The sequence below is a fragment of the Oryctolagus cuniculus genome, chromosome 10, assembly GCF_964237555.1.
Source record: "Oryctolagus cuniculus chromosome 10, mOryCun1.1, whole genome shotgun sequence".
In the NCBI taxonomy this organism is placed as follows: Eukaryota; Metazoa; Chordata; class Mammalia; order Lagomorpha; family Leporidae; genus Oryctolagus; species Oryctolagus cuniculus.
Window position 1 is genome coordinate 32,988,111 of NC_091441.1, and position 72,089 is coordinate 33,060,199.

The 72,089-nt window shown below is 38.3% G+C and overlaps 1 pseudogene; it reads left to right on the plus strand.

Moving 5' to 3' along the window:
* The first annotated feature begins 21,183 nt into the window (after positions 1-21,183).
* On the plus strand, positions 21,184-46,482 carry LOC103349381 (ribosome biogenesis protein BMS1 homolog pseudogene; annotated as a pseudogene).
* Positions 46,483-72,089: the final 25,607 nt, after the last annotated feature.

A 72,089-nucleotide genomic window follows, 5' to 3' on the forward strand; every position in this document is an offset into this window, starting at 1 on the left:
CCTGAATCCATGTCACCAGTCCCTAATCCATTAGTCTCATTGGTAACAAGGATGCCACATTATACTTTATAATCTATTACATGAATGAGTTATAACTGGGATAAGCATCGATAGTCATACTTAATTTTATAGATTAAAACTTCAAAAATAGATTAAAATTTCAGGTAAAGATGGGAAACACTGCTGCTAAAAGGGAGTCTTCACTAACTTGATGATTTTGTAGATAAGAGCTCTGGAGAGGTCAAGTGACTTTTAATAATACAAACTCCTATAAATGTTCAAGGTCACACTATGAACCTTGCATAGGATCCAGATTTTCTAAGTTTTAAGAGACTTTCACCAAACAATGTGCCTCCCTAGACAAGGTGCTAAACTGCTTTTATTCTAAGGCAGACACTCTTCAAGGACATATGACAGCAGGTGAACAAATCAAATGCTGCACAGCATCTTAACATAGATCCTTATCTGGAGGAAAGAAGAGAGAGAGCACAGGAAGCCAGCTCTGACAGTCCCTCTGATGCACAGTCCCTGTTGATATCCAGGCTTTTGAAACCAGCTCTCTTCATTCCCCCTGAGCCATTAGAGTATCCAGATAGTAAACCACTTCATTTAAATTATGATCTCATCTCACTGAGTATGGGACACAATTCTCTTGTATTTTCTGATAAGGCTGATAATGAAGCGATCAGTTCACAGGATTCCTGCGTGGCAGTGAACTTAAATTTGCATAATGATATTATAACGTCTGTCGAACCAGCTAGTGGTGATCCATCCATATGCAAGAAATATAGGTCAGCAAAGATGCAGCCGCAATGAGGGAGGCGGGGCCATTCACTTAATAGAGTAAGAAAGGTCCTCTCTATCCTTTAGCTCAGCAAGACAGGAATGAATGTAATGGAACTGTAAGAAAGGTCCTCTCTATCCTTTAGCTCAGCAAGACAGGAATGAATGTAATGGAACTGATCAGGGGATTCTATTGGCTTTTGAACAATCAAAGGACGTGCATCAGTTCTGTCTCATCGTTTAAATTCAGTTCAAAGTCTACTTAACTCTTTCATTCTGTTGGCAGATTATCTCTCGTACACTTTTCTCTGAACTACACTTTAAATCAGAAGAGGTAGTGCACTCTAATAATATTATGTACAGAGAAATCAGAAAGTCATGTTGCTCCATTTGGTGGAGGTTTAGAGTAAGGAGGAAAAGGAAATTCGATACCACAATTTTCCCTTGTGTTAACTAACCTTTATTGTTTCTCTTGGTTCAAAGAATGTGAGATTTCCAGTCCACGCATGCCCTTTCACTAGGGACTTTTTATTATTCTATTTATAGTCTTTATTCTCATTTTGTAATATCATTTATTAACCATATTTTTCCTGTGTTGTTTTTTCCATTGTGTCTTTGAGTTTTATATGCAAGATAATAAATCTTGCTTCTGTTACAGAATTGTACATTTGCCAGTGGCAAATACCTTGCCTTGTTTCTTTCCTGGAAAGTTTTTACCACAGCACCTCCAAAGGCTGGGTACCCACCAAACATTTGACTGAATTGAACTGGAGTTTTACTGTGGAATTAAGTTCATGGAAGCAGAGACTTGATGCTTGGCCTCTAGTGAGGGTAGTGTGTGGTGACACATAACAAGAAGAACAAGTGTATGTAAAAAAAAAAAAACATACAGGAAGTCCAAGAGAGAGAGAGTCTGAGGTTCTACAACGCTTCTGAAAGCCTGCCTTCAATGATAGAAGGACTTCCCACCAGCATCTACCTCCTAATATTTCCACCACAACCCAATAGTGCCATCCTGGGAACCAAGCCCTTAATCATGGGTCTTTGAAGAACACTGCAACCAATATCCAAATCACAAAGTATCAATGTGTATATAGAGGAGGTGAGGTAAAATATTTTATAAATTTAAAAAGATATGTTTATTGGCACATTCCTTATATTAACATTACATTAAATAGATGCATTGAATTACTTAGAAAGAAAACACAGAGGCAGTTTATACATATCAGTATATAATGCAACAGCAAGTATTCATCTACACACTAATTTATATCTCTTACACCAATTAGACTATGACTACCTTCTTTGTGAGAACAATATTTTGAGATAACTGAAAGAGAAACCATCTTATTGACTGGGACTGAGTTCAGTGTGATGGTTTTGTGTTCATAAATCAGTTAGGTTAAGCACAGGGCTGATTTTGAAAGGAAAATGCTAACCAAGAGGGAATAAAACCACAGAACAATCCTAATTCTTGGGCCAGAGAAACAGGACTATTCAGCCTCAGCTAGCCGAACTTGTGGCAAGGGAAGGAACTTGGGGTTTGACCAGTTCCCAGGAACTCTGGAAGCTGTATTACCCCAAATGAAAGAGTTGGACTAGGATGGAACACAAGTTTATTTCTTTCTGGGTTAGACCTCAGACTTCTTTTGTTTTTGATCTCTGATCTCTGGGCTGCCTTCCCATGTTTCCAGGCTCTGCAGCTCTTGCCAGTCTGGATCTTGGCCACAGACTGGAGTCAACAACGAAAATGCCTGAACCTAAAAACCTTCAAAGCCAAAATACGATAAATCATTGCCACTGAAGGAGAAAGAAATTATATTTTCCCTTCTTTAATGATTGAAAATTTTTTGCTTCCTGCCCGTAATGCAGAACTATGAGCTCATGACTTGGAGTTAGGCATTTGGCCTGTCCTGCAGCTCTTGTATCTGCAGTGGTGGTCAAAGCACTTTTGCTGCCCTTAGTTCACCTTGCTGACACAAGGCCTGGGCTGGCTGGCTGCTAATGGAGTGTGCTGTGCAAGGCATTCATCCATCCTGGTTTAAATGTGATATTTTATGTTTGGAATACAAAACTCATTGCCCCTCTTCTCCTCTCCCTCTCCTTCCCCCCAAATCTTCATGTACAGTATGAGAGTACTTAAAAAAGTTAATGAAAAAAATGGAATCAAAAGATAAGCTTATTTTGATGCAAAAACTTATGACATCCATCTATAGTTTTTTCAAAATATGAATTGTCCACAGACTTTTTGAACTATTCTTTTATACACCAGATTATCATGCACCCAACATACTTGAAAATGGGGAAAACTGTGATTTTAATGCTAGTGAAAGCATGTGTTTATTGATTGCCTAAAAGACCAAAGTACTCACCCTGGAATCTTGGATAGAAATTAAACTTGGAACTTCTTTGTTGTTATCTATTGTATGTCAGAATTTTTGCAGCAACTGAAGTGTCACAATTTTTCTTGGAACAATATTCTGGCATCATTTGGTCTCTTTATTTTAACTGATCATTTTCATTTCTCATTTTGTAACCAACAAGTTCTAACAATGTTTCTTATCTCCCAGATAAGAACTCAATGGGAAATTATTTGGTTTATGGCACTTTTCTTATACAATATGCTCAGTTTTTTGGAAGGTAGTGGAAAGGGATGGAAGTTTGATTTGTTCTCACTATTCATTGCCTTGGCATTTTGCAAGATTGATAGCTTGCTTTTTTCAAAGGCATTGCTGGCTCACTTTCCACAAAGGCAGTTGAAATTTGACTCAGGACTTTAAGAAATCTCAGCGACCTAATGACTCATTCCAGCTTCTTCTTGATTTCCTTGCTGTCATGCCCATGTGGATGTCACACACTGACTTTTGGACAAGAATTTTATTATTGTTGCTTATGTTTAATCCAAGCTCATGCCATCATTTGTTCCCCTGTGATGCAACATTGCCTTCACTTTGAAAACTTCCATTCTTCTTGATTTGATGTTAGCTAAAAAAAAAAAAAGCCAACAAATAACCTTAAGTAACTAAAAATGATATTAATTCTAGAAAACTGTTTGCCAAATCATCCATTTTTAATATGAACAGCTTCAAACTGAAATTTGAAAATTTCAAAAAATTTCTAGATACTACATGAGCCAATTGTATGCATTACTAGTATTCTGGGAACCCTTGTTGCCAGTCCTACACTTTCCTGCACAGCTAGTGGAGACAGGGTTGGCTCTGTGTTCTGTTCTCTTAATGGCTGCCTTCGACTGCTGGTCAGATCCCAGGGCTGCCTTTACTACCACTTATTTTTGTGGTTGTAGAGTCGATTCTTTACTAAAAGTCATCAACAATTAAAAAAAAAAACACTTGTTAATCATCAGTGAATATATAAATTGAATCCATCATCCAAAATAGACACATTCACTGAAAAAGAACTAAATACAAGCCAGGGGTGGGCATTTGTCCTAGTAGTAAAAATGCTGGTTAAGAAGCCCAAATCTCATAGTCAAATATTCAAAAGCAATTCCCAGCTTGGCAAGTGATTCTAGCTTCTTGCTAGAATGGAGGCTGGGAAGCAGTGGGGATGGCTCAAATAATTGGGTTCTTGACACCCATGTGTGGATTTCAATTGAGTTTGTAGCTCCCAGCTTCAGCCTCAGCCAAGCCCAGTTGTTGTGGGCAGTTGTGCAATGAACCAGCAAATGGGAGTACTCTCTCTCTCTCTCTCTCTCTCTCTCTCTCTCTCTCTCCTCTCATTCTCTCTTCCTTTCAAATAAATAAAAACAAGATTTTAATGAAGGATACAAATATAAATTCCAGATCTGTAATGCTTTCTTACTTGAAATTATAACCTTGGATGGTCTAATGAACCCTATACCAGTGAATGGAGGTGTTTTCAAAATGAATGACATGCCATTACAACAAATGAATCTGGTTCAGATCCTGAACAAGTTTTCTGGCTTAAAAAAAAAAAAAACTGTACTCTTTCTTGGGGCCAGTGTTGTGGTGTAGTGGGTAATGCCACCTCCTGCAGCATGGGCATCTTGTCCTGGCTGCTCCACTTCTGATCCAGCTCTATGCTATGGCCTGGGAAAGCAGTGGAAGATAGCCGAAATCCTTGAACCTTTGCACTTGTGTGGCTTCAGATTGGCCCAGCTCCAGCCGTTGCAACCGTTTGGAGAGTGAATAGTAAATAGAAGATATCTCTTTCTCTTTGCCTTGGCCTCTTTGTAACTTTGCCTTTCAAATAAATATATAAATCTATAAAAAATTACTCTTTCTTATCTCACACATGCATTGGGTACACATTACTCCAGGATTCTGGAAGAAAGCTGGTTGACAGTTCTGATTAAGACTTTTATTTTTAAGTTAAATTTTATTTTTTTTTCTTTCACAAAGAATAAAGATTAATTTTTCATTAAATACATATGGATGTATCTTGCAATGAAACTTTATAAAGCTTCATTGACACAGGATAATTCACTTCCACTTCATCATGAAATGAAATTGAAATACTAGTTTGGGGATCAAAAAAGATAGAGCAAGACAGTTGAATTATTCACATTTGAAGGTTTCCAGTTCAAATGTTTTGCAAGCTCACTTGCAGCTGGGTTGCAGCAGGCCCTATCCATGTCTGTCTAATGAAACTCATGCTGAAAATCTCAGTTGGAAGTTCAGGAATCAGAGCCATTCATCAAATCTCGTCATAATTATTTAATAAGCAACATTAAATGTTCAGTCAAGTCTTTAACTCATCAGTTCAGTTATCACAGTTTAGTCCATGCAAATATCATTTACAAGGTTTCCTGCTGAACAATGTAGGATACAAATAAACCCTATAAATTAAACCAACTCTCAAAATAACCTTTTCCTGACTGCCTGTCCCCTGGCTCACCTTTTCAATGCTTGAAAAGGGCTTTTCAAAAGGGCTCCCTCACCAGAAAGGTGGGTTGGTGGGAGTTTATTTAGCTGGCATCAGTTTTAGTGGGTGTGCATGTGCCACTGGCTCATTGGAGAGTTACATTTTTTCTAAGGTTTCCAGTGACTTGCTCCTCTCAGGCTGTCTATCTGGTATCTGTGTGTCCATTTCTAAGAGAGAAACAAGTGTTTTTCTGAAAACTTGGCTCTTCCATCCTTTTCCCATGATAGACAGGACATAATTCTGAAGGGTGGACTCTTCTTCAGAGACAGAACATAGGAGAGAAAGAGTGGGAATTTGGGGTGGGAGTCTAAATAAGAAACAGTCTTTAAAAGAGAAGAGTTTGAAATTTGGTTTGCAGGACACACTGAAGCACTGTTAACATGTTGTGAGGTGTGGCAGAAATAACTTGCCATTAATAACACACTACATATTTTGTTATTTACTCTTAAAATATAGCAGAGTGAATCCAAGGTTGTTTCTCTTGTAGCATCACTACTGATGTGGATTCTGTTATGCTTTTATAGGAGAGACAGAAAAAGTTTAATCCTGTTAGCACAGAGATGTTCATAGTACTCTTAGTCTCTTTATCCAGGCTGTAGCATGTGCTGTGCTGGGTGCACAAATACCTTATTGTGGGGTGTGTGTCTGTGTGTGTGTGTGCATACGTGCTTGTGGGTAGTTGAAAATTATTGCCTTAGGAAATATTTAAAGAGGAAATTAGGTGATCAAAGCTTTGTTTGGGTTTCTTAATCCAGTGGTCTCAGTAGAATGACTGTAGGATTTCTGGACTGTCATTTAGGGAAGAGAACACAGACAGGCTTCCACAACTTTGTTTCCAGGAGAATCAACAATTGTTGAGGGTCATGAGTCTAGGTTTTTACTTCCCTTTTGCCACTAACTAGATGTATGCCCATCAGCAAGTCTCGGTTTTCTTAATTACAATTGATAACTAAATTTCTGTAGAACTTTATTATTAATCATATCTTAAATATCCCCACGGGTCCTTTAGAAAAACAGTTCTCTTGAAATCTTTTTTTTAACATTTTTTTATTTAAAAATTTAATGAATATAAATTTCCAAAGTACAGCTTATGGATTACAATGGCTTCCCCCTACCATAACGTCCCTCCCACCCACAACCCTCCCCTTTCTCTTGAAATCTTAAAAGTTTGTATTTTCTACTCTAAGCCTGAATATGTGCAAGATCTTCAAAACATTCATGGAAAATTTGTACTATATTTAAAAAAAAGAATTTGAAGTTTATTTTGAGAGGTAGAGAAAGATTTCCACCCACTGGTTAATTCCTCAAATACCCATGATGTTTGGGGCTGAACTGAGGCTGAAGCCAAAAGCCAGAAGCCAGAAGCCAGAAGCCAAAAATTCAGTCCAGATCTTCCAAATGGGAAGCAGGAGCACAGGCTCTTGAACCATCACTGCTGCATACCAGGGTACCCATTAGCAGGAAGCTAGAGTCAATAGTGGAGGTGAGATCAAATCCATCTACTCTGATATGGAACATGATGTCTTAACTGGCACCTTAGCTGCTAACCAAATACCTGTCTCCAAATTACCTTTTCATTCCATTTTCCCACAAGCTTTGTGATACTCCCTCATATATAAAGGTAATTTAAAAATTTTGGAGAAATTAGAAATAAAAGATAAGTTCATTTTGTTGCACAAACTTTGGAAATACACAATCTAAAGGGATTTTCAGAAAGTTCAAGAAAAAATTATTCATAAATTTCAAAATCTTTTTAATTAAATATTTAATTATATTTTCTGCCATATATGCCATATATTTTCTGCATATATGTATTCACCTTTTCATTTTATATATTCTCTTTATATATATATATATATATATATTTGTGAGTATGCACTCATTCTTCATGTAGAAAACCAAAACTTTAATATATAATTTTACAAATTTAAGAATTTCCAATATTCAACTCAGCCATCCCACTCCTTGGAATTTACCCAAAGGAAATTAAATTGGCAAACAAAATGCGGTCTGCACCTTTAATGAATTAAACCAGTCCCAGAGGGACAAATATCATATTTTCTCCCTGATCGGTGACAACTAACCGAGCATCAAAAAGGAAACCTGGTGAGGTGAAATGGATACCATGACAAACAGTAACTTGATCAGCCCTTGTCATCACTGTTGATGTACAATTTAATACTTTATCCCTTTTAGTATTTTTTTTTGTTCTACTTAATACTATTGGTTGAACTTTGCAATTAACACACAATTATTCTTAGGTGTTTAAAGTTAACTGAAAAGTGATCTCTGTTAAATATAAGAGTGGGAATAAGAGAGGGAGGAGATGTACAATTTGGGACACGTTCAAGCTGACTTGCCCCAAGTGGTGGAGTTAGAAGTGTGCCAGGGAATTCCAATTCAATCCCATCAAGGTGGCATGTACCAATGCCATCTCACTAGTCCAAGTGATCAATTTCAGTTCACAATTGATCATACTGACAGGTCTAAGAGTCAAAGGGATCACACAAACAAGACTAGTGTCTGCTAATACTAACTGATAGAATTAAAAAGGGAGAGAACAATCCAACATGGAAGTGGGATACACAGCAGACTCATAGAATGGTGCATGTCCTAAACAGCACTCTGGCCTCAGAATCTGCCCTTAAGGCATGTGGATCCGGCTGAAAATCCCATAAGAGTATTTCAGGCATGGAAAGCCAAGACACTCTGCCAAAAAAAAAAAAAAAAAGGAGGATCCCAGTGGAAAGAACGGGCCATCAAAGAAGGAGGTACCTTTCTCTGAAGGGAGGAGAGAACTTCCACTTTGACTATGGGCTTGTCGAAATAAGATCAAAGTCAGCGAGCTCAGGGGGCTTCCATGGCCTTTGTAACTCATGATTAGAGCCTGGGGAGATTGCTGATGCCTTAAACAAGAGTGTCAATTTGTTAAGTCAACAACAGGAGTCACTCTGCACTTACTCCTCATGTAGGATCTCTGTCCTTAATGTGTAGTTCAATGTGAATTAATGCTATGGCTAGTGCTCAAACAGTATTTTGCACCTGTGCTCTGTGTGGGTGCAAACTATTGAAATCTTTACTTAATATATGCTAATTGATCTTCTGTATATAAAGAGAATTGAAAATGAATCTTGATGTGAATGGAATGGGAGAGGGAGCGGGAGATGGGAGGGTTGCGGGTGGGAGAGAAGTTATGGGCGGGGGAATCCATTGTAACCCATAAGCTGTACTTTGGAAATTTATATCTACTAAATAAAAGTTTTAAAAAAAGAATTACCAATATGAAGAAATTACCAATACCATAGTGTTATGATTGTCACCTCCTGGAGAGTTGCTCCACCCAAATATGCCAATTGAATATTTATGATCTCTCCATGGTTGATGATAGAACTGGGATAAAATACTGATATTTTGCACATAATAGTGGAATTTGTGGATTTATTGTATGGAAAATATACTCTTGTGAGCTGCTGTCAAATTTTTCCAAGGTCTTTTCAAGCATCCCTTATTCTTTGTTTTTGTAAAGTTTATCACTAGATTTCCTTTCACTTTCCCTCAGAACAAGTCTCCCCCTCCCAACCCACCCACTCAAAGTGTCTTCTAAATTATCTGTGTCTCCTACTGTATTCTTTTATCTCTTCCAACACACATACTTAACCACCTTGCAGTTATATTTCAGTTCTCGTATCCATTGACTTCCTTGAACAAGTCAGAGCCACCCTCTGTTCCCAGGTTTCGGCTATTACAACACTATATTCTCTCCTTTCTTACACTTATTACAATACTAAACTTTGATTTGTTTTGCTACAAGCATTGATTGTCTGTCCTACAAGTCCATTATAAGTGCTATAAGGTCAGAGAGAGAGTCTACTTTGCTCATCACTGTATTCCCAGAGCCTCCCTCAATGTTTAATACTTGCTTGTGGAAAGCATGGCTTTTTTCTATTTCCCCACTTCCTTACCTGGGAGTATCAAAAGCTACAAAACATTGCAAGGTTTAAACTACTAATCACCCAGCTTGTTCAGTGCATGTGAAATTTTTATGTCCCTGTCTGAACTATGGTATATATTAATTTGGTAAAAGTCAGACCATTTTGATGACATTGAGATGAGAGTGATTTAAATCACCAGAGGGAAAAAAAAAAATCAGAGGATATTTTAGGTAGAAGCAGAACAGTTAACGGAAATGGCAAGGTAAAAAGTATGGTCAAGTGATAATGCTTCAATCACTTTAATTGATGTGACTTAAGTTTAAGGGAACTAATATTAGTAAGTGAGAAAACATACATGGGAATCATATTGGGAATAATCTGCACAATTGTAAGGTGAATGGCTGTAATGTTGTTGGCAGCTGACAATGGTTGAAATTGTGAAGTTGATCTGAGTTTCTTGCTTTGTAATTGTATTTGTGAAATTTTTCTACCCATGATCTTACACACTTTATATGTGATACTTATTTAATCCTTACATCATCTGTTTAGGAGCGGACATAAGAGGAAATGGTAAGGGGCTTAAGGAGACAGTAAGATGACAGTAGAGACTGTTCAGGGTTGTAGGATCTGTTGAGACAAGTCTTTATTGACCTCATTAAGGTGCATTATCTCCAGATACCAGATAAACCATCTTCTTATCTTCTAAGTCATAAAATACATTCTAATAGCAAAGCTGGGAAGTTGTAAGAGCATTTGACATTGGCTAAATTCATGAACCTCTGTTTACTCATCCCTAAAATAAAGATGTCGAGTTGGAGAGTTCTGACTCTCCAGCCTAAGAATCAGATAGTAGAAAATAAGAGTTTGGAACCTGTTTCTGTTTCTATTGATTTTTGATAATACTAAGTATTGTTGGTACTTGCACAGCTTGAATTACCAGATAAAACTTGACTTTCCATTTGTGCAGCTCGTGAAATCATTGTGAAGAACATGAGATACATGTAAAGAGCAATTCCTAGTGTGCAGTAATACTCATAAATTCTAGCTTTAAGCATCCATAGTAAAATAAAACAAAATGAATGGTTATCTAGTGGTATTTTTTACAATTAAGGTGGTCAGTGAGACTGAATTATCTAGTTATCAAAATTATTAACTCAATAAGCAAAGATGATATTGCAAGTTCCTTGAACAATGCAAAATGTTTTAGTAAAAAATAAACAACAAACTTAAGAATATGTTTTAGAGAGAAAATGGCTATTTCATTGGAAGATTTTCCTCCTCTACACAGTGTAGTATTCTCTATCCCCCAACATTGTTTGGGGGGGTCATTTAAAGACTTCCAATGGATGCCTTCAGGCATGGGTAGTACAACTTATATATGTTTTTCCTATACATATATATCTATAATGTTTATAAATTAAGCACAGCGAGAGAAGAACAATGCCAATAAAAAAGAATAAATAACAATATTCCACAATGAACATTATTTAAAATTTAAGAATTGCTTATTTCTGGGGTTTTTATTTTTAATGTTTTGAATCATGGTTGACCTCAAGTAACTAAAACCACAGAAAATGAAACTATGGGTAAGGGAGGATGAACATATTAATGATATTAATTAAGCTTCATCAAGTATTCACGATGTTCCAGGAGTTGCTTTAGACTGATGTAGATAGATTGCATGTAATCCCAAAATAACCTTAGAAGGTCATTCTTAATCCTCTCGTTCCTAGAGACAATGAACTGAAACACAGAGAGGTTAAGGGACTTGTCCAAAGTTACACTGCTTTGGATGGCTACCAAGAATGGAAATTTTGGTTTGAATCTACAGTCTGGTTTTGGGACAGATATGCTTAATCAGTCTCTTACATTGACTCTAATGTTGGCTAAATATAATCATACTGTTGTGAGAGGAACACATTACTATTCTATAATTAAACATCGAGTCACCTTTCCAACCTCATCTTCTGTTACTCTCCAGCCCTACACTATGCTTCAACAAGTAAAAATGTCTTACAGCTGTCATTGACTCAATCTACATGTTTTTCAGACATTGCCTCAAATACTCTTTGCACTTGTTTTGACTAATTGAATATTACCCATTCTTCAAGAACTGTCATGGGGCTCAATTCTTTCAAATGGCTTTCTTAAAAATTTGTAGCCAAGACAGACTTCTCTCTCCACTAAACTACTTTCACATTTCTAGCTTTCATTCTTCTTTTTTTAACATTAATATTTGAACTGCAGAGTGATAGATAGGCAAGGGGAGGGAGGAAGAGATAGGAAAAGAGGAAGACAAAGAAAGATCTTCTATCTGGTGGTTCTTTCCCCACATACCCACATACTCACAACAGCCAGGGTTGGGACAGGCAAAAGCCAAGATCCAGGTCTCCAATGTGAGTGACAGGAGCCTTACTATTTCGCCCATAATCTGCTGCCTCCCAGGTGCATTAGCAGGAAACTGAATGGCAGTTGTAGTAACCAGGACACTAACTGGCACTCTAGTATGGTGTGTTGATGTTCTAAGTGCTGTCAGAACCAAATGGGCAGGGATGCTGCTGTGGCATAGCCAGTAACCTGCTGCCTGCAATGTTGGCATTCCATGTGAGTGCCAGTTCGTGGCCTGGCTGCTCTACCTCTGATTCAGCTCCTTTCTAATGACCTAGGAAAAGCAGTGGAAGATTGTTTAAGTGCTTGGGCTCCTGTCACCCATGGGGGAGACCTGGCTTCTGGCTTTGGCCTAGCCCAAAGCTGGCCATTGCAGCCATCTGGGGAGTGAACAAGTGAATGGAAGATTCTCTCTCTCTTATTGTCTCTCTCTCTCTCTGTAACTCTGAATTTTGAAATAAATAATTCTTTTTAAAAATTGATGAGCAGCTTAATATATTATCCCTCTTAGTATTTTTTTTGTCTGTTCTACTTAATACTTTTGGTTGAATACTGTAATCAATACACAATTCTTCTTAAGTGCTGAAACTTAAATGAAAAGTGATCGCTGTTAAATATAAGAGTGGGAATAAGAGAGGGAAGAGATGTGCAATTCGGGACGTGCTCAAGCTGACTTACCTCAAATGGTAGAGTTAGAAACATACCAGGGGATTCCAATTCAATCCCATCGAGGTGGCATGTACCAATGCCATCTCACTAGTCCAAGTGATCAATTTCTGTTCACAATTGATCGTAATGATAGGACTAAGAACCAAAGGGATCACATAAACAAGACTAGTGTCTGCAAATACTAGCTGATAGAATCAAAAAGGGAGAGAATGATCTAACATGGGAAGTGAGATACCCAGCAGACCCATAGAATGGCAAATGTCCACTCTGGCCTCATAATCAGCCCTTAAGGCATGCGGATCTGGCTGAAATGCCCATGAGAGTATTTCAGGCATGGAAAGCCAAGACACTCTGGAAAAAAAAAAAAAAAAAAAAAAAAAAAAAAAAAAAAAAACCCTAAATGAAAGATCTCTGCGAGTGAGATCCCAGTGGAAAGAATGGGTCATCAAAGAAGAAGGTACCTTTCTCTGAAGGGAGGAGAGAACTTCCACTTTGACCATGGCCTTGTCTAAAAATTATCAGAGCCAGTGAACTCAGGGGGCTTCCATAGCCTTGGCAACTCATGACAAGAGCCTGGGGTGATTACTGATGCCATAAACAAGAGTGTCAATTTGTTAAGTCAACAACAGGAGTCACTCTGCTCTTACTCCTCATGTAGGATCTTTGTCCTTAGTGTGCTGTACATTGAGATTTAATGCTATAACTAGTACTCAAACAGTATTGTTCACTTTATGTTTCTGTGTGGGAGCAAACTGTTGAAATCTTTACTTAATGTAAGCTAAACTGATCTTTTGTATATAAAGAGAATCGAAAATGAATCTTGATGTGAATGGAAGGGGAGAGGGAGTGGATAAGGGGAGGGTTGCGGGTTGGAGGGACGTTATGGGGGGGAAGCCATTGTAATCCATATTCTGTACTTTGGAAATTTATATTCATTAAATAAAAGTTAAAAAAAATTGGCCACAATGAGCCCTCCTCCCATTTAGAAATTATTCTATTGGTTTTAATTTCTTGAAAAGTACATATCTATTGCTATAACTCACATGCACCAAAAACTTCTTGGATCCTTGGAATCTTTTTTTCTCTCTTTGTAAAGAGTAAGTTTTCTTGAGACTAGGAAGTTAAGAAAGCACAGTGGGTCAATCCCAGCCATATTAAATCCTATCTTTGTTATGGCCTCAAAAGTAGTCGTTGTTATGGGACTCTGATCTGGACATAAGTCTCTGGCTGAACATAATTTTTTTATCCTTCTAACTCAAGAAGTTGATTTTTGATGACCTGAGGGACTTGACTAAAATCACATTATACCCTCCTCAGTTTTTGCCTATTTTGTTTGTCTGTTTTTTACTCAACTATGTTTTCTTCCTCCTTATCTTTCTTCTTCATTAATTTATTATTCATTTCATGTTTATTTATCTTTATCCTATTTTTTCTTAATTTTTGGATATGTTAATTTTTAAAGCAAAAGATCATAGCGAATTTTCTTCATTCTCATTTTTAAATCAGTTTTTTACAACTCTTTCTCTCTTTTTGGTTGTTTTTATACATTTAGTTTGTTAGCATTATTTTTGTCATATTTTTGGTATTGACTTTGATGCCTTTATAATGGTCAGTTATTAGATGGACTTTGGATCTGATTTTCTTTTGAGGTGATTCTGACAAATTTCTTTCTACTTTTCAGTTTTAAGCTGCCTTTGAGACACCTTTCCTCCAAGAATGGTAATTCCAGCATAGTATATGGCCTCCCAGTGATCTTCACTGAAGAGTAGACTCATATTGACAACCACTGACTCCTCAAGACCATTGACAAAGATAATTGAAATATGTGAAGTTAGCCCTGACTACAAGGACACAGAGGAAAAAGAATGAATGTTGTCCATGTATTACAAGTGGGAAACTATCCAGATTACATTTAGGGGTAAAAATATGAGATAATGGCCACCTGTTTTTTCTTGTGCTACAGGATATCTGAGATGAAAGTCTACCTACTATCACCCTGAAGCCCCTGCTTTCAACTGATTCTACCTCTACCTGCATTCCTCCTCCATTTTACATGATACAGCACAGGAACTCTGTCAACTGAAAGCAGAAAAATTTCCATGAGACTTCAATTCTTACCCTAAGTATATTCAGAGTAAGAAGACAGAAAATCAGCAATGTGAAGAGCACCAAGAGTCAAGGCAGACAGGAGCATAACCAAAGTGTCTACATTCTCTTACTCAGCAGGATAGAAAGCTCACCCTCCCAACACAACTCCCTCCTTTCTCCAGCATGGATCTGTGGTTTCTACTTTGCCCCAACAAAACCAATATCAGTGATGTATACCAGAAAGATTCAATTCTCCACCAGCTATAACATCCATAGAAAGCTTTCTCCATGTTGGGAAGTTCCTATAGCTGTCTAGCCAGTAGATTGTCCTATTAGTATGATCCCAATAACATTCAGGGCCAGAAGGAGGCTGTGGGAATAAACACCAATGTTTCTAATCAGTAAGAAACAGCTGCATAAAGTTGAAAGCAGGGAGGTGATTAAAAAAACCTTATAGTGTGAACAGCCAAGATGCTGATAACAATGCAGAATGTGGAACATCAAACCACTCTCTCTGAACTTTACATGGAATGTGAGAATCACAATTACCATGAAGTCCAGTGAGTTGATGCAAGCTACCATTGCCTCTCTGGATGTGCCACCCTCCATGTGTTCTGCAACCTACAAGTTCTTCAGACTCCATAGTTCAGTGATTTTTTTATAGAGGCTTTATTATGTGGACAAGATGAATTATTAACTCAGTTGCTAGCTGTTCTATACTCAGGAGATGGGGATAAAATGGGGTGATGCTTCAAGTGCCATGATTTGAAACATTTCTTGGCCATTCTTGTGACCAGCCACATCACATTAAAAGTTACCTCATTGGGACAAAAGGTACTCCTATCATCCAGGAAATTACAAGGGTTTTGGGAGCTCTATGGAAAGAATTGTAGTAGAGATAACATATATATATTTCTTATTATACCATAATATCACACCCTAACAGCAACAATCATTAAAATTGTTTCCAAAGGAATACTTATAAAGCAATACTGAAATTTTTCCAGAAGTATCTGTGTTGTGGAGCAGAAATGCAATAATTGTTCTTTACTTTTCTACAAAATTTTCCTGAACCTTTTTAGAAGGACCGATGTGAACATTTGCTGTTGTTGGCTTGTTTCACTTTTTGTCAGGAGGTCTATAGTAGGGCAAGGATATTCAGTAAGCCAGACCGTTGGAAGTCATAAAGCTGGTATGGTGGTAATGACCCGAAGCAGCTAATTATGTCCCATTGTCCTTTTTGTAGACACCTACATGACTTAAATTAAGCAATACATATACTATTTATGTTAAATATGAAACAAATGATATGTTACTGAAGTATTTGCAGAATTTCAAACTTTTGACTTAATAGGTTAAGGAGGCACTTAACCATGTTGTAAAGTTTTCAAACCATATAATGTAAATTTAGGCTTTTTCATTGTGTGTTTTTCTTTTTACTTTTTGCTTAACTTTTTCAAAAAGGAATAATGATGGCATGGGGCAGTCACTCTAAGAGATCTTACTGACATATGAGCCATTCAGCCAGCTAGAGTTTCCAATGAGTGCTCCACAGTGACCCAGGTATAGTGCAGTGCCCATAGCTAGGATTTATGACAAGAAATAGCAGTCGAGAGGGATGGGACACATGTAAATAGGCTTGGCTTTTAAAATCAAGAGCCAAGTGCCCAAGTACTGGTTGCTTTTTGTCTATTTTAGACATTAAATTTATGGTTTCAGAAACCTGTCAGGGAACTTCCCCATAGGTTCCTAAGAAGTCTAAGGACAACCTTAGTGGGTCATCCCTGTCTGGCTCCCATGAGCAATTTCCCTCTGCACTGATCATCTTAACATTACATAATGTTTGCATGATTCTAAATGAATTTTAGATATTTTATTCTCACATTTGAATTAAAAGTCATTGAATTTAGAACAAAGTTTTTTTTTTCATTTTCTCTTTCATATCCAAAGACTTACATATTTCTGGATAAATATTTATGGCTTAATAAATAAATATTGACAAATTAATGACAAACCAAAGTTGAAATATTCCATCGTCATTTATTAAGTACTTGAGCTGAGTCTTTGAAGAAATTTACTTAAATACAAATAGGATGTAAATACAGGGTACAATGTGATCAAAGACAAAGAGCGTTGACAGAACATGGTGAGGTTGGAGTAAGGGACTTGGTTATATGATTCAGTGGATAAGCTTGCATCTGATGCAGAAAGAATATGAAAATTATTATAACCTATTAAGATATTGTAATACATACTTCCTGGTATTTGTGGAAGTGCACAGATGTGCATTTGATTTATTTAGTGATTGACATTTATAAACATCATTTGAAGCATGAAGAAAAATACTGAGTTAATTTATCTGTATATTGAGATACATTAGATACATCTATATATTAGATAAATTAGATACAGTTATGAGACGTACTGAGAGATTGAATAGAGTTAAGAGTATAACATAAAGAGCACCTGATATGCCTTGCTGCATGGCAAAAATTCTCAAAATATAGTAACAAAATAACTTATTTCTCATGATACTGTGGGTTGACTGGGCTCAGCTGTAAAACTGTTGCTCGGAATTCCTCATAGAGGTCATTTAATTGTATCTTGGCATAGAGTTATCCAAAACTTTGACTTAGCTGAGCATTCAAAATGGCACTCACAGTTGTCAGTTGATTATTTCTGTCAGCTGAAAGGTCAACTAGTCTGTCAACAGGAGGCTTACATGCAGCCTGTCTGGGTAGCTTGCTCTTTAGTATAGCATCTAGGTTCCCAGAAGAAAAGTAAAGGAGTTGGTTCCAAGATATTCAGATGGAAGCTGCAAGACTTATGACATGCCATTAGAAATCCCAGGACTTAATTTATACCACAATCTATTTATGGCAATTCAAGTCACTAAAGCCAAAATAGCTTAAATGGATGGAGATTAAATTGCTTTTTTGTCGGGGGGGTGGGGTGGATTTGGCACAGTGGTTAAGTCATCACTTGTGAAGCCCGCATCCTATATTGCAGTGTCTGGGCCAAGTCCTGGCTACTCTGCTTCTGATATAGAATCCTTCTCAAGCACATCCTGTGAGGCAGCAAGTGATGGTTCAGGTACTCTTATCTCTACCACCCACGTGGGAGACCTGGATTGAGTTCCTGGCTCTTGACTTCAGCTTGGCCCACCTTTGGCTGATGAAGGCATTTAAGGAATGGACCAGTGGATGGCAGATATCTGTCTGTCTTTGTCTCTTTGCCTTTCAAATCAAATTAAAGTAGATAGATAGATACGTAGATGGGTAGATAGATAGATAGATAGATAATCTTTTGTTATGAAAAGGAGCAAGATATGGAGGGAGGGAATTGATGTTGACTATTTATATTCTCTCTTACAGAGAGTTAAAATCATTAATGAATAGCATTTTGTTAAAAAAATTTATTTATTTATTTATTAGAAAGTCAGAGTTACAGAGAAAGAGGGAGAGACATACAGGCAGAAACCTTCCATCAGATGGTTTATGCCCCAGATAGTTGTAATGGTCAGGGTTGGGCCAAGCTGAAGCCAAGTACCAAGAGATGCATCCAGGTTTCCCACGTGGGTGCAGGGGCTCAAGCACTTGGGCCATTTTCCAATGCTTTTTTCAGGCCATTAACGGGGATCTGGATTGGAAGCAGAGCAGCCAGGTCATGAACCAATACTCATGTTGGATGCTGGCATCACAGGTAACAATTTTACCCACTATGCCACAATGCCAGCCCCTGAATAACATTTTTTGATATATTTATTGACTTAAAACTTTTTTTTAACCACTGTAGTGTCCCAGTGTATGGGAGTTGTAAAAATAATATTGCATTAAAATAAATGTTTGACCTCATGGGCATTATACATAAGTACAGAAAACAATAAATAATAAATGTCAGGGAATTATGAATGCTATTACAACATGATGTAGAATAAGAAAGAGAAAAAGATAGAGATGTTACCAATTAAGGAGAAGTTGTTGAGAAGATCTCTCTTCAAAGGTAAGATTAGATTAGCCTTGTTTGAAGTAAGAGAGAGTTGTTATTATCTGAGGAAGTGTGCTGTAGGCAGACTGGTGGAGATATGCTTGGTAGAATACTGTGGTTAAAGTGGAGAAAGAGGTAAAAAAGAATGTGGAGAGTCTGGCAGGCTTCAGATGATTTAGTACCTAGTAATCAAAATATATATTCTGATTTTGATTTCATTCTAAAAGTGATGAGAAGCCATTGAGGGACAGGAGAGAACCATTATCTGATTTATCTTCTACATGATTCAATATTGCTGTTGCATATAGACTAGACTATGGGCTTGAGTGAGGAACTGGTTATTGATGGCAAGAATTAAAGCAAAGAGATCAGTTAGGAGATTTTCAGTGGTCCAAAGTATTACTGATAGCAACTTGGCTTAGAATAGTGGTAAGGCAAAACTTAAACAATATTTTTTCAATTACATTTTAAAGTTGGAATCAGAAGGATTTGCCAGTAGATTGGTTTAAAAAGGTCAGTCAAAAATGACTCTGAAATTTGGTCCTTAGTGAAAGAGTGAATGGTGGATTTTTTACCCAGTCCATTTCCATCCCACACCCATTAGCAAGCATCATTTTCCAGTTGGAGGCTGCTTTTTGCCTGTTCATGAGCTTCAAATGAATGGGGTCATGGGATTCCACTTAGGATACAGTGAGTAGTTTTTTAATGATATGCTCAAAATTTTTATTAGATAATTCTAAAATGTCATAGGAAGGATCAACTGCACATTGCTAGGAAGAAACTCAGTCCCAAAGGCAGTCACAAAGATAAGGTTTAATTGAGAGTGTAAGGGAGGAGTCCTGCAGAAGTGTTAAGAATTATTTTCTGATGTGGTGCTTTTTAATCAGTGGTATAATTGGTAAATGATACTAGAATGGTAATTCAGTTTAAATTGTGAGAATTTATCATGAGGGAGCAAAAGCCTGGGTAAGTCTTTCAGTGGTAGCTCTTGTAATAAAAAAAAAAGTGCTGAGATTCAATTCAACATATTAGACAATGTCAGCAGATAAACATAAGTCTGTGCAGGGGAATAATTTCTATACATTTCCATCTCTGCACTGATCTGGTAACTTCAGGCTAGTGATGGGGAAACTAAACTCAATACATGGAACTTTGGCCTTTCAACATGGCCTTGTGAAACTACAGTGAGAGGTTGAAGTTTGACAGCACCCTTATTATGTGAAAGGAATTGCAATTTCTAATCACTTGCCTTGGGCATACAGTGGAAAACTGACTCAGAGAAGAGACTGTTGTTATTTATTGCAGCTGTGGGTGGTCTGTCTGCTTGGCATGCTCAATCTGATGAGCTCTGAAAGCCAGCCAGAGAACCAGAGGAAGGTTTGGTTTTGCTTTTCCACTTTTTGGAGGGAATTAGAGAGTTGATCCTAATTCTGGAAGTGACATTACAGGGGTTACAAATATTGCCTATTAGACAGATGCCTACAGGGAGTCATTTGACAGGGACTGGAAAATTCTTCAAACTCAGAATATCTCACTCTCCTTGAAATCTGTTGCACTTTACTCTGGAGCGTGAAGGCTTTGGGGATTCCAAGAGTTTCTGTTGCTTCTGTGAATACCTTGGGGGAAGGAAAAGATATTAAACTCTCATCAGCTGGGGGACTTGTTTCTTTTAGCTGAGGGCAAAGCCCTGTGGGGATAGAACACTGAAGTGAGGTGGTGAAACTGATCAAGGGTCTTTAAGTAGGTTTTGGTTGTAAGGAAGCACCCCAGGAAGATCTTATCAACTTCAGCTTTCACCTGGGTCTGCATTTGCCCATCTCTGCCTGAGACCCAGTTCTGAGGTTTGCTTTTTTTTCTCCTCCTCCCCCTCTTTAATGTGCCTCAGACTGTACCTCGTAGCAATTATCCGAAGCACTTACGCATACCCATCATCAGGAAGCATCCCTTTCTCTCTTTTGCCCTCTCTCTGTCCTTTTGGCTCGTCTTCTTTCTGCTCCATTTAGAAATGTTGACAAGGCATTGTTCGCTGCTGACTAGTTTGGTTTTTAAGTTTAGTTATTAAGCAGCTCTTTTGTTGTTTTGTTGTTTTCCGCAGCACTGGATCTTAATAGCTGCTGAACTGCAAATAATGGAAAAAGCAAACAACTAGAAAAAGAAAATGTTGAGAAGTAATACTTCCCAAATAATGACACCTGAGCTTGGCAGAGCAGGGGACATTTCAGCAACTTGGGTTGCAGAAGTGATAACTGTTAAAATCTTTGAGGCTGGAATTCCATTAGTTGTGGTGGAGAATGAGGGAGTTTATGTGTTTGTTATTTTTAGTGTAGAAAACAGACACTAGTAGCACTGGCTTGTTTCATGTCTGAGGTATTCACTGGGCTTAGCATAGATGTGTTTAAGCAAAGGATGATATTGGAGAAATAGGGGAAGTATGTGGGATGTGGTGAAGAAACGTGATGATGATCAAGTTTATAAAAAAGTTGATGATGCTTGTAATATCTTGTATCTTATAGTTTTCCCATTTGACTACTATGGTCCAAGACAAATAGGTAAATATGAAGTATGTAAGTAAGCCTCAGTCAATTTAAGACTCATTTTAAAAAATGCTTTTTATTTTAATTCTTCTTATTATTTAAAGATGGATTTATTTATTTGGAAGTCAGAATTACAGAAAGAAAAGAGAGAGAGAGAGAGAGAGAGAGAGAGAGAGAGAGAGAGAGAATCTCCCACCTGCTTGTTCATTCCTTAAGTGGCTGCAATGGCCAGAGCTGAACCAGGCCAAAGCCAGGAGTCAGTAGCTCTATCTGGGTCTCCCACTTGTGTGGCAGGGATCCGAGCACTTGGGTCATCTCCTGCTGCTTTTCCCAGGTCATTAGCAGAGAACTGAGTCAGAAATGGAGTAGCCGGGACATGAACCAGCACCTATATGGGATGCTGGCATTGCAGGTGGTAGCTTCACTTGCTACACCACAACACTGGCCCCAAGACTCGACTCTTTTAAACTAAGCTTTCTCCTTCAAAATTTATGTTTTACATGAAGAAGGAACACTCATAATGTGAACTGCTTGTTAGGGTACAGTAATTTGGCTAGCATGAAGAGGCTATGAACAAAGTTACTTGCCAATGATTTCTTTTTACCTGCAGAGTGACAAGATTTACCACATGGTCTTGCTTGATTTATAAATGAGGAATCAAGTAGGCCCAACATTCTCTCTCAGTGTTCAGAACACCACCATTGAAAGGCACAGCCCATGGCTATCCTGGTAACTGCAGCCAGAGATACAGCTGGTCCCGCTTTTAATTTTACAAAAAGAAATGAAATTGGAAACCCTAAGACTGGTGAATTTGGCAACAGCATTCAGAATTGGAGACCTGCAAAACTACAGTAATTTTACCCCTGTAAAATGCAGGAGTGCTGTATGATTTGAACCTCTCCCTGCCTGACTGATGTAAACCAATGTTACCTGGGGTCATCTGGCAGAAATGGAGAACCTTGGTAGGGCAGGGGGGTCAGATTCTGGGAAGCAACTCTGATGGGACATGCTAGTGAAAAACTGAAATATGAGTCAGTTATTGAGCAGCTCCTAAGTGCCAGGGACCATCCTAAGTGCTTAATGTACATTTTCTCATTTGATTCTTCCAATAATTATTTGAGATAGGCATTAAGAATCTCATTTTATATTAAGAAAACTGCATTCAAAGAAGTTGAACAACATTTCTAGAACATAGTGTGTAATACACCCAAAATTATGCCTATCTTTTCTGAAAGGCTATATTATTAAATGTAAAGTTTATTCTTTCACTAAACAAAAGAATAAACTTGAGATTTGTTAAGTTTCTCACCTCAGAACAAGTTTGTGAAATGTTTTACACTATGAAATGGCATGCTGACTTGCATGCTTGAATATTTATGAAATTTTAGCTAGTTATATCAATAAATACATAAATGTTTTTAAAAGATTTACTCAGTTATTTTATTTGAAATGTAAAGTGATGGAGAGAGAGAGGAAGAGAGGGTATCTTCCATCTGTTTGCTTGCTTCCTAAATGGCCACAACAGCCAAGTTTTGGCCAACCTGAAGTTGGGAACCAAATATTCTATCTGGGCCTCCCACATCGATGGCAGGGGCCCAAGAACTTGGGCTGTCTTCCTAGGTGCATCCTCAGGGTGCTGGATCAGAAGTGGCATAGTAGGGATTCAAACCAGCATTCTGACATGGGATGCTAGCATTGTAAGCTGCAGCTGTACTTGCTGCACCACAACATAGGTTCCATAGTCAATTATATTTTAATTCATCTATTATAATCTTTCCTGGAGGAAACAGGGAGGGGTGGTTGTTATAAAAAATCATTTAAAATGTCTACCAAATTGAATTAAATTGAGAAAGGTCATAAGAGTTTATCAGTTGAGGTCGTCAAGAGAGCAGTAAAGAAAGCAGTTAGGAGACTGATTTTATATTAGCTGGCAAGCCAGTCAGGTCACCCTATTAAAATTCTAAGAAAGCTTACATTGCAGTGCTGCTCAATGTGACAATTAAGCATAACATGTAATTTCTTCCACTACCCATTACATTGATGGGCCAGGGTACCCACTCAAAATGAAAGCTAAAGGAATGATTAATGCAGTACAGTGCAACATGTGTGTGTTGGAGCCATGTGGTTTGTTTCATTCCAACATATTAGTCCCTGCTATTTTCCTCTCCTTGGTGGCCGTGTCTTAAAGCCCAGCTGTAAGCTCATCCTAATACATTTACACAACATTGTTTATCATTGACACACAATTAGCAATTAGGCCCACCTCCTCCATTTCCTAACATGGATATGCCATTCACTCATTCAGATCTAAAGAGTATCATACATAGGTTTATTTCACTTGGCAACTAAAAAGTCCATAAGCATTTATTTTTATTTCAAGCAAGCATATGAGCAGGCCCACTAAAAGGCCTCTTTATGAACTGTCCCCTGGCTTGACTTGATAAGAAAATCTTGTGCCCATTTTCAGCTCTGTGCCTCAGTTGCTATATCAAGTGGATACAGTCACTCCTTTCCCTGAGCTTTAATTTGTCTAAGAAGGGCGATATGCCTGACTAGTCCCCAAAGATTCTTCCAAGTGAGATATCAATTGTCCTTTAATCTAACAGATGAAAATATAATCAAGGAATTCTATTCATTTACAGGAAATAAGGTTTATATGCTGTAAGAAAAACTGACAATTTTTTGAATAATGCAACCAAAAATTCAGACTTCTAAATTGGACATGTCAGTAGTTGATATGGGAATATTTTAAAGGAAATAAAATTGTATTTATGAACTTACAACTTTGCTAACAATAAAATAGAGAAATTATTTCCCACATATTTTATAGATAAAAGGTTATTATCTAAGGGACACAAAGAGCTGTTAACATCAATGAAAAAGTATTATCACCTCAACTGAAAAAGGAGCTGAAATATAGTTATTAGTTGTAAAAATAACAGGAAAAATCAGTAGCATGTTATCAAATTTTTAGGATTTAATAATGATTTTAAACATATCTCTTAAGAAGTCTATATTATTATTATTATTATTATCATCATCATCATTTTATTGTTCAGTGGTCCTACCCTTCTTAAGAGAGAAACAAATACATTGAAACCCAGCACAAATTGTTGCTCCCCAGAATTCTAGAGACAGGCTGCACACAGAAATTACAACTTACCAGAGGAAAAATTCATGAATAGAAACCTCCATAGAACCCAGAGCCAGGGTGCAAAAATCTGGGCTACAATTGATGAAAATATAACTGACTATGGCACCAGAACCTGGGCTCCTGCCATCCACCTGGTAGACCTGGATGGAGTCCCAGGCTCCTGGCACCTGCCTGGCCCAGGCCCAGTTGTTGTGGCCATTTAGGGTGTGAACAAGTGGATGGATGATCTCCTTTGGCTCAGAGTGGATGAATCAGAGAGATGCAAACTCCAGGGAACACAGTCATCAGGGCAGATGCCCACTCTTTTGCGATTTTTTATTTCCAGGAACTCTACAAGGTACTCACTGTGAAGACTGCAAAAACTCCCCTATGCTTCTGGCAATGTAAAAGCAAAGCAATAGGAGAGACAGAGAAAAAAGGCATTCCATCCGCTGGTTCACTCTGCAAACGCGGTAGTGCTTGGAGCTGGGAGGATCTGAAGCTAGGAGCCAAGAGCTTCCTCCAGGTCTACCATGTGGGTGCAGGGGCCAAAGCACTTGTGCCACCCTCTACTGCTTTCCCAGGCCACAAGCAGAGAGTTGGATCAGAAGAAGAGCAGCCGGGACATGAACCCGCGCGGTGTAGTAGGAACCACTTTAAAACACTGCTAGAGCATTCTGTTCTTCCAAGCAAGGCTCACCCTCAATAGCAACTATTTTACCAGACCCTTAAATACTAGTTCTTTCAGAGTCTAACCAACCAGGAGAAAACAAATTGCATGTGTCCTTCCAGTTCCACCTAAAGGAGAATACTAGAAAGCCCATGTGAAAGGACAAGTCCTGAGACCCAGGCTCATTAAAGGCTAAGATCAAATCTTAGAGCTAAAGGGCACTTTCCCTCCCTTTACACTTTACTGTATCATCGTTTGCCTCAGTTCCTGTTATCCAGCACACTATGTCAAACACCATGAAAAAATGACAAGTCATACTAAAAGGCAAGATGCACACTTGGAAGATATCAGAATCAGACTCTAATAGGTCAGGGATGTTAGAACATCTTTGGTTAATACACTAGGGACTCTAAAGGAAAAAAAAACAGAGTTCATGAAAGAATAGATGAGCTTTGTGAGCACATAGACAGAACTTCTGGGGAGAGCAAAAGAAATTTCTAGAGACCAAAAGCATTGTAAGGGAAAAGAAGACTTTCTTTGATGGTTTCATTAGAGGGACATGACAGAGGAAAGAGTCTTGGAGCTTGAGGATATGTCAATAGACTCTTCCAAACAAACAAACAAAAATAAATAAAGAGACAAAGGATGGAAAATAAAAACCAGAATATCCAGGAACTGTGTGATAATTAACATGTATATACATACATTTATATGTTATGTTATGTGATAACTAACAGATGAGATATTTGAAGCAACAATAACTGGGAATGTGCCGAGATTACTGTCAGCCACTGCTATGCACTGAATGTCTGTACAACACCCAGCCCTCACATTCATATTTGCAGTCTAATCTCTCATAAAATTAGGGATGGGTCCTTTGGAAGATAATTAAGTTACCAGGATGGACCCTTCAAAACCTCTTCAAAACAGCCTCTGAAAAGGGACCCAAAACAAAAGAATTTGCTTTGACACTCTGCACTCCACCATGTGAAGATAAACTGAACAAGTGACAGTGGCTAAATCAGTATGAGTGCCCTCAACATCTCAATAATATGGCGCCTTGATCTCAGACCTCCAGTCTTCTTTTCTGTGAGAAATACATTTTTTGAATGTTTTAACAACCCAGTTGTAGCCCAAACTGACTAATTCAGACACCAAACCACAGATACAGAAAGATCAAAGAACATCAAGTAGGTTTTATCCAGTCATGTCACATTCAAAGTTCAAAATATCAGAAGTAAAGAATAAATCAGGGGCCAGTGTTTTGACACAGCAGGTTAAGCTGCTACTTCCAAAGCTGGCCCCCCATATTGGAGTACCATTTCAAGTTCCAGCTGCTCTGCTTCCAGTCTGCCTCCCTGCTAATGTGCTTGGGAAAACAGTGGAGGATGGCACAAGAACTTGGGCTCCTGCCATCCTCATGGGAGACCTGGATGGAGTCTCAGGCTAATGGCATCTGTTTTACCCAGGCCTGGTTGTTGTGGCCATTTGGAGAGTGAACAAGTGGATGGATGATTTCCCTCAATCTCTGCACCTGTCTCTTTTTTCCTCTCTGTTTCTCTTCTTTTCAAATAAATAAAAGCAAAGATATATTTTATTTTGAAAAGTGAAAGGGAAATAAAAATTTTCTTAAAATTGTGAAAGAATTTTCTACTACAGACCTATTTTGCAGAAATGTTAAAAGGAGTTCTTCAGAGAGAAGAAATTTATGTTAAAACTTGGATCTACATAAAGAAAGGGTATCAGAAAAAGGAGTAAACAAAGGCAAAATAAAAGCTTTTAATTTTTATTCATAATTCATCTAACAAAGTTTATTCAAAATAATAGCAATAATATATTTCTTTTAAAATATTTATTTGGAAGTCAGATTTACACAGAGAGATGGAGGAAGAGAGAAAGAAGAGAGAGGGAGAGAATGATCTTTCATTATCTGGTTCACTCACACAGTTGCAATGATTGGAGGTAGGCCAGGCTGAAGCCAGGAGTCAGGAGATTCCTTTGGGTCTCCCACATGAGTGGTAGGGGCCCACACACTTGGGCCATTCTCTGCTGCTTTTCCCAGGCCATTAGCAGGGAGACGGATGGAAATAGAGCAGCTAAGACATAAATCAGCACCCATATGGGATGCCAGCATTGTATATGGAAACTTTACCCCTACACCACAACATTGGCATCCCAACAACATATTTCTACATATAAATGTATGTATATACATGTTATGCATAAGTAATATAAATGACAACAATGACACAAGAAATTGAAGACAGAATTAGTATTGCTTTGTTGTTATATTTGAACTAATTGTGGTATGATACGGTCTTATTTGAAAGTGGACTTGGCATAGTTAGAAATGTATATTGTAAATTCTAGGGCCACCACTAAAAGACAAATGCAAAAATAAATATTACTGATGCACTACTAAAGGAGAGGAAATATAGTCACAAATATCTGCATTGCTAACATATTCTCCAGCTCACATGGAAAATTTGCTAAGGTAGACCATCTTCTGGTTCATAAAAATATGTTAACTCATTTAAAAGAGTGGAAATCATACAATGTCTGATCTCAGACAATGATAGAATTAAACTTAAAGTAAAAAAAGAAGATACTTGAAAAATTCCAAAACACTTGCAGATTAAAGAACAAGCTTTTAAATAATACATAGATCAGAGGCCGGCGCCGTGGCTCACTAGGCTAATCCTCCGCCTAGCGGCGCTGGCACACCGGGTTCTAGTCCCGGTCGGGGCGCCGGATTCTGTCCCAGTTGCCCCTCTTCCAGGCCAGCCCTCTGCTGTGGCCAGGGAGTGCAGTGGAGGATGGCCCAGGTGCTTGGGCCCTGCACCCCATGGGAGACCAGGAAAAGCACCTGGCTCCTGGCTCCTGTGCGCCGGCCGCAGCACGCCGGCCGCGGCGGCCATTGGAGGGTGAACCAACGGCAAAGGAAGACCTTTCTCTCTCTCTCTCTCACTGTCCACTCTGCCTGTCAAAAAAAAAAAAAAAAAATACATAGATCAGAGAAGAAATCTCAAGAGAAATTTTAAAAATATTTTGAACTAAATAGAAATGAATGCACTATCTAGGGAAATGTGTTGTATGCAGTGAAATCAGTAATTAGAGGAAAATTTATAACACTGAATGTGTAAATGCCAGAAAAGAAGAAATATAAAACTGATAATCTGAGTTTCTACCTTTGCAAACTAGAAAGATAAGAGAAAATTAAGTCACAAGCAAACAGAATAAGAGAATTAGTACAAAATTAGAATAAGAATCTATAAAATTGAAAATAGGCAATCCATAGAGAAAATAAACAAGCCAGAACTTGTTTTTTGAACAAGTAAATGAAACTAATAATCCCATAGCAAGGCTAAAAGAAAATAAAAGAAAGATAAGGCACAGTTATCCATATCACAAATGAAAGAGGACATCACTGCAGTTTTCATGGTTATTAAAAGGGTAATAAATTAGTATTAGGAGCAATTCCATGCCATATATTTGATAATCAACATGAAATAGACCATTTCTTTTAAATACATCATCTCACATCAAACTCACATAAGAAGTAGATAATCTAAATAGATCAATATCTATCAAGAAATTGAATCAATAATTTATAACAACCTAAAAGAAAGAAACCATTAAACACAAAGGTAAATTCTATCAAACATAAAAATTATGCCAGTTCTCTAAAATCTGTTCCAGGAGATAGAAAGAGAAGGAATACCCCCTAAATGATTATTATATAAAAGCTAGAAAACTGAAATACTGAAATCAGACCAAGGTATGTAAGAACAGAAAATTATAAACCAAAATATATCAGACATAAAACTTCTCAGTAAAATATTAGCAAGTTAAATAAAGCTAGGTAAAAATTTAACAAAAAAGTATTTTGTAAGATAATACAGGAGAATAACTTCACTAACTTGGTTAGCTATGGGTTTTTCAAACATATTGTAATAAACTCTAATGATAAAGGAAAGAATACCAAAGAAAATTAACTTAAAATTCAAAATCTCTGGTCATTAGAAGATAACTTAAAAAATGAAAAAAAGCCAAGCAAGAAAAGTTATTTAGCAACACAATTATCGCTTCTCAGCCTTTTGGCTAAGATCAAGTGCAACACAATTTAAAAATATACAAAGAAATTCTTCCCATAAAAAATAAAAAGACAGCCACTCTAGGAAAAACAAGAGCAACAGAATTAGGAACTTTGTAAGAGAGGGTAAGTGAAGAGTCAATAAACATATGACATATTGCTTCAAATCATTAGTCAATAGAAAAATGCAAATTAAAATTACAATGAGATACTCTGATGTATTTATCAAGATGGCTGGTAGAAGTATAAATTGGCACATTAATTTTGTAAAACTGTTAATATTTTGTAATAAATATGAACATAGACATGTAAGCTATGATCCAGTTATGTCTTGTTCTTCCATTTATATATCAAATGTGCTCAAGTGCAGAATAGATAAGTTCACAAGAATATTCATAGTAATATTCATAGTAGCATAATGCTTAATATTCTCAAACTGGAAACACCTCTAATATTTATTGAGTGTAATAGATAAATAAATTGAAACATTTATAGTTGATTTCTTTCTTTTCTTTTTTCTTTTTGACAGGCAGAGTGGACAGTGAGAGAGAGAGACAAAGAGAAAGGTCTTCCTTTGCCGTTGGTTCACCCTCCAATGGCCGCCGCGGCCACCGGTGCACCGCGCTGAACTGATGGCAGGAGCCAGGTACTTATCCTGGTCTCCCATGGGGTGCAGGGCCCAAGGACTTGGGCCATCCTCCACTGCACTCCCGGGCCACAGCAGAGAGCTGGCCTGGAAGAGGAGCAACCAGGACAGAATCCGGTGCCCCGACCGGGACTAGAACCTGGTGTGCCGGCGCTGCAAGGTGGAAGATAAGCCTAGTGAGCCCTGGCGCCGGCCTATAGTTGATTTCTAAATAGCATTAAGAATAAAGAGATAATACTATAGACCAAAAAAGAAAAAGATAAATCCTTCATCTGTAGAAAAGTTAAAAAAATAGGTAAACCTGATCGATGTCATTAGATGTCAGACAGTGTTTTCTTCTGGGAAAAATCAGTTGTGATTTTGAGAGAAAGAGAAGTTCCCATGTTGATAATGTTCAATTCTTGGTGGGAGGGGGAGTATTTCACTTGGTGTGATTCATTGAGCCATTCCCAAGTGAGTCATACACTTGTCTCTTTGTTATATTTAAACTAAAAAGAGTTTACTAAAAAAGAGTTACTAAAAGAGTTTACTAAAAAGAGTAAAACAATAGATGAAAACCAATTTTTCAGAAGCTTGTTACTGCTTTGGTCATTCTGGACTAACTAGTCAATTGACAAATACCTTAATATATTAGACTCATGAACATCATTGCAAACTGATGATATGACTATTCTTTATGATTGATTTGAAAAATAAATAGGGACCAGTGTTGTGTTGCAGTGGGTTAAAGCCACCTCCTACAATGCTGGCATCCCATATGGATGCCAGTTTGAGTCCCAGCTGCTCCACATCCAATCCAGCCCCCTGCTAATGCTCCTGGGAAAGCAGTGGAAGATGGACCAAGTTCTTGGACCTCTGATGAAATTCCTGGTTCCCGGAACCTGGCCCAGCTCTAGACCTTTTGGACACTTTAAGAGTGAACCAGCACATGGAAAATCTCTATCTTTTCTGTGTAACTGCCTTTCAAATAAAAATAAATCCTTAAAAAAAAAGGAAAAGGAATTGTTACAAAACTGAGTTTTTATCCTTTGATAGTATCATCAGAAACAAAATAAAAATGTAGTCCCCACCCACTTCCTGTCACATTCAAATTCCTACAGTTAAATAGAGTACCTGTGATAAAGTCTTATAAATTTCTTACCCCCATTCCATGTTCACTCCTCTCTAGCAATACTGGCCTCCCACCTGTTCCTCACACAGTCTTTGTTTCCCTTCTGTCTGAAGGTCCTGCATTCACATGTCTGCATTCCCGCCTCTTTTATTTTATTCATATTTCTCTTCCAAGATCATCCAGAGAGGCCTTATTGATTACCTACCCAAAGTCGCAACCTTTGTGTCTATTGCCTTAAGCCTATTTTATTTTTCTTTATAACAATATTACATGGTATTTTCTTGTGGGTTTCCATGCTATGATCTATATTCCTCCTCAAAAGCAAACTCTCAGGTTCCAGGAACTGTGCTCTATTCATTGGAACATATTTAGTATCTATAATAGTGCCCAGCATGGGGCTAGTACTCAATAATTGCTGATGGGTGAACAAATGCACGATTACTTTATGTGAATGACCAGTGACACACCACATGGACAAATTATGTTCACTGGTGATAATTTACTTGAACTAATATCCCAGACTCTGGACAAGTTGAAAGTTGCCCACCTTTAGTTTATTGGACCATTTCAAACCCTAAACCAAGGGTTGGCGCTGTGGCATAGCTTCAGTGCCAGCATCCTATATGGGTGCTGGTTCTAGTCTCGGCTGCTTCACTTCCGATCCAGCTCTCTGCTATGGCCTGGGAAAGCAGTCGAAGATGGTCCAAGTCCCTGGGCCCCTGCACTGATGTGGGAGACCTGGAAGAAGCTCCTGGCTCCTGGCTTTGGATTGGTGCAGCTCTGGCCCTCTGGCCAACTGGGGACAATTGGGGAGTGAACCAGCGGATAGAAGACCTCTCTCTTTTTCTGCCTCTCCTCTCTCTGTGTAACTCTGACTTTAAATAAATTAATAAGTCTTAAAAAAAAAAAAAAACAAGCAAACACAGACTTGCCCATTCTCCTCCTCTTCTCTGCTGTGCTTGTTCAACTGAACTGTGCAGTGCCTGGTGGGGAAACATTAAATGAACAGAACCCAGGGTTACTTTGCTGTTAATGTGAGAAGTACATCATTCATTACGTGAATAAAATACATAGAGAATAAAATAGCCACAGAGTAATGGGAGTTTTATTCTCTCGCTATTCCATTTCACTCCCTCTCTATTTTACTTACGTTATGAAATGATGCTCCTGCCGCTGGCTGATAAATGTTGATTAATCTGCTGGAGAGTTGGATTTGTTAGCAGGAAAAAGCAATGTAAATAAATCGAGCAGGTGAACTGGAGTTCACAGTGTCATTTCTGAGATTAAAGAGGCTGTCTAGCCCTCCACGCTCAGTTATTGCAATCAGGATGCATGCTCTCCTTGTAAACAGACGGAGGGAGCCCCTTCAAGCTGCTCGGAAGCTCTCCTTTTACGTTTATCTACCTACTGTTCCTTCAGCAAATTTCATCTTCTGGGAATTGCCTGTGTCAATTTTTGGTTCTCCTCCAGGGGCTGGGAGTTGAGGAGGGGGACTAGAGAGAGGAGATAGTTCAGTTTGTAATCAGCCAGTCAATAAATGCACAGAAATTACAATATGCAAGGCTCTGAGCAACATGCTTGTAGATTAATAATATAAAGTGAACAATGAAAGCAACAATAGTGATTAACACCTATCTGGCAATTTAGTGTTTAGAAAACATGTTAAGTATCCTTATGTTGGTTGATTCTCAAGGTAATCTTAGGCACAGGCATAATTGCTACATCTAGGTCACCCAGATGTCATCTGTGACTCTCTTTCTTGGAAATGCTTTCATGCAGTTTTGTAATGGATTGGTCTCCCTGTTTCAAGTTCTGCAGGTTCAATGCCTTCCTCAAAGCTTGATGTGTGTCCCTGGGCATCTTGAGGTCTTCCTGTCATCTCTGGCTACGGGAATCGGCTCTTCTGAAGGATCATTCTGTGATTACTTTATGTTTCTGTTGCATACTGGCTTAGATATGGAGCTCAGATGCGTTTCTAGGATTGCCTTGCAGGTAGTAAGCCACAGCCCTTGAACTCTGCATGTATTCCTACCACATCTTACAAGGCTAGGCTCCTACACCTCCTGAAGCTCTCATACGTTCTAAAGACAGTTATGCTAACTCTAAAGCAAGAGAAGCTATCCTCACATTCTGAAAGAGGACAACCTTAACCACAACACGTTCTGTTTGTAAGAGCACTGTTGTTGATTTATGTTATTATGCATATAAATTTCAGTTCAAAGTGTTGTACAGCCTCTAGCTTCTAGAATTTCTCCCAGGTGAACTTGTATTCAAAATTATGTCCAGAGTATGATCATCATATGGCGATAAGCATACTAAGAGGCAGCAGAAGTTTCAAAAGAATTTTTTTCATTCCTTAGTCCAGATAACATCTCTAGGCAGTGCACCCCACCCAGTTCCTCATAAAAACCATAGAATGGCAGCTAACCTATGTCACTAAAGAGGGTGGTTTAGGTGTCCAATCCTTCATGTAAGTCTGTACTCCACTGGCCACCAGTTATGTGACCAAGGTCTCCTTGTGCAGTTGCTCAGGTTGTATCCTACACAAAAGTTCCCAAGCCGAGTGCAAATGAAAGGAAAGATAAGTCTACATTCAAATCCTGGAGCCATCACTTTGATGGAAGACTGGCTCAGCAAAGAAGGCTCATTTTTTGGTAATTAAAGGAAGATGCTTGTTTTTGGAACTTGGACAAAGGCGTTGTAACCACTAACATTTTTCCTGAGGGTATCCATGATAAGCAAGTTCTCTGTGACTCAGTTTCCTCATTTGTTAAATAGAGCTTTTATGAGAATTAAGAGAATTATTATGCATGAAATGCTTAGTACTGCTTAGTACTGAAGCACTCATTGTTGGGTGGCTGATGCAACAGCTCCTCTCTAAGTTCCTATAATATCCTTACTCTGCTTAGCTGATATTCTGGTTACGCAGTTTTGCCTAGTCACTGAAAGGGCAGGTCACTGGATTCTCGTGCCAACTCTTTAAAATGGACAGGTTTGAATGCCCTGCTTCTCCTTTTGCCCCTCCCTTCTTCCTGCCTGGGATGTAGATTGATGCCTGGAGGCACAGCATGTGTCTTCTGGCCAAGTACATGAAAGCCACTTACTAGAGTTGGCAGAGGGGAGGTTAGAAGGAACCCATGTCTTAACAACATGATTGAAGCACAGAAACATCTCTGGCTGACCTGCTCCTGAAATTCTTATCCTGTAAAATAGATAATATATACATGGACACTTCAAAAATTCATGGAAACAGAATTACAAAGATTTCACTTTTGTGCAAAAAAATTGAAATCCATGCATAGTTTTTTCATAATATAAATTTTTATGAACTTTGGGAGGACCCCTGGCATGTCTTGGCTGTATTTGAGTTTTCTGTTACTTTCAACTAAATGAACTTGTGACATATATAGCAATTACTATTACTACTAGTAGCAGTATTGTTGTTTTCAGTGAAAAAGGAAGCAACATCTGTGTAAGCAACCCCCAGAAATTGATGGAGGTAATTTGCTTTTCTAGTTACACTTCCTTTACAGGCAAATAAGCCACATAAATTAAATTGCCCAAATTTTACACTTTGTAACCAATAAAGACAGAATCCACGCCCATACACCTGCCAACAAATTCATTGCTTTTCTACTATTGCATGTTGTTGACAAGTTTCAATCTTGTGATTGCACTTCAAAATCACGATATAATCCTCTTAACTTTAAACTTGTTTTTTATGCCATGTGGTCTGTTGATAACCAGATGAACCTGGCTGATATAATATGTTAAGTACACACTCTAGTTATGTGAGGTCTCTGAACTTAATCCAGAATTATTTTTAATATTTTATATAATAATGTACAATTATTATAAAGGTGAAGGCCAATGTTTGAGCCTTGAGACATAGAGTCATAAAATAACATACATTGTACATCATAGTTAGAAATAACTCACAAGATTCCCACTGATTATTCATCACTCCTTAATTATTGTTATTGAAGTAATATAAGCAAACATATCTTTTGTCTACTTTTAGTAGGCCATGAGCTCTTTCAAATTCTATATATATACAATTTAATTTAAACTTCACAGAAAGAAGACTTCCTGGGCCTTGAGTCTATTTGCCTGAATTGTTTGTACTCTATCTTATTAATTTTTTTAATTGCCTTCTTTCTACTTGCAGGAGGTTTAATTGCTCTTCTTTTTTCTGGTAACTTAAGCTAGAAGCTTAGGTTACTAGCTACAGACCTTTGATTTTTAAGATAGGCATTTCCAGCTTTCACTTTCTCAATAAGCACAGTTTTAGCTGCATCACATTCGTTTTGGTATATCGTGTCTTTGTTTTCATTAATTTCAAATATTTTCTGATTTCGATTTGTTCTTTGATACTTTCCTCCCACTTTTTATTAAGGAAAGTGCTGTTTCCTTTCCACATGTTTGTGATTTTCTTAAATTTATCTATGTTGTCCTTTTATGATTTAAAGCTTTTGAAATTAGGTTTATTTTATCAGATATCCTATCCTTGAGAATATTCTGGAAATTGAGAATATTCTAGAAATATGAAAGGACTCATATTCTAATTTAAATTATGTCACTGTTTGACAACATATAATTGAGTCATGTTTGGTTTCATACAGTCTGATATTTTCCTATCTATTATTTGGGTTTTTAACCCTTTCACATTTAATGATATTACTGATGTAGTTTATTTGTGTGCACTTACTTTTTTTGTCCTTTTATTACTTCTTTGTTACCTTGGATTTTTTAAAATTTTCTATAATTTTTTATTTTTGACAGGCAGAGTGGACAGTGAGAGAGAGAAATAGAGAGAAAGGTCTTCCTTTACCGTTGGTTCACCCTCCAATGGCCACTGCTGCCAGAGCACCGCACTGATCCGAAGCCAGGAGCCAGGTGCTTCTCCTGGTCTCCCATGTGGGTGCAGGACCCAAGGACTTGGGCTATCCTCCATTGCACTCCCGGGCCATAGTAGAAAGCTGGACTGGAAGAGGGGCAACTGGGACAGAATCCGGCGCCCCAACAGGGACTAGAACCCGGTGTGCCAGTGCTGCAGGTGGAGGATTTGCCTATTGAGCTGCGGTGCCGGCCTTCTTTGTTACCTTTTAAAAAATTAAGTGAGGTGCTGGCATTGTTACATTGTAGGTAAAGTGGCTGCTCTACTTCTGATCCAGTTCCCTGCTAAGGGCCTGGTAAAAGCAGTGATAGAGGGCCCAAGTACTTGTGTCCCTGCCAACCACAAGGGAGACCTGTATAAACTCCTGGCTTCTGGCTTTGATCTGGCACAGCTCCGACTGTTGTAACCATCTGGGGAGTGAACCAGACAATGAAAGATCTCTCTCTCTCTCTCTCTCTCTCTCTCTCTCTGTGTGTGTGTGTGTGTATGTGTATGTGTGTCTTCCCCTCTCTCTACAACTCTAACTTTCAAATAAATAAATAAATCTTTAAAAAATTAACTAAGCATTTCTAATGTACCATTTACCATTTCTTGAATTGGATTTTTTACATTTTCCTTTAGATGCTGCTGAAGTGCTTCCTGTAAACACCTTTACATACAAGAATCAGCCTCAGATGGATTATAACTTGATTCTAGTGAGACTTAGATACACTGCTTCTATATAGCTGTGTTCCCTTCCTCCCTTTTTGTGATATAATTGTTGTACATGGTATATCTATAGGTGCTACAGATTCAAAATATATGATTAAAATGATTACAAAGTTTATGAAATTAAAGAAGCTAAAAGCAGAAATAAAATATGTATATATTTGTAGCTTTGGTTATGTTAATCTTATTTACCATTTCTGATTCTTTTCATCTATCTTTGTAGGTATCTTCTAGAATCATTTCCTTAGCTCAGTACAGCCTTGTTCCCAGTCACATCTTTATCTGGCATTGAAAAATACATTACATTTTTATATGTTACAGATCCACTTCATAGAATTACTCTTTTCAGTCGTTTAAGAGATCCAAGAGATGTGGCAGACATTGTGGCATGGCTGATATATCCACCGCTTGTGGCACCGGCATCCCATATGGGTGCCAGTTTGAGTTTCAAATGCTTCACTTCTGATCCAATTCCTTGCTAATGTGCCTAGTAAATCTGCAAAGGCTGGCCCAAGTCCTTGGGCCTCTGCATCCCCTTGGGAGACCTGGACGAGGCTCCTGGCTCTTGGCTTTGGCCTGGAGCAGCCCCGGCTATTGAGGCCATTTTGAGGAGAGAACCAGCAGATGGAAGACCTCTTTCTCTGTCTCTCCCTCTCTTTCTGTAACTTTGCCTTTCAAATAAATCAAATATATTTTTAAGGGAGAGAGAGAGGGAGAGGGAGAGAGAGAGGGAGGGGGAGAGAGAGAGGGAAGGGGAGAGAGAGAGAGAGAGAGAGAGAGAGAGAGAGAGAATTATGCATTATGTTCTTTTTGTAATAATATAGTTACTTTTACTGATATTCTCTCCCTTTCTCCTTCCCTCTCTCTCTCTCTTTCTCCCTTTGTGTGTGTGTGTGTGTGTGTGTGTGTGTGATTGAATAGTAATTTGGGGTCACTTTATTTATTCTGAATAACTTTTAGTATTTCTTCTAAAGCATGTACTAATAATAGAGAAAAATGCTGTCAGTTTTTATTCATATGGGAATGTCTTCATTCTACCTTCGTATTTGAAAGATAGCTTTGATAATAGATATAGAATTTATGATTAGCTTTTTTTTTTTAGCACTTTGAATATGTTATCCCACTGACTTCTACTCTCCATTGTTTTTGATAAGTCGTCTGCTAATCTTATTGGTGTTCCCTTATGAGTAATAAATCATTTTTCTCTCACTGCTTGTAAAATTTATCCTTGCCTTTTGCTTTCAGCTTTCATCACTACAGTGTGTCTGTCTATGGATCTCTCTGGTTTTTTTCTTTTCTTTTCTTTTTTTTTCTGACAGGCAGAGTGGTCAGTGAGGGAGTGAGACAGAGAGAAAGGTCTTCCTTTGCCGTTGGTTCACCCTCTAATGGCCACCGTGGCCGGCGCACTGCGGTCGGCGCACCGCGCTGATTCGATGGCAGGAGCCAGGTACTTATCCTGGTCTCCCATGTGGGTGCAGGGCCCAAGTACTTGGGACATCCTCCACTGCACTCCCTGGCCACAGCAGAGAGCTGGCCTGGAAGAGGGGCAACCGGGACAGAATCTGGCACCCCGACCAGGACTAGAACCCGGTGTGCCGGCGCCGCTAGGCGGAGGATTAGCCTAGTGAGCCGCGACGCCGGCCGCTAATTCCTTCTTATGCCAATTCAAATCTACTGCTGAATCCTAGTGATTTTTTATTTCAGTTTTATGCTTGACACCTCTGTAACTTTCATTCTGTTCTTTCTTGTAATTCCTATCTCTTTCTTGAAATTCTGTATTTGAGACAGCATTGTTATCTTTCCTTCTTTCACTTCTTTAATCATGATTTCTTTTATTTCTTTGAATTGGTTTATAATGGCTTCTTTGAAATTTTTTCCTGTTAAATCTGACATCTAGGCTCTCATACAAGAAGAGTCTGTTGGCTCTATGTTCTCCCTGTGTGTAGGCCATGTTTCTTGGAATTTTTTGTAAATAATTTCATTGAGAATTGAACAATTCAGTTAATATGGTAGCAACTCTAGGTTTACACTACCCTTCCAGAAATTGTTGTTATTTGTCATTATTTGTTTGGTAACTGGCGGGGTGAATTTAGTGAAATCTGACCTCAAAGTGAAGGCCTTTGGTGTTGCTACTCAGGAGGCAGCAGCCTTGGGTATGCCTGGGTTGCTCTGGATTACAGAGGTTTTGGCAAGGCTCTCTTCACTGTCACTTTCCCTGACCATACTCGCTATTTAAGTTCCATTATTTATTTGCAAATTACCTAATTGTTTTCAACAATGCTCTGGGGGCATAAATTGCTCTACAAACTAATCCAATCAAACCTAAAGTCCCTTGAAGAAGTAGCTTCCAAGGCAGTTTTTAATATTTTCTGTGGCCACAGGAGGGTCCCTTATATTTGTCTCATATCCAGGTTCCCTTAAACCATAGGTTGGGGAATGTGAGGCCCATGGCTTTTTATAGGGCCCATAAAATCATTTGATCTGGCCCTGCCAAGGCAACTGTGAGTGGAACTCCAAATATCCAATGGCTTTTGGCAGAAATGAGGTTCCCTACCCCTGCCTTAAGCAAACTAACCAGCCTACGGTTTAGCCTATGTCTTCAAAGAATCTACTAATTTCCTTCCAGTTGCTGTTCTCCACAGTCTCCACTGAATTTATTAGTTCCCTTAGTCTTGAACTTTTCAATATTTTGTTGCAAACTAAGTCAGTTCTTTTACAAGGAAATTATGAGTAGTACTAAGATCTAATTTGTACTGTAACTCTGCAGTTGAGAATGGGGATAATGGTTTTCTCTGAGTTACACCCCTACTTGAGGAAATAAAGGATGTGTGGAGAAAGGGTAGTGGCCTCAAATCCTCTTGGCTTGCCTCTCCTGGGATAAAACCAATCATATGAGCCAGGGCACCTAGATCATTGTTTTTATGTACCCAATGGTGTTGCACACAAGTTACAAACTCCATTTCATAAATGGGCATTGTTTAGAAGAAGAAAGACCTCATATCTTGACCACACTCACACAGAACTTTGCTTTTGCATTAGATAAAGTGGTGGCAGGATGAGAAATACTGGTATCCTATACATCTCTGGAAGACAGAATCCCCCTTGAAGCTGATACAGAGGGACCACAGTGCTTTTACTGCACTAGTCTGAAATGTAATCTGCACCTTACTCAGATGGAAATGGAAGATGTGGACAGACTAGTTCAAGCACCACATATTCTCACTTTCTCACTTAATTTTAGCAGACATCCTTGAATAGATGTTTCTTCTTTTCTGAATGCCCTTAGGGCCAATTCTAATAGCTGTTTTATATAATTTTCATCAGTTTCTCTGGAGAATGCTCACAGAATTCCTCACAGTCCCGTTTAGGAAGTCAACCTTCTATACATTCTGTCTTCCTGAATCATTTTTATCAGCAGACATACAAATTATTTTTCTCATCTTGAAGAAATAAGACATTGAGCTCACTTATCTTTCCATCAATTGCCACATTTTTCTCTTTCACTTACAATATGTCTTCACGAATTGAATCTGTATACATCTACCTCTAATTCCATTTCCTTTGAATTCATTACTATGAAGACTTCTCTCCCCACTTCATTTTTAGCAAGACCTTCAGTAATGGCCATGTCGTTATATTTGATAATTAATCAGTCTGAATACCAGATGCATATCTCCAACTCCCTACTCAGCATCTCTACTTGGATGTTGTGATTATTATTGTTATTACTATTATTATCACCATCATTGTCATTGTCATCATTACCATCATTATCATTGTAATTAGCGATCTTCCTAGCCAAGAATTATACTGTCTATGACTTCTTTTGGCCAACAGAATGTGACATGTGCAGTTTAAGCATATTTTGAGATCCAATGTGTGGATTTCTTTTTCATTTACTACAATGACTGGAAACATTCCAGTTAAAAGCTTCCCATGAACTTTGGTCCCATAAAGAAGAAAATGGAAGAACATTTGTAACTTGAGCAGAACATAAATCTACATTGTTGTAAGTCACTGAAATTTTTAATCAATTGTTAGTCATTGAATAGTTATCATCAATTTAACATGTCCCAAAGAGGATGGCTCAATCTCTTGCCACAAAACCTGTGACTTATTTGTTTCCTTATCATGCTAGGATAAGTCCACTCCTTCAGTTTCTCATGATTTTTGAAGTCATTGTTAGCTCTACTCTTTTTGAACACTTCAAGAGAATTTGTTCTGTCACCATTTAATATCAATCAAGAAATAATCTCTTTTAACTCACTACATTTCTCCAGTGTAGTCCAAGCTACCATCCTTTCTTGTTTCTATGATTTTAAAGCCTCCTTCCTGATGGGACTCCGTTTCTGTTCTCAAATGTTCAGTCTTTATTCAGTAGTTGGTATGAATCTGTTGAAGAGGTGGAAGTCATTATATTAGCCCTTTGATAAATATTCTCCATGTTTTTTCTCCTTGACAGGAAAAAGCCAAAGTCCATTCAACAATCAGGAAGCCCCATGTGCTCTGCCCCCAACTGTTTCCATACACTCTCCTTAACTCACTGGACTCCTCTCTGTGTTCACTACCAGGCTGGTAAACTGGCCTCCTAACAGTACCTTTAATGTATCAGAACAGCTTATGTCACAGGGCTTTTGCATTTTATTCTTCTATCTGGAATGCTTTTTCCCTCAAAAGAAATGGCTTATTTTCCCACTAGCTTCTTGCTATAAACTTTCTTTGCCTTACTACCAAGATTTTAAAATTGTCACACATCCCGTTATTTATTTGTATTCACTATGCTCTCTGTTTTTTTTTTTTTTTTGGTTTTTTTTTTTGTTTGTTTGTTTTTTTTTTTTTTTTTTTTCAGACAGAGTGGATAGTGAGAGAGAGAGAGAGACAGAGAGAAAGGTCTTCCTTTTGCCATTGGTTCACCCTCCAATGGCCGCCGCGGCCGACGTGCTGCGGCCGGCGCACCGCGCTGATCCGATGGCAGGAGCCAGGAGCCAGGTGCTTTTCCTGGTCTCCCCATGGGGTGCAGGGTCCAAGCACCTGTGCCATCCTCCACTGCACTCCCTGGCCACAGCAGAGGGTTGGCCTGGAAGAGGGGCAACCGGGACAGAATCCGGCGCCCCGACCGGGACTAGAACCCGGTGTGCCGGCGCCGCTAGGCGGAGGATTAGCCTAGTGAGCCGCGGCGCCGGCCTATGCTCTCTGTTTTTCTATGGTGTTATCCACTCTCTAACATAATAAAATTTACTTTTATCTTAGGTATTATTTGTTTCCTACAGTAGACTGCATGAAAAGACTGGGAGAGCAAAGATCCTTATTTACTTTTCTTTAATGTTGCAGACTTGATACCTAAAAGAAGGTGTCACATATGGTAGGCACCACATACAGTTTGGTTCAATGACTATTAAATACTACGAAAACTATACCATGTGATTTCTAGAAAATAGACCTAGTTCTCATAACTGAGATTTACAATGTTCCTAGAGTCCACTTGATGAGTTGGTTGAGCACCATTGGGTAGATCATGCCTTATCAGACATCTTCTGAGAATCCTTGACTGTTGCTTCTCTTTCTTTCATTTTCCTCCTCAATGTTTTGCTCCCTTAATTTTTTACTTTCTGTCTATGACTTCTTTTATTTTCTACACAAGCCACTTTCTTTAACATATGTATTTTGAATTTTATCTACCAATTTGTTTCTTCTATTTCCTGTTATATCATAAATTCAAAACTATAGGAATTTTTTATTTCCCTAGGATATACCTTTTCATTATATTTTCATCCTTTTTGTTGTATCTTTTTTCTTTTATATTTGTAGAAATAAATGAAAACTATCTAGGCTTATCTTATATATCTTCAACATTTCTTACCTAGAACTTCAACTTATTAGAAATCTTGTTATGTATGATATGATTTTCAAGAGACATTAGATAAGTAGGTGGGTTTAATGATGCTTGCAAGCTTTTGGTTACATTGTAGATTTATTTCTAGAAAAAAAAAGAGTCTATCAATTATCTAGGTCAGTAGAAAGATACAAGCCATCATGATTCGGGATTTCATTTGATTTATTTTAATCATATTACTTTTCTCCTAGCACAATAGAATAGGAAGAGAGAATACAATTTTGTCAGTGGAAAAAAAGGATATATTTTGATTATGCTGGGTAAATGGCTGAATGGAACCCTCGCATTTACAGCCTTGATCTGTATTGAAGGTTGTCCAAGCTAGTGGGCTCTTAGAGTGCAGAGGACATCAACTATGAGAAGAAAGCAGAAATGGAAAGGGAAAGGACCAAAGAGAAACTGTGCTAACTATGTAGTTCTAAAAAGAGCCTTCACTGTTGTGCATTCTTTTAGAAACAGGCTTTTCCACGAAAACCAAAGGGACCATTGGATAGTCGGGGTTAAATCACTTAATTACAAGCTTTTACTTGTCATGCAGTTTATACATTCATGCAGGGATTGGGTGACTTTGACCATGGCATCTTCACAAATGCCAAAATAACAGGCAGTAAAATAATAAACTATAAGCTCCCTCTTTTATCACATTTGTTGCATTGTTTATCACATCTGTTGTTTTTTCCTGAATACTGTGATGATCAATTATTCATGACAGAATGATAGCAGTTTCATAATAATGTCACTGGCAGATAAAATCATCCTGTCCATTGAGGTACCCATGGAATCTGAATCACTAGAGTAATAAGTCACTATTAAGCACCCACCTGCTCTGGGTATTTCTCTTCATTTTGCTTGTCTAGACTTTTGAAAATTATTATAGAAGAATTCTGCAGTAGTCACTAAGGCAAATTACAGCACTGATTACTGCACTGTGCTTCATGAATGGCCCTATTTTTGCATGTCCCCACAAATAAATGTAAAATAACAGATATTGAGAGAAACTGAAACTGGAAATACTTGGAATTTATTTTTACTATTTTTAAATGTATGTCATAGTATCTAATTGTCTCTTCTCACTTGGAAGATCAGGGATGAGATGTGGATAGCAAAGAGGTTGCAACTCCCTCCCTCAAGAAGCCCTGACTAGCTCAAGTTCACAGTTGATAGATGACTAATGTGCCAGTGGAAATAAGCTGACTTAAGGGAAGACAATGAGGTCTGGTGGAGTTCAGGGTAATTCTTCAGGGATTAGAAGAATCACCCTCACTGTTAAATTAAATTGAGGTCAGAAACCACTCTGGTGGAGAGAGGTGAGAAACAACACTATATTCTGAGGAAATAAACTAGAGACATTTTAACATGTCTGGTTGGTTTTTTATCTTTGCCTTATTCATTTGATATCAAATCTACTGGCACCAAAGTTGATTAGAATAATTATTTAAACCCTTTCTCCTGATATTTTTTATTGATCTTGAATTTGCAATTGTCTTTAAGCAAAACTTTCAAATCAACATCAAAGTTCGGAGGCTAAATTTCTTATTTTTTATCATATGCTATGGACTAACTTCTGAAATTTCTTGTACTTAAATTATTCATTGCACTGAGGGAGAGCTGACTTTGTGTAAAACATGAAGTTGACAAAGCTGTTTTGGATAGTGAAATCTTTGTTTTTCCGTCCTTACTACACCTGCTTCTTGCTGTTTGTCTTGGGAATCCAGAGAGCTTATTCATTTCCACAATATACAATTATTCTCATATATTTTATTTTCCTCTAAGGTATAATAATAAAACTACAGAATTCTAAAATTATAAAATATAGGCCTATCACTCTATGGTGGTCAGTGTTAACAGGGGAAGCCCATGAGAGCAGTGATGAGGCCTCCGCGGCGGGGGGAGCGAGGTCCGTTTCAGATCCAAAGCCTGTTGGAGCAGGTAGTAAAGTAGGACTGGCGGCAACGAATCCCGGCAGTGACCACTTGAACCGGGGGAAGCCTTTGCAGACGAAGAAAGCTGCACTGGCCAATGCACTGCTGAGGAGGCGTTCGGCTCTGAGGATGAATCTGAAGAAGGCTCCTCGCTCAGTTCCGAGGAGGAGGGCTCAGAAAATGAGGAGGTTCCTAGGGAAAAACCTTCAGAACCTTCCCAAGCGGGCAGGGGTCGGAAACCAGGCTCAGAGAACTTAACTAGCGAGACCAGCGACATAGAGGAAATACTAAAGGAGGAGGAAGAGTACACAGAAGAAAATAGCTATTCCACAGAAACTTCAGGGGACCTCGAGTGGAAAGAAGACCTTTCTAGAAAGGCAGCGGAGGCCTTTTTGAGGCAGCAGCAAGCGGCTGCAAATCTTCAGAAGCTTATTTATGGGACAGTGATGGAGGATAATGAAGAGGAAGAGGGCGATCCCCGAGAAGAGCTCGGCGGGTTGTTCCGCGTCAGCTAGCCTGACAGAGGGTGCAAGCACAAGGCTGATTCCTTGGACGGCTCCAGGTTTCCCGTGGAGGCACCCGACGACTGGGATTTAGAGGAGGTTATGAACAGCATCAGAGATCGCTTCGTGACTGGCAAGTGGGAGGAAGACAAAGGTGCTGCCAAGATCTTAGCAGAAGATGAGGAGCTCTATGGTGACTTTGAAGACCTGGAAACAGGGGGTGTGCACGAAGGGAAATCAGGCCCAGATACTCAGACTGAAGATGTAGCAGAAGAAAAGGAAGAACTTGACCCCAGTGCAGAGGAAACTGCCCCCCCCCCCAAAAAGGCATTTGGATAAGAAGAGAAAATTGAAAGAGCTGTTTGATGCAGAAGATGATGAAGGAGAAAGCACGTATTTCTATGATCTCAAAGGAGAAATGCAGAAACAAGCACAGCTTAACCGGGCAGAATTTGAAGACCAAGATGATGAAGCCAGAGTCCAGTATGAAGGTTTTCGACCTGGGATGTATGTTTGAATTGAGCTTGAAAATGTTCCCTGTGAATTTGTGCTCAACTTTGACCCTCATTACCCAGTTATTCTGGGTGGTTTTGGCAATGGTGAGGGCAACAGTGAATACGTGCAGATGCGTCTCAAGAAACATCGTTGGTATAAGAAGATCTTCAAGTCCCGAGATCCAATCATTTTTTCTGTGGGGTGGAGCCAATTTCAGACCATCCCACTTTATTATATTGAAGACCACAACGGGAGACAGAGACTTCTGAAGTACACCTCACAGCACATGCACTGTGGAGCGACCTTCTCAGGTCCTATCACTCCACAGGGACCTGGCTTCTTGGCAGTGCAGTCTGTCAGTGGCGTAATGCCTGATTTCTGAATCGCTGCAGCAGGTGTTGTCCTTGACCTGGGTAAATCCATAAAGATTGTGAGGAAATTAAATCTAACTGGATTTCATATAAAATTTTCAAGAATACTTCATTTATTAAGGGAATGTTTAATTCAGCTTTGGGAGTGGCCAAATTTGAAGGTTTTGTGATTTGAACTGTCAGTGGGATCAGGGGACAGATAAAGAAGGCGCTCCAGGCTCCAGAGGGAGCTTTCCGGGTCAGCTTTGAGGATAAGTTGCTGATGAGTGATATCCTCTTCATGCGAACTTGGTATCCTGTCTCCATTCCAGCCTTCTACAACCCCGTAACATCTTTGTTAAAACCACTGGGCGGGAAAGCTGCATGGTCAGGAATGCCGACCACAGGTCAACTCAGGCTTGCGCAGGGCATCAAGCTGAAGCCGATCAAGGACTCCCTGTATAAGCCAATCCTGAGGCAAAGGAAGCATTTCAATTCACTGCACATTCCAAAAGCCTTGCAGAAGGCCCTGCCATTTAAGAATAAGCCCAAGACTCAGGCAAAGGCAGTCAAGGTGCCAAAGGACCGAGAGAGACCAGCCGTCATCCGGGAGCCTCATGAGAGGAAGATCCTGGCGCTGCTGGACACTCTGAGTGCGGTGCACAGTCAGAAGATGAGGAAGGCCAAGGAGCAGTGGCACCTGCACAACAAAGAGCACCTCCGAGTGAAGCAGCAGGAGGAAGAGGAGAAGCTGAAGCGGCAGAAGGACCTGTAGCATGAGCAACATGAGTTACATGAGTTACTTTTCTTTTCAAATGCCTAAATAATAAAATTCAGAATGGAATTAAAATTTCATGAAAATTTGGGAAGGGTTACTTTTTAAATGGGGTTCCCTGAAGCCTTATCAATAATATACATAGAAGATCACCTGAAACAAATACGATTAATGGGAATTTTGAAATATAAGGCCCTTGCACCACCACCCCCAAAGGCAGGAGAGATGTATGTCCTCAGTCCTCAGAATGAAGTCATCTTGCCAGAGATTCGTTCTCTAAGCTGAGAAGTTCCTCTGCCATCTGTTGTCCTGCAACATCTCAAAAACCCATGGCATGCCTTAACATGTGTTGGTTTCTGGAAAGGAGGGCACAAGTATTATCTGAGTACACTGTACTGGCAAGCTTGAGTGACATGTTAGAATTAAGGGTCACAGTAGGGAGTGGAGAGAGGGATGGATTGAGATAAAGAAGGGAAATTATGGTTCCTTTACATATTGGACATAGGTTGGTTTTGGTCTGAAAAAGTGAAAATGTGACTATTCCTAAATTTGGTTTCTTATAACATATTAGAAGAACCTTGATGGCTTCATCACTCATGACAGAAAACTCACCTCTTAATACAATGAAGAGATTTCAGCATTAAAGTGGATAATATGAAAAATAAAGATGTTTTATTGGCAGGCATGTAGTGTAACATTTAAGCCTCTATTTAGAGTCCTGGGTGTTCCACCTTCAATCCAAGTTGGTGCTAATGAATCAATGGTGATGGGTCAAGTACTTGGGTTCTTGCCATCCATGTGGGAGACCGAAGTGTAGATTCTGGCTCCTGACTCTGCTTGGCCTAGCTGGTGTGAGCATTGGAGAATGTACCAGTGAATGGAAAATAGATCTCACTTTCTCTCTTTGCCTTTCAAATAATTAATATATATATATATATGCTTATATATATCAAATTAAAATATTTGTCTTTCAAATAATATATATATATATATATATATATAATCAAAAATAAGGAGTATTGGATGGTATGGAATTAGTTTCATGGTGGTTTCACATAATCTTCTGTATCTAGTCCAAAGCAAATAACATGTGAGCACTTCCAAATGATTGTGGGTAAATTGAATGAATGGGTGTTTATTCTGGTAAAAAATAAAAATTGAAATCATATGAAAGGTCTTTTAAAATGTCATGGAAATGCATATTATGAAAAAACTATTCATGGATTTCAATTATTTTCACCAAGATGAATTTATCTTTTGATTATGTTTTTCCTCAAACAGTTTGAGGTACCCTTGTATCCTAACAATAATGCTTCTTGAATACATAGCATAAAGTGCTATGTTCAGAAGTGATAGTTTCGTGTTGCTCCTTTAGGGTTGTAAGAATGATGAAGTAATTTGGGGCTCTAATTTGTTTTCTCTTTGTCGCAGTGGGTAATATTTTCTTCAAAAGCTCACAGTCACAAATGATTAGAAAATGATCATTGGGGGATGTATTAATGTGTGGATGTATTAACTTTAGATAAGTGGGGAAAAAGTTTATATCGCATACCGAAAACGCCAAGACTATTAGCTAGAGTCTACTTACTTTGGGTAGTGAAACTAAGTTCTTTAAAATTAATTTTGAGATGTAATTGAAGAGAGGATACGTTTTCTTTTGTACATTGATTTTTCAAACCATGTGGCCAAGACACCAGTGATCGCTCAGTCATATTTGATTTGCTAATCTAAGTAGACAAAATTATAATTGTAATGCTCAATCAGAATTCATTAAAAAAACTTTGTGAGATCCATAAATGAACTTTATTAAAATATATCATTTGTTTGGTCTTCAATCTACAACCCAATTATTGAGCCATTCTCAGTAAGACAATTAAAGGCTTTGGTTAAAAGAGGAATGACTGAAAATAGAATTGTAGGCAAAATGAGTTCTAGTACTTATAAACAAAAATATTGTGAAACAAAGATTTGGGCTAATAAAGAAGATTGTAGCATTTATATCTGGAGAGAAAGCTTTAAGATAAAACCATTTATAAACATCAACCTGGGGGGAGATAAAATTTTCTTGATATTTTTTCCAGCCTAAGCATTTTATAGCCTCAGAAAAAAATTTAAAAATTTAAAAAAGAGAAAGAAATGCCTGTGTGCATTTGGTTTACCACACCCATGTGTTCTGTCAAACTTGACTTTAAATCTTTGTCAACTAAATTGTTAAGAATTACACACTTGGCCAGCACTGTGGTGTAGTAGATTAAGCCAGTGCCTGTGGCACTGGCATCCCATATGTGAGCCAGTTCGAGCTCTGCCTGCTCCATTTCCAATCCTGCTCTCTGCTAATGGCCAGGGAGAGCAGTAGAAGATGGCCCAAGTGCTTGCACCCCTGCACCCACATGGGAGACCCGGAAGAAACTCCTGGCTCCTGGCTTCAGATCAGCTCATCTCTGACCATTGCAGCCATCTGGGGAGTGAACCAGGGGATCTCTCTCTCCCACTGTGTAACTCTGCCTTTCAAATAAATAAACACATCTTAAAAAAATTATATACTTCTTCAGTTTTAATGATCTTGTGAGTATTTTAAAGTTTAGGTAAGTAAAGTTGAACGTCTTTGCTTTCTTTTTGTTTGATTATTATTTATAGACCTTTATTATATTCCTGGTAAATTATGGTCTTTTTACTTTTTATTTGTTGAACACTTCATTTAGTGGAGCTAATAAGCCTTTGATTATAATGTAAATCAAAAATATGTCATCTTAGGTCATCTCAAAGATAAAAAATAAACTAAAAAAGATAATTCTGAAAAAAACATTATGATCATTCAATAGGAACTGAACTTGTAATACACAATAAATTCCATGTTTCACAATCAGTTCTCATAATCCTATTGGACCTAATAAGCAGGGATTAGTTTGCATATCTCTAGAAATAAGTAAACTTTCAAAGTTGAATGATTGTTAACCATGGGTGTGGTAAACCAAGGTACACTTCTTGTGGCAAACATACTCTCGTGGAATGCTCAGTATTCTGTCTTGTCTAGCCTTATATCGAGGTGTGTCGTTTCAGCTTTGAGGAAAGCAACAGTGACAATTCCATGTGAACTTAACCCAGAGTTCTTGAAAGTTGATCACACTGTAAAGCTCTCTAGGGAATTTATTAGCCTCTATTTCCGACATACCTGGCATTTCTCCTACCAGGATATTAATGCTGAGAGCAAATCAATATTTAGGAATCCTCTGTCAAGTTTGTATGAAAATAGTAGCATCAAGGCATTGGTGTATCTTTCTTTGTGTCATCTGCACGCACCAGAAAGCATTTCACTTGGACTCTCCCTCCATGCCTGCTGGTGGGGCAGTGAGAACTAACAATGTGAAAACCCTGCAAACTGCAGAGGGAGGTTGCTTCCACACACCTCATTAGGACTTTAACACATTTGACTTTGTCGTTCTCCCACACAGCACATATTATAATTGGAAGCAGTTGGATACTTCCTATTTTCCTTTGAAAGGTGTAATTGGGTAACCAAGAAGCTGTCACGTTCTGGATGTTGCCACCTTGGCCATCTGCTTTGGGAGTCTCAGTTTACTGAATATTTCTTTAAGAGATTTTGACTCATGGAATGTTACACCTTTTTATTTTTAAGATTTATTTATTTATTTGAAAGAGTTAAGAGAGAAGAAAAGGAGAGACACAGAGAGAAAGAGATCGGAGAGAGAGAGAGAGAGAGAGAGAGAGCGAGCATGCAAAAGAGAGCAGAAACAGCCCAAGCCAGTAGCTCCATCTCAGTCTCACATGGGTGGTAGGGGCCCACATCCTTGGGCTATCTTCTGCTGCCTTTCCCAGGCCATTAACCAGGAACTGAATCAGAAGTGGAGCCACTGACATGAAAACACCCCCCTAAGGGATGCTGGTTTCACAGGTGACAACTGCACCTCAATGCTGGCCTGGAATGTTCCATCTGGAAAGAGTTCACTCATTCTTTTTTTCATCTCTCCTATTTTACAGATGAGGAAATTGAGGTCAGAAATATGAAATATCAAATGCGTAGACACACAATTACTGGATTTTATCTCAAGTTGTCTGGCTTTAAATTAGCTATCTTTACACAAAGCTAATTGTTAATATTCCTATGATCTTTTCATTTTCCTTCAACCTGACAACTTCTTGAGTCTAACTGGTTACATTGATCCATTTTGCATTTAGAAATAATGTAGAACATTTTGTATAAAATGCAAAGGAAATGGGAGAACCAAGCTGCTTTGGAAAAGTTGAGGGTGTAACTTCAGAAATTGATTTTCTTCTCCTTCTTTACTGCACTTATACAGTATTATTGTGTAACTGTCATGGGAGGGAGGAAAAGGGGCAGGAGAATTGCAGAATACAGATAAATTTTAAGCCAAACTGAAATTACTTTGAATGATCTTTTTCTACAAGACTGTGTTGGAGCAATGGAAAAGAAAGGTCTGGCAAGGTGCACACTTGAGACTCCTTCATCACATCATCAGGCCATACAATTCTATGAACAAGACATTTTACCTTTGATTTTTTTTTTTTTTTTTGATAGAGTGGACAGTGAGAGAGAGAGACAGAGAGAAAGGTCTTCCTTTGCCGTTGGTTCACCCTCCAATGGCCGCCGTGGCCGGCGCGCTGCGGCCGGCACACCGCGCTGATCCGATGGCAGGAGCCAGGAGCCAGGTGCTTTTCCTGGTCTCCCATGGGGTGCAGGGCCCAAGCACTCCACTGCACTCCCTGGCCACAGCAGAGAGCTGGCCTGGAAGAGGGGCAACCGGGACAGAATCCGGTGTGCCGGCGCCGCTAGACGGAGGATTAGCCTAGTGAGCCGCGGCGCCGGCTACCTTTGATTTTTTATGCAGCATTTCATGAAACATCAAGGTTTGTTTGTAGTTTGGGCTATAGGCAACATGCAAATAGATAATACTGTGAGTTTCATATGAATTTTCTAATTTACTTTTTCATCTAACAGTCATAATTCATGGACTACCCCAAAAGTAGAGTTAAAGTTTACTCATATTGAGTTGTAGATTATTTTTTCAGGTCTTCCCCTCTATTTTTTGAAGGATGTCATCTAACGCTATTTTTTTCTTTCTACTCACCTGTCATCCTCATAATTTTCTCACTTCTATAGCTAAGGGTAAACTCTTACAAATGTTCTCTCTTTCCTCAGGACAGCTAATAGGGAGGCTAAGAGATTCTTAATGAGAAACTTTGCCCTCATTGATTTAGGCTATAATCAACTGTAAGAATAAAAGTCCAAAAAGTATTCATTTAAGTCTCTCTATGGATGGATAATTTGTAATCAGTATGTAAAAAAAGAAAAAAAAAACCTCTTTGAGATAGAAATGAATTTTCCCTCTTCACAGCTGAATAGGTTTGTCAGCTAGGAGAGAATAACCTGATTTCAATCTTGCTGTTCTCACTTGTCTCCTTCCTAGACCATGAATCTCCAGTATATCCTGATTTCCAGAAATAGAGAATCTCTGCAGTTGCAGTAGCCAGGACTACAAAATAAAGTTATTTTGAGGTCAATTTTCTGCTTTGAAAGGTTTGAAGGGTAACTGGGAAATATTACTATTACTTTGATACAGTTTTTTCAATAACCTCTAAGATCTTTATAGCTCTCTTCCTACACTCTAATGCATTCTATATTCTCCTGTCATATCAAACTTCTTAAAATGGAGCTTTATGTTATCACTTCATTTCTTTGATATCCTCAATGACTCTCTGTAGCCAATTACATCAAATCTGAAGTTCAAGGCTCTCTGTAACCTTTCTGTCCAAACTCATCTCCGACTATTCTCCTGTGTTTAATCTAAGCACCAGTCAGACCAACTACTCTACTTTTGTTGAAAACTGCCCATTTCCAGTTCTTTGCCTTTGCTCATGTTCTTCTCTTCATCTATAATTTCCTCTCACTGTGTTCATATATTAGGAAATTATTTTATCTTTATGTGCCCCAATATTTACTCATCTAGAAATAGGGATAATAATGCTGCCTAAGTCACAGGGTCATTGGTATATATACAACACTAAGCAGGAGAATTATAAAGAACAAAGTAGGCAGTATTTCATTAAATTTCATCCTCATAATAATTTTCATCACAGTACTGCCCACATTTAAATGACAGTATCCCTTCCATGAATCTTGTCTATGTGTGTCCTACTACTTTTCCAATAATGTTTTCCCTGTATACTTATTCTTAAATTTTTAAAATTTATTTACTTGAGAGGTGTTAAAGAAAGAGAGAGAAAGAGAAAGAGAGAGAGAGAGAGAGAGAGCAAGAACTGAGTTCCCATTTACTGTTTCACTCCCTAAATTCCCTCAACAAGCCAGGACTGGGCTGGGGCTAAAGCTGGAGGTGAGAATGCAATCCAAGGCAAGAATCTGATTCCTTGACTCATCAGTGCTTGACAGGAAGTTGGAGTCATGAACCAGAGTCAGGAATTAGACCTAGACTTTCTGATGTGTGACACAGCCATCTTAACTGCTACGCTAAGTTCCTGCCTCATATATACATATTTTGACTCACAATGAACTTTGATTTCATTTATTTTATATACTACCTTGAGTTGTTGTCATATTCACATCATTTTCCCTGACAGAATACGTGCCAATTTTGCAAATAAATAGTCACAAATCCATGCTCTGTGGTCTGTCATACTTGGCCTTGCCTGCTGGTAAGGTGTCTACCCAAGTCGTCCTAATTGTCGACATCTTCTGTTGCTCCACCAAGGAACCTTAACTTTCTTTAGTTTGGGTGATTGTTCCTTTTATGTTGTCAGTTTTTTGGGATCCCCTTCTTTTTTTTTTTTACTACATTTTCACATTTGTTCTACACTTTTTGTGGCTGCCCCTAAAGGTTGTCTCATTTTAGAATCAAGTCTGGCATTACACCCTTTTCAAAATATGTCAACACCATTCCAATTCCCACTGCATCCCTATTTCCTAGAGGTGCAAGTCCTCATCAGCTCAATGCTCACTGTATTGTAGAAGTGAAACAGCTATTGACTTGAGCAGTAGTGATCCTAATGTAATATAATACCTGGTATTTACTGAAGACTTATATCTGCCAGGTCCTGTGTGACATACTGACTTCAAGCTTCTCAACAATGGTGTATTGTAAGTAGAAAGAGCCCCTGTTCATGTAAGTGGACTCTGAGGCTCAGAGAAATCAAATACATTGCAAGGCCTCCTACCTGGTGACAGAGCCTCTAAGACTTGTGTCTCCATGATTCTTCTTTTGCCTCTAAGTAAATTACACTGGGAAAATGTTTCAAATTTTATTAAAAATATATGAGTTCCAAATGTTTCTGACGAAATGCGCAACAGTGGGGAAAACATGTTTTTATTGATGTTAAAAGAAACCCACGCTTTCATTTGTGATGGATTCTACAACTGTTAAGCTCTTTGGTACACTCTATATTTGGGGTCTGAAGGACTTGTCAGAGTCTCTTTAATAATATCACTGTTTTTTTTTTTCTTCTTCAGTCTGAATCTCATTGTCTCTAATCACTGGTTTTACTTGTATGTGTAGCTTCCAGTCTTCAATTTTCCTAAATGTCATGTAGATATAAATGTAAGATTCAATTGCTCAGCTCGAGTTTTTGTGTCTTGATGGACAGTTAGGCGGGGGAGGCAGAGAATGCTTGGTGTTAGGTTTCGCCCTAATTTTGTGGATATTTTGTGCAAATAAGAATTCGAGTATAAGTTTGCTCTTGTTTTTTTTTTTCACATAAAAATATCTTCAGGGAAACTGGAAATGAAAAGAAAAACACTGTGTTCCACAGTTTCAAGGCAAAGACAAATTATCTCAAGGTAAAAAGCCTGGCCAGGTTGCATGTAATGACTGAATTACAGCCTTTTTTGTAGATTAATATCAACGTTGACTAGAGGAACATTGTGCTTTCAATACCAAAAAAAGAGTTCAAATTCGAAAAGTACATTGGCATTTTCTCAAAACTCACCACGAGGCATGGCTTTGTTCCTTGTTGGGAAGGTGCAATTGCACCTCCACACTGCAATTAGAGAGTCACTGGGGAGACTGTGTCCAGACAGACACATTCATCCCTCCTCTGTCACAGCATTGAAATTCCAATTTTAGAGACTAAAGTCTTTGATGTAAAAAATTACCCCACCTCCTGGTTCTTTATTACTATAAAACAAACCCTGGCAGAGGAGTAAAGCATAGAACTTTCAGATTCATTATTATTTAGTAGGAGTTAATTTCTCACAGCTTTTATGGACAAATAATGCATAAAATATTGGGGATAGGGAAAAGGCCTGCCTCTCTGAGGTACTGGTATTTGTGTTTCAATATTGAGAGCCATGAGAAGGCAATAGAAATTGTTACTAATAATACCTAAAGAGCATTATTCCACAGCCTGCATCTACATCCATAGTCTGCATTTCAAACCTAAAAGGATCTATAGACATCATCCAGCTCAACAAATTTTATTATAAGGAGGACATTGATCTCCAGGCATGAAAAAGTGCTTTGTGCAAGGTCATGCTACAGAATCCAGATATCTCAACTTTCAGTTAGGGAGCAAGGCTGTGAATTCAGCAGAGGTTGAGCATCTCCCATCTGAAAATCTAAAATCTGAATTGCTCCAAAATCTGAAATTTTTGAGCCCTAATGTGATGCCAAGAGTGGAAAATTCCACCACTGACCTCATGTGAAAAGTCACAGTCAAAGTGAAGATGAAAAATACTGCATAAATTACATTGAGAATATGTGTATAAGGTAAACATGAAACAAATGAATCTCATATTGAGATTTGGGTCTCATTCCCAAAATATCTCATCATATACTTGCAAACATTCCAGTCTGAGAAAGATAAAAAATCTGAAACACTTCTTGTTCCAAACATTTTGGGTAAGTGCTACTTAAGGTATAGCTGCTTAAAGAATGCTTTTGGCATATGATAAAATTATAACCAATTAGGGACAGATGAGACTATGATGGTCTAAAGGGGAGAAATGAGAGAACAGTAAGAATGTGTGAGCTATGTGAGTTTGCAGATCCAATAGCAGAGTCCCTGGGAATCCCATTTTCACCAAGACATGGGGCTCCCTGGACTCAGATAAGGCCCTAGACTGGGATAGGCTCCTGTAGTGAGGAATTCCATTAGATTCGAATTAAAAGAGTAAAGAGTTTTGTGGATTATAATGTTTGTAGGTCCTTTCCCTGTCTATTGCAAGGGGTTGGTACTAATATCAAATGTGACAGTGTAATAAATGTGTTTTAAAGCACACAAATAAGAATGGTTATTCTTTTAAACCTTAATTATTATTTTAATGCATTAACTTTTCATCAGTTTTTACTGTAAACTGAACCAGACTGCTCTTTCTTGGTGTAGCATCACTAAAGCACACTCAAGGAGCCTGCTTGCTTTTTTTCACTTGCATTGATATTTTCTGATTGATTTCAGATCCCTGAGGGATTTCCAATGGGCTGTCAGTTCTTGGGCTTGTTGTTCTTTTCTCAACTTTGCATTAGGAGGGATGCACCCTGGAAAACCATATCAATTTTGCAAATCTTCAGGTATTGACTTAACTGCAGAGAACCAACTTGTCCAATATTTATATTCCTTCTGAGGGTGGCCAAAATCCAATGACAGATCAATGCAGAAATATCAAAGACTTGTTCACCTCAACCAAATAGGGAACAATTCTAAAGTGTCATCAGACTTCATATGGGACTGGACAAGGCCATCAGTTTTTCACGTTGAAATCTGATGCTTGCTTCTACCCAACTCCAGTTCTTTCTTTTCCTTTCTGCAGCACTGGCACCAAGAGAATCCCCTAATAAACTTATTTTATTACCACCTACAACATCTGTGTGTCACAACACTCTTCATTGTCCTCACCTGAGGAGGACCATCAGGCAGAGGCACGTTGGACCTCAGTGCTCTGGCCATCCTTAGGAAGAATGATAGGCAGGTCCAGTGGCTCCATTCTACCTCTAATTCCCCCCCCCCTTTTTTTGACAGGCAGAGTGGACAGTGAGAGAGAGAGACAGAGAGAAAGGTCTTCCTTTTTGCCGTTGGTTCGCCCTCCAATGGCTGCCGCGGCCGGAGCTCTGAGGCCGGTGCACCACGCTGATCAGAAGGCAGGCGCCAGGTACTTATCCTGGTCTCCCATGGGGTGCAGGGCCCAAGGACTTGGGCCATCCTCCACTGCACTCCCTGGCCACAGCAGAGAGCTGGCCTGGAAGAGGGGCAACTGGGACAGAATCCAGCGCCCCGACCGGGACTAGAACCCCGTGTGCCAGTGCCGCAAGGCAGAGGATTAGCCTATTGAGCTGCAGTTTCGGCCCTGACTAATTCCTTTCTACACACCCTTGAAGCTCTGAACTCAGGTTCCTAATTTAAATAAGATGAAATTATATAATAAAAAGTAAGTACATACCACCAAGTAAACGCAAAAGAACAGTTCAGTCTTCAGTTGTATTGATCATACAAAATAGCAGAAAATTTTACATTCATGCCAATGAATGCTGCAATTACCAATTAAGCTGTGCCTGCTGACTCTTCCTTAGGTACGTTCAGGAAAAATGGATTATGGGGAAAATGATATTTGAAAAATAAAAAATGTTGACCCATTCCTCACTTAGCCAAATATTTCCAGAATTTCTGCTCACATGACAAGTAAAGATCTTGGCTGTTGGGCCTCTTTGTCTGTACTTGAGTTGGGTCTACAAAGATATCATCCTGCAGCTCTTTGGTAACTGCTCAGACTTGAATTATCTTCTCCCCTGTGCATAAAAGAAGTAAATTAAGATGGTTTCCTTGGGCAGAGTCTTACCACATTATTTTTAAGAACATGTTTTAAAAAGTCACTGAGCTGAGTCAGAATAAACAGGCAATTAGAACATAGTAGACTAGAATTCTGGAATGGAAAGACCAGAATGCTGTTGATTGGGATTGGAGAAAGAATAAAACACCTAGTGTTGTACGTCAGAGGTTTTGTTTATCTATGCTTTCTGCATTTGGGTGCTCACTGCCGTGGTAATCTAATATTGTTTTTTTTTTTTTCCTTTTTTTATACCTTCCAGGAAAAGGGCTTTTGGTCAGATTCACAGATGCAGGAAATCATACACTCTGGGCAGATCAACTCTTGAGGTACCTGGTGACTTAATGAAGGCCAAGTCTACTTCAGTTTCCAATTCTAATGAAGGTGAACCATGTTCAGTGATGCAGGAGGTGCTTGGGTCCTTCTATATGGCTCCTGGGACACTGAATTTAATTACCTGATTCCAGGAGAAAATGAGACAAATCACATAGCTGATTGAGGAAATTAAATTCTTGTATTCTCAAATTCAAACTGTTTACTTAAACCCTCACATTGTTATCTCAGTTTTGAGAAAATTATGTATTTTATTGTACATTTTCAAATATTCAGTTTGTGCCTCAGTTCTCTATAGATTTAAAAGAAAGAACCCAGCAAGTGCTGTGACCCTGTGGGTGGAGTTACCACTTGTGACACTCACATCATATATCCGAGTGCCTGTTTAATTTCAGGTCACTCAGCTTCTGATCTAGCTTCTTGCTGATGTGCCTGAGAAGGCCCCTGACACCCATGCAAGAGACCAGGATGAACTTCCTGGCTCCTGGCTTTGACCTGGTCCATCCCCAGCTATTGTTATCATTTAGAAAGTAAAGAAGTAGAAGGTCTGGGTCTACATCCGGCCACCACAGACTTTCGAATAAATAAATAATTTATTTTAATGAAGAAGAAAGAATGAGTATGGCTCCATTCAAAAGAAGTTTGTAAGTTTGTTCAGGCAGGGATATGATAGACTGAAAGTAGAATTTGTCACCCAAGTAGTATATTTTAGGAGATAACTTCACAATATGAAAAAATATTACACATGTAATTATATTTAAGTAGAAATAATGACTTTGTCAGTGGTTTAGTGTAATGAAAACAGCCAGGACAATGCCATCTGCTGTCATCTTCCTGGGATTCACTCCCTCTGCCATTCTCTGCTCACTGACTTCCGTAAGTTATTAATAAACATGCCACCTACTTCAGGGAACTTTCCCTGATCTCAATAACCTTTTTATCCACTACTTTCTCTGTCTTTTCCTGAATGCTCTGACTATTCTTCAGAGTTCTATAATCACACATGTAACATTTTATGCTACCTCCATATATATATAATTATTTCCTTATCTGCAGGTTAAATTTATTGAATTCCTGCATTCCCAAAATTATGAAATGATAGTGTATTGGCCTGTCTTTTAATAGGCTCATTGTTTCCTGACACCCTGTCTTAAGAAGGAGATGTTCTGCTGGGACTGCCAAGATTAGTGGTGTGTTTGGCAGTTAAGAGGCAATGCAGAGGACATTAGAGTTAGGCTGTACTGTTTGTTCATCATGAAATACCCCCTGGAAAATGAAAAAGGTTGTGGATCACAGACATGTTTCTAAGGGGAGGTCTAACCTTAGAAGATGTACTTCTAGCCTCATATAAAGCTCCCTTTAAAAGCTCTCTGCTTTTGGAAATATTTTTAGGAACTCTGCCTATACTCTCTCCTCTTGGAATTTCATCTCGTGCATTTTAGCTATTAAATATTCTGCCAAGCTTTGCAGCAAAATAACCTGTTAAACTTTGTTTAACCTTGCTTGTTGTCCTAAACTAATTTAATTTCAGAATCCTTTTTGTGTATATTTCCAATTATAATTCCATGGACTAGGATTCTATGGAACACAATGTGAAAAAGGCTTTTCAGTACGATGCTACACCTATGTCTGGAAGATAATATTTCTATCCACTCTCACCAACTTCTTCCTAAAGACTTTTTGACAGAACAACACAGGGGATGGCCTGATAACCACTTTAACTTTGAATTTTGGTTTCCAGAAAAATTTTCTGAATTCCTTTTCATGAGATGAAAGTTGCAGAATAACAATCTCTAGGGCCAAGTCTACGAGTGATAAAAAGAAGTAGAAGCGATAACTCTCACCTTAAAATGATACGTAGTTGTATAGACATCAAGAAGAAAATAAAAGTGAGTGATACCCTCTACTGATACAGTTGACAGTATTATTGGAATTTAGAAAGGAGAGCAACAAAATAAGAATGAGAAGAGTAAGTTAAATTTTCTAGATGAGGTTGGAGCTGGCAATTGAGAATCTTAGTTGGAGGAATGAACTAGAAGATGCTAAAAGATATTAATACAGACTCATTCATAAATGAATCTGGGCACAAGTCACCCATGATGACTCCAACTAGATTTATATTTACTTTCACTTAAGTTACTGTTTGCCAGAAATTAAGCTGTGTGCAGAAAATGCATGAGAGGAGATTATATGCTGTGTTTCTGGCTCTCTCACTCCTTCTGTGTTTCTGAGACAGGAGCCTGACCTGACGGCCAGCCATGTGAACATTTCACAGCTCTGGGGGTTCTCCCAGACCACAGGAGCTCAAGCTCCATGCTTTCGGCCTTTCTTTTATGATAGTCTGGAGGGTTCACATTATTGGTTGAGTATCTCACTCATAATATGTAGGGTATCTCTGGTAAGCCACAATTGTGAAATGGCATGTATTATCTCTGACAATGTTTCAGGGTTAAAAACCATGGCCTCTGGAAGAATTGGTGAAGAGTATTAGAAATAATTCTTAAAAAGCTGATAAAGTTAGGAAACAATGGATGCAGCATCTGTGAGGCTATTCTCTCCATATGCTTTTAGATACTTGAATAGAGAACCATCTGCAACACCACATGTCTGTATATAAAACCCAAGTGAGCTTGGACTCTGTATGATATAGGTTTGAAGAGATAAAGGGAGGCTGCGTCTTGGATTGTCCCAAAGACTTACACACAATGATCACATCCCTGTTTCAATTTCCCAGCTTCTCTTGCCAGTAGAGCCTTCTGGAGAACATAAACTGTTCCCATTAAATCTTCATAATTTAAGAAGGGATTTGGTATATTATCAAAGCTTTCATCAGTGGCTGTTTTAATGGTAGATGAGGTTATCCTCTTGCATGTTTTATAAAGTAAAGTTATCTAGTTTGCATTAAACATGTATTGTGTATGTTCTGTTATTTCACACCAACAACTTGATGGTGCCAGTAATTTTGCCTTCTCTCCCTCAGGTCTCATGCTCTGTCCCTCCCGAACAGTACACAGCTCCCACTGGGTTCCAGGGGAAATTGGGCAGCTCTACAATTGAAATGATGTTTCCCAAAGTCTCATTTTTAAAGAGGCTTTATCAGGTTTAATTAGACAGCTGCCATCTCTCGTGGCTTGCAGTGTATATTTAAGGAGAGAAACATGAGTCGTCCTCTGTGAGATGAAAAACAATGTCATCAAAGCTGTCTTTCCAATGCTCTGCTGGCTTTCTACCCACAGCTGAGAAGCACGTTCACACTCCCTTCAATGCTCTGTGGAGAGTTTCTCAGTAAAGATGTGCAGATTGTGTTAACATTGATAGCAGTGTCTGCATAGGAAAATGTCTAAAATGAATTTAAACTTGGTGTAGGAAATATTTGGGCACAAAAACAGCAGACTGATTGAAAGCAATCTGTAACATATTTCCTTCTCTCTATTTCATTCTTATGTTGACAACCCACCTAATGTGCTTTGAATCCTTTAGAAAAGTAAGGGAGTCTTCTTGTAGGGGGACAAATCATAGTGGAAGTGAGGAAGTGATAGAAACTTCAAGTGGACTGAAAACTTCCACACAGTTAGGTGGCATGGAAGGCGTTGCTGCCCCTTCTCTCTCTCACTCAGGATTCCATGTCTCATTAACCTTTTTTATTTGTTTTCCTCCCATGGCTGTCCTTGATGTCAACTGTTTACAGATTTCCCTTGATCACAGTAGTGAGGTGTGCATAGTCTGTGATGCGACCAACCTGGCACCTTGCCCTTCTTAGCATGTGTATTTGATAAAGATAGCCCCATAGTGCTTTTGTCTCTTAATTTTATTTTCTACGATTCTGCATCATTTGTCTTTGTGGAACAAACTTTATCAAGACAATTACTATTAGTTTTTTCAGTTTGTTTCTATTCTCCTGGCTATACAGAAATAAAGAAGAAAATCATCCAGGAATCTCTAATCTTCCCTGAAGAATGACTTGGTGATGCCTGAATCCCTGTAGTGTCCCTGCGAAGCTGAACAAATCTCTAGCCAATATTTTAGAAATTAGTGGCAAATTAGCTTTCCTTCCCTAGGTCTTTCATCATTTCACTCGGCCTTGGCTTCCCTCCTCATCAATTTGCATGATATACTGTGCATTTATTGAGCCAGGAAGTGGCAATGAGGTTTGTGACTATATTCCAGACTTTGATGCCACTCAAGATCCAGACATTCTAGTAGTGAGATGTGTGCAGCAATGGTTGCATATCCAAGATGTATCTGGCTTAAGCTTGAATAATCAGAATTTAACAGATAGGAAATGAACAATCATTAAGAAGTATATAGATAGCAATTTTGGTTGTTTCTGATGTGCTAGTTACTCTGGTAAATTCTCTACAGTGACATCTTTTTTTTAAAGGTGCATTTAATTACTTGAAAGGCTAAATGACAGAGACTGAGGGTAGGAGGGAGGTAGGGAGGGAGAGAGGAAGAGAGAGAGAGAGGGATGGAGAGATATCTTCCATTTACTGGTTGATTCCCTAGGTGGCTGCAGAGCCCAGGTCTGGACTAAGCCAATGCAGAGAGCCAAGATTGCCATCTGGGTCTTCCCAGATCAGTGTGACAGGCACTTGGACCATCTTTAGCTGCTTTCCCAAGAGCATTAGCTGCGAGCTGGATCAGAAGTGGAACACTCAGGTCTTGAACCAGAGCTCTGATATAAGATCCTATCATCTCAGTTGGTGGCTTAACCTGCTGTGCAACAATGTCAGCCCCTACATTAACATCTTGCATAATTTTAAAAATCATCTAGTGAGGATATTATATTACATATGAAAACACCTGACTACAGATTAAATCCACACTAACACATATTTTATCATTTTTATTGGCTTTTTGCTCTCTGTGACATTAGATATATGAATTGAACTGTTCATTTTGTCAAACTGTTATGATCTCACATGGAATAAGGAAGGGATCAGTGGCTTCTTTGAAAAATAAGTATGATGTATACATCATTAGATAGTTGTGAGGATAAAATGAGATGATGCATTAAAGCAAAACGTATTTTGCTAACTCTCTCCCTCTCTCTCTCTTCCTCTCTGCCTTCAAAATAAATAAATAAATAAATCTTTTTTAAAAAAGCAAAACATAGTCATCTTTAACAGAAATTCAGTAGTTATGAATTTTTTTCTTGTTCTACCAGTAATTATAGAGCATGCTTTGACATAAGTATGTAATTTGTAAATTGAAGACTGAAGGAAGTGGCAATTTCTAATGTTCATTTGACAAATATTTATTGATCACTTTTAATTTTCCTTTTATGTGTAACACTGAATGAAATTCTCTGGACAAGGAGCTCATGCTTTTAGTAAAGACACAGAAAAGTATTAGATATTTACTGACATAAAACCTGATTTTTCTAACAAAACCAATCCTAAAACATTCTCTTTTCCTTTGTTTCTTGTATGCGTATACATGTGCATGAATACGTACATAATAATAATGATGGGTGAAAGTGCAAAACCAAATGTAGCTCATTGAACTAACAGGAAACTATATGAGACTGTTCTCAAAAGTTCATGGAAAAATGGAATTAAAAAAATCATGTTTGTTAGGGAGCTGGCACTGTGGAGCAATGGGTTAAGCCACTGTCTGCAGTGCCTGCATCCATTGGGAGTGCCAGTTTGAGTCCCAGTTGCTCCACTTCCAATCCGGCTCTCTGCTAATGGGCCTGGGGAAGCAGTGGAAAATGGCCCAAGTCCTTGGGCTCCTACATCCATGTTGGAGACTTGGAGGAAACTCCTGACTCCTGATATCAGATGGCCCAACACTGGCCTTTATAGCCATCTGGGGAGTGAACCAGCAGGTGGAAGATCTCTCTCTCTCTCTCTCTCTCTCTCTCTCTCTCCCTGCAACTCTGTCTTTTGAATAAATAAATAAAATCTTCAAAAAAAGATATTTGGTTCAAAAATTAAAATTCATGCATAGTTTTTTTTTTTTATAAAAATGTGCTTTTAATGAATTTTTGGAAGGTCCTCCATATTTGACAGCTTCATTGGTTTGAGAGGAAGAGGACTTCTGGTCTGATAATGAGTCTTCTGATGAGTGGTTTTTGTCCTCACATCTCTGGATGGTCTGCTAGTATGCACGTTCTGCCAAAAAAAGGTGCTTGTTGATTTCACTGCTGACTACCTCATCTCCTCTCTGTTCTTGTGGGTACCACACTTACTCTTGAATCACTGACTCAGCCTTCATTACTGTGGCAGGATGAACTTGCATCCTTCTTCCCAGAGCAGACCTAATTGCATGCACCTTGTCTCTCAACTCAGTATCAGCGCCACATGGAAAAATAAGCCAACCTTGCAAGCACAAATGTACCTTACTTTTCATCTGGCCATGTTGCTCTCTCGTCTTGGGCTGTTCTTGGGCTTCTCTAACCTGATGTAGCACTGCCTGCTATGGAGAATTCTCTAAGGACTCTAGTTGGAGTGCCAAGCAAGAACTCTTTTGTATATTCCTATCTATTCATTGATCTCTTTCCTTATCTTGGGGTTGGTAGAAGGATTCACATATATTCGATCATTTCTTCTCTCCACAAAATAATAGACTGAAAAATTGTACTTTCTTTTCTCTGTGTCCGATTCCTTCTAATCTAGGGTGAACTGAATGATGGTCCTGGCTTGGGAGGGCCCAGCCCTGGTCATTGTAGCCATTTGGGGAGTGCACCAGCAATTGGAAGATTTCTCTCTCTCTCTCTGTCTCTCTCTCTCTTTGCCTTTCAAATAAATATAAATCTTAAAAAAGAAAAGAAATGAAACAACCACAAATTAATAATCAAGGTTAGAACTGTGAGTCTGGCGGGATCTGATTCATGAACACAGACAGAAATGACCAGGAATTCTTCATTTGTGGGAAATGAGACTGAAATATGGTTCACAAAGCTGAAATCCAAAGCTAAGCTCACTACTAGAAGCCAGCAGATGGTGGAGGGTAGCATTTGCTTATCAGGAAGTTTAAACAAATTGTCAGTGAACTATTTCTGGGAGGACTTGAGGGAGTTGAGTTTTTCAAGAAGCAGGAAGACATGAACATGCTTCACAGTGAGCCTATGATAGACCTCTTGTGGACCCTGTTTGTGGATCTGCACCATCTCCAAGAGGAACAATCAGGGCATTGATCGTTTTCATTACAGGCATTTTAATATCTATGCCTTTTAATTCTATCAGCACTTTCCTTTCTGTGTTTCAGTTAACTAGGTTTCTCCTAGTTATGGAGATGCTTCCTGTTCTTTTTATGCCTACTAATTTTTATTTGACTTCCAGAAGTGATTATTTGGTTACTGAATGCTGGATCATAGAGATTCTGAGAACTCCTTAAATGTTTTCCCTTTCTCAAAGTCTCACCCTAACAGTTTTTTTTTTTTTTTTTTTTTTTTTTGCCAGGCAGAGTTAGTGAGAGAGAGAGAGAGAGAGAGATACAGTGAGAGAGAGACAGAGAGAAAGGTCTTCCTTCTGTTGGTTCACTCCCCTAATGGTTGCTACGGTCCGTGCCAGCGCTGCGCCGATCCGAAGCCAGGAGACGGGTGCTTCCTCCCGCTCGGTCTCCCATGTGGGTTTAGGGACCCAAGCACTTGGGCCATCCTCCACTGCCTTCCTGGGCCACAGCAGAGAGCTGGACTGGAAGAGGAGCAACCAGGACTAGCACCCAGTGCCCCAACCAGAACTAGAACCCGGGGTGCCTGTGCCACAGGTGAAGGATTAGCCAAGTGAGCCACAGCGCGGGCCTCACCCTAACAGTTTTATACTCATTGCCTTGGGTATGATCATGTTCTTGCTAGTAATATGTAGCAAAGCTCATTTTCTTACATTTGTTTCATGGGTAATAATGAATTACATCTTTTGACATACCTCTTTGCCATTTGTTTATCTTCGGTCATGTGTCTTTCAAATCTTTGCATATTTTAAAATGACCTAATTGTCTTCTTGAATTGAATTTTGAAAGTGCCTCCTCCACTAATTTTGTTATTCTGTATCTTTAGTGTTTCCATATTAATTTAATAATAATATTTTAAACTGTCAATAAAACAAAATAGCCTACCAGGGTACTGGCTACAATTGTAATTACATAAAATATATAGGGCAATTAGAGGAAACTGTCATTTTAACAATATTGGCTATTATAAACAATTAATGTGGGCAAATGATTTGAATCAACATTTCATAAAAGAAGATAAATGAATACCCGAGGCAGATATGTGCAACAATATGCATCAACAATTTGCATCAGGAAAATGCAAATAAATGCCATATAGGAATTCTACCATTTCTATAATTGGGACACTCCTAAAGTCATGTGGAACTTTAAAGGTGAGGGTCATGAGTTGGTGATTCTAGTAGGTATATATATACTTGATTCAATTATGTTTAGGAGCTGAATTTAGCAGCAGATCGTTAGAGCACTGAGGTGCACCTTCAGAAGGTAATTCTCAGGAGAGAATTGGTTTTGTGAGTCTGAGTGGCTTACTGTGTGATCCCTCTGCTGCCAATGCTCCACCATTGCCATTCTTTGGCCTCTTCAGATGGAATCTACTCTATCATGGGCTGTGAACTCCAGAACTGAAAGCTGGAATAAGCTTCCTTCATAGCTAGCTTCTCTCAGGTATTTGTTAAAGTGATGAAAAGCTGACCAATAGCCATATATTTAATTGAGAAGAATAATTTTTTAAAAAACAACCTGGTAATACAAAATGAAAGTGATATAATGGAACATTAGAGAACATACATTGCCAGTGGAGATGTAAAATTGATTTTAAAGGTTTTTTATTCATTTAACTGATGGGTAGAGAGACAAAGACTAACAGAGAGAGATCTTCCCTTCATTTGTTTACTCTGAAAATGTCTCTAACAGCTGGGGTTGGGTCAGTCTGACTCAGGGAGCCTGGAACTCAATCTGAATACCCCACATGAGTGGCATGGACACAGGTACTCAAGGTATCACCTGCTGCTTCCAAGAGTGCTCATTAGCAAGAATCTGGATTTAAGAGACAGATGAGGACTTGAACCCAGGCACTCCAATACGAGACACAAGTGCCCCAAGGGGTAACGTTAACCACTGCATCAAATTCTCACTCCAAAACTATAAAATTGAACAGCTACTTTTGAATTTATTTAGGAAGTTCTTTATGAGGTTAAACATTTGGTGACTAAATAACTGGGAAATTCTAATCTTGGATATTTAGCATGTATAAGAATTCCCCTTATATCCCCAATCTGAAAACAGCCTTAAAGCCTCTTAACAGGAGAATAAATTTAAAAGTATGTTATAGTCATATAATATAATCCTATTTAATTAAAAGGAATAAACTATAAATACATGAAAGAACATGGATGAATCTCAAAAACATTATACTGAAAAGGGGAAGCCAGACTACAAGGTGAAAATAGTGAATGAGTCCATTTTTGTAAGTTCTGGAAAAGACAACATAAAATCAATAAAATGGAAATCTGATCACTCGTGGCCTGGGGTGGGGTTTTAGCGGAAATGACTATAAATACGTAAGAATGTTTCAGACTCAATAATTGCATTTAACTGCTGACTTGATTTACTTAAAGAGAGACTTGGGAAAAAGTCAGAAGAAACAATTTTTAAAGTAATAAAGATGGGTGTAAAATGGGAAAAAAAGAGGGCTAAGAGAAATAGACTAAGAACTTACAGTTGTTGAATAAATGTTCCAACAAAATAGACAAAGGAGAGAATGTGGTAAAGCTAATTTGTGAAAGAATAATGATTAAGAACTTCCTATAACTGATAAAAGATACTGATCCACATATTAGAGAAGCTCTCTCTCAGAGAAGAGCAAAAAAGTCATTACAATAAACTTCAAGAACCCCAAAGATGAAGAGGAGATCTTAAAAATAGCTAGAGAACAAGAAAGAAGAAAAAGATACCTCTTAAAGGAATAGCATTGAGGCCTGTAGCTCAGCTCTCAAGGTTCTTGGTGGAAAGCAGAAGACAGATGAATGTTCTTTGTGGTTTCCTGAATGTATCTGAGAACCTAGAATTTGATGTTCAGCAGCGTGTACTTCCAAGATAAGTGTAAAATGAATATATTTTTCAAGAAAAGATAGAGTGTTCTAAATGTCAGATCTGAGAAACAAGGAACAGTACATAATATATAAAGGGGCAAATTTGCAGATTTACATAAACAAAAATTAACTGTGTAAAACAATTGTAATCTTGTCTTAATTGTGCTAAAGTAGGATTAAATTAAAACACAGATAAGCAATTGATGAAAGGAGTTAATGAAAAGAGAGTCACATATACTCTGAGAGGAAGATCATGTCATTGATAAATTAGGTTTAAATTAAGCGTTGTATTATTGCTTCCAAATTAATTGAAGGAAAAACAGAGCTCTGATTCAAATAATCAATCCGAGAGAAGGTAATAAATCAGATAAAAACACACAAATAGAAAACACAAAATAAACAAATTAACTCAAAATGCATGAGGAATTATAAAATTACAAGTGCACCAACTGCTCTAGCTGAAGGTAAAAGTTCAAATATTTGCCTTTTTATACACCTCTAAAATATAAACATTTAGAAAATTTAAATGATGAACGTGAGAAATGTATCAAACATTATAAAAAGCGGCAGAAGCAATATTAATGTCAAATGAAATAGTCGACATGCATAGCACAATTTGTAAGTATTGTAATGTTATCTGTGATTTTTAAAAAATATTCTGTGTGTTCAGAAATCTACCAACAACAGATGCTGGCGAGGATGTGGGGAAAAAGGGACACTAACCCACTGTTGGTGGGAATGCAAACTGGTCAAGCCACAATGGAAGTCAGTCTGGAGATTCCTCAGAAACCTGAAGATAACTCTACCATTCGACCCAGCCATCCCACTCCTTGGAATTTACCCAAAGGAATTTAAATTGGCAAACAAAAAAGCGGTCTGCAGCCTAATGTTTATTGCAGCTCAATTCACAATAGCTAAGACCTGGAACCAACCTAAATGCCCATCAAAGGTAGACTGGATAAAGAAATTATGGGATATGTACTCTTTAGAATACTATACCACAGTAAGAAACAATGAAATCCAGTCATTTGCAACAAAATGGAGGAATCTGGAACACATCATGCTGAGTGAAATAAGCCAGTCCCAAAGGGACAAATACCATATGTTCTCCCTGATCGGTGACAACTGACTGAACACCAAAAAGGAAACCTCCTGAAGTGAAACGGACACTATGGGAAACGGTGACTTGATCAGCATAGCCCTGACTGTTAATGAACAACTTAATACATTATCCCTCTTAGTAGTTTTTTTGTCTGTTCTACTTAATATGACTGGTTTATCTGTAATTAATACACAGTTATTCTTAAGTGTTGAAAATTAACTGAAATGTGATCCCTGTTAAACATAAGAGTGGGAATAAGAGAGGGAAGAGATGTATAATTTGGGACATGCTCAAGCTGACTTGCCCCAAATGGTAGAGTTAGAAACATACCAGGGGATTCCAATTCAATCCCATCAAAGTGGCATGTACCAATGCCATCTCACTGTTCCAGGTGATCAGTTTCAGTTCACAATTGATCATAATGAAAGGACTAAGAGTCAAAGGGAGCACATAAACAAGTCTAGTACCTGCTAACACTAACCGATAGAATAAATAAAGGGGAGAGTGATCCAACATGGGAAGGGAGATACTCAGCAGACTCATAGAATGGCAGATGTCCTAAACAGCACTCTGGCCTCAGAATCAGCCCTAAAGGCATTCGGATCTGGCTGAAAAGCCCATGAGAGTATTTCAGGCATGGAAAGCCAAGACACTCTGGCAAAAGATCTCTGTGAGTGAGATCCCAGTGGAAAGAACAGGTCTTCAAAGAAGGAGGTACCTTTCTCTGAAGGGAGGAGAGAACCTCCACTTTGACTATGACCTTGTCTAAACAAGATAAGAATCGGAGAACTCAGAGGGCTTCCATAGCCTTGGAAACTCATGACTGGAGCATAGGGAGATTACTGATGCCATAGACAAGAGTGTCAATTGGTAAAGTCAACAACAGGAGTCACTGTGCACTTACTCCTCATGTAGGATCTCTGTCCTTAATGTGCTGTGCATTGAGATTTAATGCTATAACGAGTACTCAAACAATATAATTCACTTTGTGTTTCTATGTGGGTGCAAACTGTTGAAATCTTTACTTAATGTATACTAAACTGATCCTCCGAAAAAAAAAAAAAAAAAAAAAAAAGGAAAGAAATTATCAACTCCCAACTTGACTCTCACTGGGATTAAACATGACAATAGGTCTGATCTGATTTCATCATCATTTAAAAAAAATCATCTATTATTTTTCACTTTATGTTTCTGTGTGGGAGCCAACTGTTGAAATCCTTACTTAATGTATACTAAGCTGATCTTCTGTATATTAAGATAATCGAAAATGAATCTTGATGTGAATGGAAGGGGAGAGGGAGTGGGAAAGGGGAGGGTTGTGGGTGGGAGGGACGGTATGTGGGGGAAGCCATTGTAACCCATAAATCGTACTTTGGAAATTTATATTCATTAAATAAAAGTTTAAAAAAATAAAAATAAAAAAATATTCTGTGTGTGTTTTATCACTTTTTAAAAAGATAAATAAATATCACTATTAAAAATGAGGTAAGTGAGGAAATAAGGAAAAATTTTAATCAATTAAAAATAAAGAAGGAAGACAAAATGGATTCAAGAAGATGAATATAAAAATAAAAAATAAGATAGTCTAAAATTTTTCAGTAAAAGCTATTAAATGAATGTAAATACCTTAAGTTAATTTTTAAAAAAACTTTTATTTATTTATTTGGAAGACAGAGAGAGAGAAGAAAGTGAGTACTCATTCAGTGGTCTACTCCACAAATACAACAGCTGGGGCTCTGCTGAGCTGAAGCTGGGAGCTAGGAACTCCATCCAGTTCTCCAGTGTGGATAGCAGGAACCCAAACATGTGAGGCATCACTGCTGTTTTACAGGGTGCACTATAGCAGGAAGCTGGATCTGGAGCAGAGCGAGGTATCAAATCCAGCCACTGTAATATGGGGCAAGCATGTCTTAACCAGCATCAGAACGCCCAGATCAAATGCCTGCTCCTAAATTAATTTATAAAATATCATAGGATAAAAGTTTGCCCCAAAATAATAAAAAAATTAAATAACTTACATTTACACCTTGTAAAAAATATTTCCAATAAAAGAAACAATGTATTGAAGCGAAATTAATGAATTGAAGCCCATAAAACAGGCAATTATAAACCAAATCAGAAGGGAAAGGCAGTGACATATAAAGCTAGTAATTTTCTAATAATTTCACAAATAAGCATAAATGAAAAAAATCCTAAGTAATCAAATAAAGCTCAGCAGTGTATTAGAAATTGAATAACCAGACACCCTTTAGCATGTAGAAACTTGGATCCTCTTAATAAAAAGGAAATCATTGTCCTGAGAATGAGAAAATTAACCCTACTGTAGTAAAACACATGCTTACATTTTTTATCTTGCCTTAATGCAGGGCTTCATGGTCTCTCAGGGTCTATCCAGGTGCACCTGTCTTGGGTTGTTTCATTTCAGTGACTGCTGATTTAATAAGTGTTTGGGGTTCCAGACAAGTATTTTTATCATTATTTCTGATATAGCTTTCATGAGAATACACAATGTTTTTTAAACCACTGCCAAAAAATGCAGCTTTGGTTGTACTCTTTGTCCTGGTATAACCTTTGATGAAACAGTACTGTTTAATGGCAATCACACACTCCAAGTCACATGCCTGTCTCTTCTGCACTTGGATTCTATTTTTCACTGCCTGACCCTCAGACAACAATAAATTCTTCCCTAAGCTTCGTTTATCTGGATATGAGATGGGAAGATAATACTATTTTAATGCATTGTGTTGTGGATAATCAACTTTTTGGAAAATATTATATAAAATGATATAGAAAATAAATACATTTTTATATATTTTGGACTGGTAGCCGTATCTGAACATGTCTTTCAGGAGAATAATTTAAGGAAGTAAACATTCTGAAGGCATCCATATGGATGTTATAGTGTTATTTATAATAGTAAGGATTTGGGAACACTTTTGATCACTGTCAAAAGAGAAATGTTACATAAATTTTGATATGGTGAATTGCCACGTATCTCTGCCCAAATACTTAAATACTTCATCATATCTCTCTCTTTTTTTTTTTTCATCATATATCTCTAACAGGGAAAGCTTTTCAAAAAACACAAGTTCAAAATATCTTAAAATCACCTAATAAAAATTTGTACTAAATTTTACTTGGCCTCACAAAAATGTTTATTTAAATAAAATTTCATACATCATAATTTTTTTGATATTACCCTAAAGTTTCTTTTAATTTATAGCAAGCCAAAACAAACTCTCTTCTGTATTCTTTTATTTTGAATTCCATTTATTTATTGAAAAAGCTGGGTCATTTATCCTATAGAATTTCCCAC